The sequence below is a fragment of the Chiloscyllium plagiosum genome, chromosome 11 (genome assembly GCF_004010195.1).
Source record: "Chiloscyllium plagiosum isolate BGI_BamShark_2017 chromosome 11, ASM401019v2, whole genome shotgun sequence".
Lineage (NCBI taxonomy): Eukaryota > Metazoa > Chordata > Chondrichthyes > Orectolobiformes > Hemiscylliidae > Chiloscyllium > Chiloscyllium plagiosum.
In genome coordinates, this window is record NC_057720.1 from 24063648 (window position 1) to 24135736 (window position 72089).

Sequence of the window (72089 nt, forward strand, 5' to 3'; positions counted from 1 at the left end):
ATGTGTGTGTGGGTTTCCTCCTGCAGTCCAGGTGAATTGGCCATGTTAAATTGCCCACAGTGTTAGGTGCATTAGTCAGAGGGAAATGGGTTTGGGTGGGTTAGGGTCAGTGTGGACTTGTTGGGCCAAAGGGCCTGTTTCCACACTGTAGGGAATCTAATCTAAAAGTTTTCAATCTTGTTACCTCCACTACCTAGGAAAACAAATTTACAAGATGCATGGGAACACCACGTTTATTCTTCTTTACAGTACCTGCAAATTCTCATCCAAACCACAGATCATCCTGACTTGAAACTACAGTTGTATAATAAAAACAGGAGGTACTAGCAAAACTCAGCAGGTCTGGCAGAATCTCTGGGAGGGAAAAACAGTTAACGATTCAAGTCCAATATGATTCTTCTTCAGAAGTAATGAAGAGTTGTATTGGACTTAAACATTAATTCTGTTTCTCTCTCCACAGATACTGCCAGGCTTGCTGAGTTTCTCCAACACCTCTTGTTTTTATTGCGGATTTCCAGATCCACAGAACTATTATTCCTTCACTGTTACTGGGTCATAATCCTGGTACTACCTTTCAACAGCACTGTAAGGGCACCTAATCAGATTGATTGTAGTAGTTCAAAAAGTTAATTCATCGGCAACTTCTCAAAAACAATTAGGCATGGGCAATAAGTGCCAAATTGCTTTTGAAATAATTAAAAAGAAAACACTTTTGTGAAACTAAACCATAGGGTAACTAAAGGTATATTTAAAGACCTGTACAAATCTTGTGATTAAAATCAGTAAATTAACTTTTAAGTAGTTGAAATTTAATGCTTTATAAAAGTTGATTATCACTTTTTGTGAAATATTAGGCTGCAATCTTTTTTTTGCATGTGCATAATGTTGGTAAAATGAAACAGATAGATTGATTGTCACACTAATGCTAAACAAACAAGTGCAAAGCATATGTAAACATTGAAACAAAAACAAATTGCTAGAGAAACTCAGCAAGTCTGACAGTATCTGTGGAAAGAAAACAGCATACATGTTTAGAGTCCAGTGACTCTTCATCAGCCTGGAAATATTAACTGTGCTTTCTTCCTACTGTCACGGCCAGAACTGCTGAGTTTTGGAAGCAATTTCTGTTTTTGTATCAGATCACCAACATCTGCAATTCTTTGTTTTATTAAAGCAAGCACTGACCTTATTGCTAACACCCTTTATGAAAGTAATTCTGCCATCTCAAAAAGGCATGACCAATACTTGGCTCTAGGCAACACAATGTGATTGAATTCTAACCCACTCTCAAATGATTTGGTTCAGCATATTGCACATTATCTACATAAATGATTTGGACTTTGGGGTCAGAATCACAATTGCATGACATCAAATTAAAGTCATAATTAATACAGAGGAAGGCTGTCACAAAATGAAAGAAGACATTAGTAAATATGCTCCTTAGATAAGAAGAGGCTAAATGTTTCAGAGGAACAAAGAGCTTTTGGAGTGAGATACACAACTAACTAAATGTAGAATTATCAAGTTAACACGGACCTGAAAAGAACAAGTTTTGAAAGTAAGCCAAGGACTGACATTCATTTCTAAATAAATGGAAGTGAAAAGCTAGGAATCTATGTTAAACTTGCACAAGTTTCAAGAAGATTTTAGATATAGTTCTGAGGGCCAAAGGGATCAAAGTGTATGTGGAGTGAGACGGAACAAAGTATTGAGTTGGATGATCAGCCATGATCAAATTGAATGGCGGAGCAGGCTCAAAGGTTGAAGAGTTTACTCCTTCTCCCATTTCCTATGTTTCTATTTGGCCTTGGTTAATTACAATTTGTGTACAGTGCTCATCCCCATGTAATACAAAGGAAGCAGAGGCAATAAAGATCTACCAGATTGAATGCAGAACCGAGAGATTATATTCATCAGGAAAAATTGAACATGGAGCTCAGATATGAAAGGCTTTGATAGGATAAACACTGAGAATATCTTTCTACATGTGGGGGAGACAACAGTAAGGAGCCATAAACAGAAGGTAGTCACTAATAAAATCAATACAGAATCCAGGCACCAAAGGTTTTTCCCAAAGGTTTATAGAATGTGAAACTTGCTGAGAGTAGGTGAAGTAATTAGTATAGATACAGTCAAGGGAGATGTCGATTAAATATATGAAGGAGAAAGCATGCATTCTCTTTTAAATCAACCAGTAAAGAAAGGTGGGAGGAGATGTGGGATTCTCTCGGTTTTAACCAATTGTGTGCACAATGATTTGTAGAGGACAAACTCTGACAGAGACCTAGTTATGCAGAACGTACAATATAGAAACAGCCCATTCAATATAATAACGTCAGTGATCGTTCGCACCTATTCTGGTTTAGGTGGTTAGACTCTGTTAAATCAGCAGTAGCAGCTGCCAAAATAGTATGGTGAGATGACACACTTCCTGCGATCAAAGGTGAGGAAGTCAAGTCCCATATGTTCAAGGTGACCAACAAAGTATAAACATAACTGCAACAAGGTCCATCATGGCCTGAGCTTGGATTTGTCATACAACCAGTTTGTTTTCCATGGAAAAACTGAAACAAATGGAAATAAAACAAAAAGTGACTACTGTGCCTAGTATACAGGATTACACGACAAGTTTGTTATTTTGTATTGTTACACGAATGTTATTGAAGCTTAAAATAAGTCTGGAATTGTTACTTGCCTTTGGTTGTATAAATTCTGCAAAAAAAAACCAACTTCCCAACTTGTCATCAGCCTTGTCTCACTGAGGTGTTCATCAGTTTCATTTACTAAAAGATTAGAGAAAAACACATGCCAACTATTGAGCATCAGAGTTTCCCTTACCTTGTATCACAACAAGGAGCTTTTCCCACCCTCTTCCCCATACTGGCACCACTCTCCAACCCAAGAAGAAGATTTAATGTTTTCCGTAAGTGATTAGGTTTGACGCACAAACAGTAAAATGTGACCTATTTGGATACGATACAAGAGTCTGACAGGAATCAGTAGTGCGCTGAAGTAGATTAAAAGAGATTAAAAAAGATAGTGTCCCCAGGTTTGAGAAACAGTGTATGAGAAACAAATGACTCAAAATAATTAATTTAAACCCTTGGGTGTGCTTATCTGGCTTTGACCTCACATAGAAAGATTTCTAAATATACTAGGAGAAAGTGAGGACTGCAGATGCTGGAGATCAGAGCTTAAAATTGTGTTGCTGGAAAAGCACAGCAGGTCAGGCAGCATCAAAGAAACAGGAGAATCGACGTTTTGGGCATAAGCCCTTCTTCAGGAATGAGGAGGGTGTGCCAAGCAGGCTAAGATAAAAGGTAGGGAGGAGGGACTTGGGGGAGGGGCGTTGGGAATGCGATAGGTGGAAGGAGGTTAAGGTGAGGGTGATAGGCCGGAGAGGGGGTGGGGGCGGAGAGGTCAGGAAGAAGATTGCAGGTTAGGAAGGCGGAGGCCTTCTTGACCTACAATCTTCTTCTAAATATACTGCCCACCTCTCATTACATAATTGCCTGTGCTGCTGCTTATCAATTTTGTTTTTAATACTCAAGAAAAGCAAACCTTTGTTTCAATTTCTACATTCTGAAACATTTGATTATTTACATTTATCTCACTTGCATTGTTTAACTATTTCTATATTCAGCTTTGACACCTGCCTTTTTAGCATTGTTCCACTCTTTCTTACTTAAAGTCATTTATTTATGCTCCTGATAGACTTCTGTTTGTTCACTCCTGAAACCTTCATTTTTTTACAATATTTATCTGCTTTAATCTTTTATCATATCATATATACAGATTAAGCTCACAGTGATTGTTACAGTGTTCATCAAGGTGAATGATATCCTCTTCCGTTTGGCCACCTACAAGCATACCCCTTGAAGATGATTTTCTAACAGCCATAAGGATCAATAATTTTTAAAAATACATTTGAATTCCCCAGTGACTAATGTAAAGATATGTACAAAAGATTTCAAGCTTTTTTACTGTAACAAATAAAAGCAAAAACTATACATTCTTAGTTGGTTAAACCGCAATGTACATTAGCGTAACTCACTTTTTTCTTTATTCTTTCATAGGCTTTGTGGGTTGCTGGGAAGGCCAATATTTGCCACTCACCTTTAATCGTCTTCAGTGGCTTGCAAGACCATTTCAGAGTCAATCACATTCCCATGGTTCAGAACCACATCTAAGCCAAACCAGGTTAAAAACCCTAGATTTCATCCTCTTAAAGGATGTTAATTAATCAGACAGATTTTGAAAACAATCATTGATAATTTCATACATTCCCATCACTAAGATTTTTTTTAACATTTCATATGTATTAAATTAATATAAACCCCATTAGCTGCCATATGGTTTGAACCTACATTTCTAGAGAATTAGGATCAACCACTGGATTAATAGTTCAGTCACAGTACCATTACACTATCAACATTCTACATGACAGCAAACCCAACATCAAGATTCTCTTCTACATGGCATAGCAGCACCTCCTGGGTATTCTTTCCCAAATCTCTCTGGCTGTGCCACACGGTCTCTCAGAAAGACCAGGTGCTTCCTCTTTTGTGTCAAACCTGCATCTTATTCCAATAAGTATTGACCTAAATCCCTATCTTCACAGCAAGATCACATGGGCTTGATCCAGTCCGATTTCACAGGAGGTCACATCCTCTTTCCAGACTACACCCATTTATCTTGAATTAAAACAGACAGTTTAAAATGTAATCATTTATAAAGGACAACTTCTGTGACAGGGAAAAATCGAGCAAGATACGTCTGGAATACAGTGATAGCTGATTATGGAATGAACATGTCATAAAGGTATCAGATTCAATTATTTCTTTGATGTGTCTGCACCATAAATATTTCTGTACTCACTGAAGGTTGTCAGAGCTGGAAATAGAATATTTACTTACTTTTGACCTCCACTGTCAACTTCCAGTGTCCTCAAATAAGTTCAGCAATGGGTAAAATGTCTTCTACTTCATTCATGAATGTGCAACAACTTTAAATTTGGGATACCATCCCATCTGGTGCCACTGATTCTCAATTTACCAACCAATTATCTTGATGTATATGAGTTGGCCAACTTAATGACAATTACTGTCAAAATTACACACAGCATTCCGTTGTGACATACAAATAATAGGATCAACATCAACGTCATCATCATCTAGCAAGTCTGCCTTCTAATATAATTACACTAGTCAGATCTAGCTCTGGACCTGTTTGATTCTGGAGTAAAAGTTAAAAGGTAAAGGAAAAGAGATAGGCCAATTAGCCCTTGAACATTTCCACCACTCTATAATACCATGATGAATCTTGACCTAGCTCCATGTGCCTACTTATACCCCACATAGCAGGTAAAGAAAGAGGCAACAACGCCCAATTGACACAATCTTTGTGTTGTTATTCACTTATGAAAACTCTGTAAGACCATTGTTATGAGTCAGCAGATAACTACTTCCTTTTGTACAATTTTTGGAACCATACACAATTTACGAGGAGTTAATCAAATTCCTGTTCAGAGTAATTTTCCCCAGACTCTGAAATATAACAGAATAGGTTGTTGTGTGTCTATGAACCCAAATGATTGAAATATTCTCTCATGGAGTGGTGAAGGAGCATCAATAAACACTAACATAATTAGGTTAAAAATCACACAACACCAGGTTATAGTCCAACAGGTTTAATTGGAAGCACACTAGCTTTCGGAGCGACGCTCCTTCATCAGGTGATTGTGATCTGATGAAGGAGCGTCGCTCCGAAAGCCAGTGTGATTCCAATTAAACCTGTCGGACTATAACCTGGTGTTGTGTGATTTTTAACTTTGTACACCCCAGTCCAACACCGGCATCTCCGAATCATAATTAGGTTGGTGTTCCAGAATATTTCTGCATCTCAGTATTCCCTACTGCAGTGATTTATTTTTTTAAATAGCAAAATACTGCAGATGTTGGAAATCTGGAGTCAAAAAAATATTCTGGCAAAAAAAAAGCCACCAACATCTGCAGGATAAAAAATACAGACAGCTATTTATAACAGCAATAAAATTAGCATAATGCAAATGCTGGAGATCGGAAATAAAAACAGGAAGTGGTGTAGAAAGTCAGCAGATCTGGTAGCATCGGCAGAGAGAGAAACGGAGTTACGTTTGAATCCAATATGGCTTTGGCAGTTAAGACATCTGTGATATTGGCCTTTCACCTGATATATAAACCTACCTTTTCCCTTTCCTGATGCCAATCAGGTTCCTGTATTTCCAGCCTTGGCAAGCATGTTCTCCCTTCCCTGAAAACACAAGTAGTTTATTTTTACATGAAAATCAAATGATGTACATGTTTGGAACATATATTAGTTCATTGGCTGTTTTCAACCTCTCGAGATCTCCTTAATTTGGTTCACCTTATATGGAATTGAATATTCAGCACAAGTGGGCGGTACGGTGGCTTACAGCACCAGAGTCCTGGTTTCAATTCCCGCCTCAGGCAACTGTCTGTGTGGAGTTTGCACATTCTCCCCCTGTCTGCGTGGGTTTCCTCCAGGTGCTCCGGTTTCCTCCCACGTCCAAAAATGTGCAGGTTAGGTGAATTGGCCATGCTAAATTGTTAGGGGAATGGGTCTGGGTGGGTTGCTCTTCGCAGCGTCGGTGTGGACTTGTTGGGCCGAAGGGCACACTGTAAGTAATCTAATCTAATCTAATCTAAACCATACCTGCCTTTGTGCTCCATCGAATGCCCTCTTTTCACTTGTCCACTGATACTAATTTAGTCTGCCCTGAAATTCATCTGTACTGTTGACTTCAACCACTAACAGATTCAAGAACAGCTTCTTTCATGCTGTTACTAGACTTCTGAATAGACCTTTCAAATTTTAAATTGAATGTTGATCTCATTCTGTGTGCACCTTCTCTGCAGCTGCAACTTTGTGTTCTTTGCTCTATTCTAATACCCTAATGTACTTTGTATGGTCTCATCTGCTTGTACTGCACATAAAACCAAACTTTTCACTGTACCTTGGTAGATGTGACAATAATAAATCAAATCAAATAATAAAGTAAATCGAATCAAATGGTTTTATCAGTAAAAAGCAAAAGAACTGTGGATGTTGTAAATCAGAAACAAAAACAGAACTGAGGAAGGGTCACTCAACCCGAAACGTTAACTCCGAACTCTCTCCACAGATGTAGTCAGATCTGCTGAGCTTTTCCAGCAATTTCTGCTTTTGTTTGTAGTACTAAGTTTGCAGGCTCTCAGAACTGACTAGTTAAAAGGAGTTCCTTCTGCATTCACCATTAAATGCACACGGTGGGTCCTAGAGTCTCGCTGACCTCAGCATGGTTTAAAAAGGTAAGCTATCCTTATAATGCCAATGAACAATGGACGTCTCACCAGGTATTTCCACAGGATCAGCAATGCTCGGAGTGGGAGAGTCCAACTTGAGCTGATTAAGCAACAATTAAAACAAAAAGAACAGAGCTGGTTTCCATCAGTTTCCATGGAGACTCATTAACTTTTTTGTGTGGTTTGGTGACAGATCTTCCCTGTCCGGGGAGGAGGAGTGTGTGGACATGCAGTCACTGGGAGGAGGCTGGATGAAAGCGGCGGATCCAGGATTTCATGTGGGCGGCAGTGGGTTCAGAGTGAGGCGGCCGCCTTTTATCACTGCGATCAACGGACTCACTGCACCCTCCAGCAACGCCGGAGGGTGGCTCAGGAGAGGCGCTACCCCCTGGAGACAGGTAAGCGACGCAAAGTGAACTTCCCGGGCACCCTTTACAAGAACTAGTGACCTGCCCAGACTAGAAGCATTCAATGCTAATAGTAAGCACTGCTGTCTCAGGAGTGAAGTTAAGGTAAGTTTCTCACAAATTGCACTCTGCATTTGTATACTTTTAACTTCCTCAAAGAAAATAATACAACTTTTCAAAACTACCACAAATTAAACCATATTGCGTTTTTTGTTTTGAAAAGCTACAGCAAATTAGTGCTTGTGAAGACATCTGTTATTCTTGATGCTTTTCTTTCAGTAAACGGAGTCGGCATTTACCTGTTTAAGATTTTAACCTGGCTGAGTCTGTCGCGCATCGGGAGAGGTTCCGTCGGATCTTCGAGAATTCATTAGTTGAAGATTTACCCTCGCCCTCTGCGTAGCAACCGGAGGAATTTCTCAACTCCCTGTTGAATGGGGTTCTGCTTTTTAAGCACGAGGAATACTGAAACAAAGGCTGACTTAAAAGAAAAGCCGACCTTCTGTTCAGACATGTTAATTTTTTTTCGCAAAAAAGAGTCTAAATATTGAAACTTCCAGCCACAATGTTTTCCAATCAAAGTTAAACTTCAAATGGCCAGTTTATGCAATCATGGTCCTGAGCGTTGGTGTGATTGGCCCTACACGGACCTTCAATGCTGCGTCTTCTGCCCTCTCATAAATAACTTTCAAAATAGATATTTTGCATTAGTAGGAATAAAAAGTCTTCATTTATAATTGCAGATACATTTTACACCAAAAGAGACTGCTGTGATACTGACTGTAGATTTTCATTGTTCTACATTTGTTGCAGGAGGAGCAAGAAATATACATTACAATGCGGAATATGGTTCAATGATAACTGTTCCTCAAAGAGTAATGAGATGATTTAAATGCAGTTTACGCAATCGATAATCATTACGATAGAATAGACCAGACTGAGTAACCTCCTTTATTATTTACTGGTTTGCAGTGTTGAACTAATCGTGTAGATATACTAATTTGTAAAATAGTCGAATAAACACAACGAATATAGTATAAAATTGAGAAATATTTCAGCGTAGAGGGAAATAGCTGTATGTCAGTAGGTGAATACTGTATCAATGCGTATAGACTTTTCGTTTCTCTTGCTGAATAATTTGTTTAACATATACTGTTTCATAACAGTTTGCTTCCTCCATTTTTCCACTCTAAGCGATTGATTAGTTTGCCTAGCGGTTGCCCAGTGTTGATGGCCCTACATTTTTGGAAACATTTTTGACGTTAATGTATTGTTTGTGTAGCTGACTCTCAGGAAGCATTTCAAATGCCATCTTGGTGCAGGAGTCATTGTTGATTGCCCGCGGGTTCCTGGTTGACGTCTGCACGGCGAGACAGACCGATTTCTTAACTCCCAAACCTTTGAGCACACGAAGCAGGATGTCACATGGGATAATGGAATCTGGAGGTCGGGATTTGCCTCCATCTCTGTGGCTGTTCAGGATTTGCCGCCTTCTCTGTCTTCTCCATTAAACGCTGTGACTCAAAGTAAAATGTAGTTTGACTGACAAGTTGTCATCGTTTTTATCTATTGGCAGCAAGCTGCTCCAAGTCACTATTGTTAACGCTGCTACATTTCAAGGAGAGCTTTAAAATTCCAGTAAAGCATGTTCTATGATCCCAACGGATGGTGCTACTGCTTGTCTGGGGTTTGCATGGAGATCAGACTTAAAATGAGACGTTTATTATCCCCTTTTGCCTTTGTTTTTTTTATTATTGCTGTTTTTGTAATCAGGTATGCAACCAAGATAGCGCCAGAGAATGGCAACTTTGTACACTTTTCAATGTACTTGTATATTCCTATACTTGAGTACGCATGACAGTAAAATCTAATTGTAAATCTACTGGACAAGTCAGATTTCAGTTTGAAACTTGGCTTTGTGGATCATACTTGTTTAAAAAGTTAGTTAATGTGGTGGTCAATGACTTAAACATATTTGCAAGAGGCTTCAGTGTTCTTTAACAACATGATGTAAATTAAGAAAGGTGGTAAGGACAAGACAGGGAACTGTAGACCAGTGAGCCTGACTTTGGTGGTGGGCAAGTTGTTGGAGGTAATTCTGAGAGACAGGATGTACATGTATTTGGAAAGGCAAGGACTGATTAGGGATAGTCAACATGGCTTTATGCGTGGGAAATCATGTCTCACAAACTTGATTGGGTTTTTTGAAGAAGTAACAAAGAGGATTGATGAGGGCAGAGTAGTAGATGTGATCTATATGGACTTCAGTAAGGCGTCCAACAAGGTTCCCCATGGGAGACTGGTGAGCAAGGTTAGATCTAATGGAATACAGGGAGAACTAGCCATTTGGATACAGAACTGGCTCAAAGGTAGAAGACCTTTGTTGAAAGGTTGTTTTTCAGACTGGAGGCCTGTGACCAGTGGAGTGCCACAAGGATTGATGCTGGGTCCACTACTTTTCATTATTTATTTAAGTGATTTGGATGCGAGCGTAAGAGGTATAGTTAGTAAGTTTGCTGATTACATCAAAATTGGAGGTGTAGTAGACATCGAAGAAGGTTACCTCAGATTACAATGGGGTCTTGATCAGATGGGCCAATGGGCTGAGAAATGGCAGATGGAGTTTAATTTAGATAAATGCGATTTGCTGCATTTTGGGAAAGCAAATCTTAACAGTACTTATACACTTAATGGTAAGGTCCGATGGAGTGTTACTGAACAAAGAGACCTTGGAGTGCAGGTTCATAGCTCCTTGAAAGTGGAGTCTCAGGTAGCTAGGATCGTGAAGAAGGCGTTTGGTATGCTTTCTTTTATTGGTCAGAGCTTTGAGTACAGGAGTTGGGAGATCATGTTGCGGCTGTACAGAACATTGGTTCGGCCACTGTTGGAATACTGCATGCATTCTGGTCTCCTTCCTATTGGAAAGATGTTGTGAAACTTGAAAGGGTTCAGGAAAGATTTACAAGGATGTTGCCAGGATTGGAGGATTTGAGCTCTAGTTTGAATAGGCAAGGGCTGTTTTCCATGGAGTGTCGGACGCTGAGGGGTGACCTTATAGAGGTTTATAAAATCATGAGGGGCAAGGATAGGATAAATAGACAATGTCTTTTCCCTGGGGTGGGGGAGTCCAGAAGCAGAGGGCATAGACTTAGGGTGAGAGGGGCAAGATATAAAAGAGACCTAAGAGGCAACTCTTTCATTCAGAGCTGGAATGAGCTGCCAGAGGAAGTGGTGGAGGCTGGTACAATTGCAACATTTAAAAGGCATCTGGATGGGTATATGAATAGGAAGGGTTTGGAGAGATATGGGCCAGGTGCTGGCAGATGAGACTAGATTGGGTTGGGATATCTGATCGGCATGGATGAGTTGGATGGAAGGGTCGGTTCCGTGCTGTACATCTCTATGATTCTATGATTCTAAAATCAGGGGGGGGGGGGGGATGCCTGAGGCAGTTACAAAGATGTTATACAACAGCAGAACATTTTTTTTTATCCCAAAGCTATCCATTAGAGAGACTCCAGTCCAGAGAAATTATATTACTATCTCAACTCTTTGCATTTCTACTTACCTGACCCCTTTCAGTTTCTGTTCAATGGATTGCAGAGATAATTTCATGGTTTCTTTTTGAATCTGCAGGCTTGACCCTTTCACAATTCTGAACACCTACACCTTTCTCAGTTTTAACAATCTGAAGACTTGTATATGTGCTTTTTCAACTTGGAAACTTCACAAATAACAACAGAAAACTATGCTGAAGTGATGATTCTCCTGAGTGACTTGATTCTCTTGCAAATAGAAAACATTCTCCTTTCTGAATTGAACTCTTTTGCTTCTTCTGAACTGAAAAAGACTTTAAAAATCTTATCCATTAAAACTACAGATACACTTTGTAGGCATTTAACTGCAGTTTTTCTTAGTAAACAGGATTTGTGTTACTGTCCAAATAACTTTCAAAATTATTGTTTTTAAAAATTCTTCCCAATACTAAACAAATTCCTCTGTCGCTATTTTAGCTTCCATTTTCTAAAAAAAATGATAATGAATATATTATCTTTTATCATACATGTATTTGCCTTGCCCTGGAATATTGGCCACTTGAGAGTTGAGTAAACACGGCATGGAGGAGGTGATGCTGTTTAGCAATTGAGGTACAGTGTCCAGTTTATCAAGGTTGATTTTGCTAAAGATTTGCTTGAATACTTAATGAGCTAGCTTCAAGAATACATCTGATTTTTCTTCTAGTCTTCTTTTTGAATCTAGTGGTTGTTCCAGAGATATTAATGAATGTTCTCTAGCGTTCTCATGTTGTACTGTTACAGTCCGAATCTGTCAGTGGTATGCGAAAGCAGTGACGGCAACTGCTTTGAACATTGGTACTTTTGCTGACTTGCAGAGGTCTTTGTTATCAAACACTCATTACTATAGTTTGTAGAAGGCTGAGCTAGAAAAGCTGAATGACAGTTATACGTTCTTGCCAATGGTGGGTCTTCAACAGAGGTGACTGTAAAGATATAGCAGATGCTTGATTTATCCCAGAGTGTTATCTTCCACGTACATGGGACGTGTTATAATTGGAAAACTAGGTGTGGGATGGAATGAGTTTTGGTTTAGCAACATCAAAGGACAAGCTGAGTTATTTGTTTGAAGAATTGAACAGATTCAGAATGCATACAAATGTAATGCAGAATTGCTGACACAACTGTCATCTGAACATTGTAGATCTGCAAATGGACGTCAATAGTGGTCAGTTTAGGTTTGACACAACAATAGATAATAGTATTAAATACTGCCTAGATGGAAAACTTTAACTCCACAGGGTACTTGATCTTTGGGGGAAATTTATAAATAATATAGGGTTATCACACAGTCTAGCTTAACCCTAGTCTAGTGTCTCTTTCTGATCTCCCGCTCTGGACAGTTGCAGACATATCATGAAACGATTGCAGGATTATAATAAAGGTTTCTTACACATCCAAATCTTCGAAGCACAATTCACAGAACTTTGTTTTAGAAGAAGCCAAATGTTTTGGTCACATTGCTGACTTTTAAAAATTCATTTCTAGGATGTGGGTTTCACTGGCTGGCTAGCATTTATTGCCTGTCCTTGCTATTCTTGAGAAGGTGGTGGTAAGCTGCCTATTTGAACTGATGCAGTCCACCTGCTGTGGGTTAGCCCATAATGCCTTTAGGAAGGGAATGACAGGATTTTCATCCAGCGACACTGGAGGAACATGGAGATATTTCCAAGTCAGGATGGTGAGTGGCTTGGAGGGGAACTTGAAGATGGTGTTGTTCCCATATATCTGCTGCCTTTGTTCTTCTAGACGGAAGTGGTCATGTATTTGGAAGCTTCTATCTAAGGATCTTTGGTAAATTCTTGCAGTGCATTTTGTAGATGGTACACACTACTGCTACAGAGCATTGTTGGCGGAGGGAGTGAATGCTTGTGGAGTAGTGCAAATCAAGTGGGCTGCTTTTTCTTGGATGGTGTCAAACTTCTTGAGTATTGTTGGAGCTGCACTCATCCAGGCAAGTTGGGAGTATTCCATCACATTCCTGACGTGTGACTTGTAGATGGTGGACAGACTTTTGGTAGTCAGGAAGTGAGTTACTCACTGCAGTATTCAGAGTGTCTGATCTGCTCCTGACACCATTATATTTGTGTAATGAGTACAGTTAAGTTTCTGGTCAATGATAACCCTCATTGATAGTGGGGGATTTAGTGATGGTGAGACAATTGAACGTCAAGGGGCAGTGGTTAGATTGTCTCTTATTGCCTAGCATTTCTGTGGCATGAATATTACTTGCCACTTGTTAGTCCAAGCCTGGGTATTGTCCAGATCTTGTTGCATTTGAACATGGACTGCTTTAATATCTGAGGATTCAGGAATGGTACTAAACATTGTGCAATCTTTGGCAAACATCCCCACGTCTGACCTTATGATGGAGTGAAGGTCGTTAATGAAACAGCTGAAGATAATTGGGCCAAGACACTATCCTGAGGAGCTCCTGCAGAGTCATCCCTGAGCTGAGATGACTGACCAGCAACAACCATGACCACCTTCCTATATTTCAGGCATGACTCTAACCACCAGAGAATTTAGCGAGCTTTGAGAAGATTTGTAGCTCAAGTTCAGGTTCTGGATGTAGGTTTACTCGCTGAGCTGGAAGGCTCATTTTCAGATGTTTCATCACCATACTCAGTAACATCTAGAGTGAGCCTCCTTGTGAAGCACTGCTGATAATTCACAGGAAATGACATCATCAACCATCATCAAACATATAAATAGAAAGCAGGAGTCATCAGGACTGCTTCATCCAGAGGCTCACTGAAGATGTTACCTAGTATGGTGATGAAATGTCTGAAAATGAACCTTTCAGCTCAGCAAGCAAACCTACATCCAGAGAAGCACCATCCTATGAACAAAGAGAATTTTGTCCATTAGACCACTGTCTATTGATGGCCCTAGTAGCTTCAAGAAAAGGCTTTGAATGTTATAACAGTCAGCATTGTTTGGATCTTTCATTCTTTCTCTTCTCACCACATACCTTTTTATATTCCAGATTTATCTTTGTGCATTGGCCTAGAACTGTAAGAATTCTGCTTTTTAAAATTTAATCACCTTTGGCTATGTTCATCCCAGCAGAGAAAATGCCCATACCTCTTTTTGGAAGTCACATAGTTCAGTATTGCTTCCTAGTGACAATGATTCTTGAACCTGATGGTTGATAGGATCCAACTATTCTGGTATTATGTTGGGCATGTGAAGATTTCCCAGATTGGCCATGAGTTACACTTGGAATTCTCACTTCAGTGAGGCTGCTTCCAAGCTGAGACATTGAGATGCTCTCCCTTTGACCATCTGGCATTGCGATGTTTTGCGTGTTCACCACCACCACTGGTCAATCTACTCAACTGGCATTGGTCCCTGCAAGAATTAGATGAGACAGATATCATATTTAAATCTTTGATCCAAACAATGACATACTCCAGGAAATGTCAAAACTTTGCTTAGAGTGTCTCCACGTGGGTTTGTATTTATCTTCCTGGTAGATGAGGATGTTTGTTTTACAATGAGGCCACAATAAGCAATAGCTGTCAGCTAGTGAACACTGTTTACATTGGCTTTTCCCATCCTGTTTTATTTTGTCCCAAATGGTGCTCCAGACTTCAGAGATGTGGACAATGGTAGTCCCCAGAAGAATGACCTTTTCCTTTGAGGTTGCAGTGGGAACTTTCTCATAGTTAAAATAGAACATTAACCTTACACTGTCATTGCATTTGAGGTTTAGGGCATAAGCCCTGTTGCTGGTGATGAGCTGGAGATGAATATTTCATTTGTACAGCTAGTAGGTTCTAGTCATTCACGCAAAATTGTATTCTGGATGGCAAAACCAATCCTGTGAGCTCAAGGGTCATGCTCAGTATTTTCTTTCCAGTAGAGCGTCTATCCCCTGCTTGTTCCTGAGGCTGTCCCAACTGCCCAGGAAGATAGTTCTAACCAAGGTTATCACCTTGGAGTTTTGTTAACTCATTAATATGATTACAGTTTTCTTTCTAGACAGTCATCTGGATGATCCATTGGTTCTCTAGTTCTCTAAATGGCAGCATTTCAAGTGTTTACTTTCTTTGAACGCACAGGGTGTGGTTCTCCAGCCAGAAGTTAGGTCCTTATGGCACCTTTTCAAGTCCATTCCCCATTTGGGATAAGCAGATACTATCCTGTAAGGAATTTCTTAGTCAGAGATGCTGCTACTCAAAGACACCACTGTGCTATCAAAGATGTCAAACAGCCTTCATACACTGCCCTGCTCAATCAGTCAATCTGCCTGGTTTGAAATCAAAACAAAACTGGGCAGTTAACTAGCAACCATTAACTCTCGCATCCTCTGTAGCACCAACTCTACCAGAGTATACTGGCAAAACAATCAAAATTTTCCTCTCGTACAGTATAAAAATTGGTTTTCCCCTTTTGGTATTCTTGCGTATTGTCCTGATGAGTGCAAGATGAAAACATTGAACAAAATATTTTTTTCTCAGCAATACTCAAGTTTGCAGATTTTCAATTAGAGGCTCAGAGCCATATTATGGGTGCCAATGCCTTTTTGCCACACAACTTTGTAAATGGGCACTGGTGGAAGCAATGTTGTATGCTGGAGTGCCATCATAGTTGATAGATTTTTATTTTGTTTAATCAGTTGGTCTTCCACTGAAACATAAGTATGCCATGAAAAATAAATATTATACAAAATAAATGAAAACAGAAATCCTGCAGAGTGTGAAAATAGATAAGTCCCCTGGGCCGGATGGGATTTATCCGAGGATCCTCTGGGAAGCCAGGGGGGAGATTGCCAAGCCTTTGGAATTGATCTTTAAATCGTTGTTGTCTACAGGAATAGTGCCAGAAGACTGGAGGATAGCAAATGTGGTTACCCTGTTCAAGAAGGGGAGTAGAGACAATCCTGGTAATTATAGACCAGTGAGCCTTCAGTTGTTGGTAAAATGTTGGAAAAGGTTATAAGAGATAGGATTTATAATAATCTATAAAAGAATAATTTGATTAGGGATAGTTAGCATGGTTTTGTGAAGGGTAGGTCGTGCCTCACAAACCTTATTGAGTTCTTTGAGAAGGTGACCAAACAGATAGATGAGAGTAAACCGGTGTGGTGTATATGGAGTTCAGCAAGGCGTTCGATAAGGTTCCGCAAAGTAGGAATGGGATTGTGGGAGATATAGCAGTTTGGATCAGTAATTGGCTTGCTGAAAGAAGACAGAGGGTGGTGGTTGATGGGAAATGTTCATCCTGGAGTCCAGTTAACAGTGGTGTACCGCAAGGGTCAGTGTTGGGTCCACTGCTGTTCATCATTTTTATAAACGACCTGGATGAGGGCGTAGAAGGGTGGGTTAGTAAATTTGCAGACGACACTAAGGTCGGTGGAGTTGTGGATATTGACGAAGGATGTCGTAGGTTACAGAGAGACATAGGTAAGCTGCAGAGCTGGGCTGAGAGGTGGTGAATGGAGTTTAATGCGGACAAGTGTGAGTTGATTCACTTTGGTCAGAGTAACCGGAATGCAAAGTACTGGGCTAATGGTAAGATTCTTGGTAGTGTAGATGAGCAGGGAGATCTCGGTGTCCATGTACACAAATCCTTGAAAGTTGCCACCCAGGTTGACAGGGTCGTTAAGAAAGCATTCAGTGTTTTGGGTGGCACGGTGGCACAGTGGTTAGCACTGCTGCCTCACAGCACCAGAGACCCGGGTTCATTTCCCGCCTCAGGCGACTGACTGTGTGGAGTTTGCACATTCTCCCCGTGTCTGCGTGGGTTTCCTCCGGGTGCTCCGGTTTCCTCCCACAGTCCAAAAATGTGCAGGGAAGGTCTTACAAGGAAAGGCTGAGGGACTTGAGGCTGTTTTCATTGGAGAGAAGAACGTTGAGAGATGACTTAATAGAGACATATAAGATAATCAGAGGGTTAGATAGGGTGGACAGGGAGAGCCTTTTTCCAAGAATGGTGACAGCGAGCACGAGGGGGCATAGCTTTAAATTGAGGGGTGATAGATATAGGACAGATGTCAGAGGTAGTTTCTTTACTCAGAAATCAGTAAGGGTATGGAATGCTTTGTCTGCAACAGTAGTAGATTCGCCAACTTTAAGTATATTTAAGTCGTCATTGGACAAGCATTTGGACGTACATGGAATAGTGTAGGTTAGATGGGCTTCAGATTGGTATGACAGGTCGGCGCAACATTGAGGCCCGAAGGGCCTGTACTGTGCTATAATGTACAATGTTCTATGAAGTTATTGTTGGAGTGGTTTGATTCCAGACTGAAATCTGACTTGACAGATTTTTCCTTTGTTTAATCAGTTGGTCTTCCACTGAAACATAAGTATGCCATGAAAAATAAATATTATACAAAATAAATATTATGCAAAATAAATGAAGATAAGTAGAATGAACTAAGCTATTCATGTACGGCACACTTTGAAAGATTTCAAAACACACAGGTGCTGTTTTACATATCTAACTAAGACCAGGACGTTTGCGACTGAAACCGAAAGGCTATGAGCAAGAAAAAGCAATTCTCGATCCTTCTCACTGGGAGCAGCCTATAGCATTTTGCTGTTGATAATGTCCAGTCATAAAATACATCCAATGCAAACAAAACCTCATACACTCTCTCATGTACGAGTCTTTTTCAAAAACACATGGATCTAGAAATAGTAGCAAGTTAATCATTAAGCCCCTTTATATACACAGTCTCCCATACCAGGCACTGTACATGGTCAGGAGTCTCATCCAGAAGTCAGTCAGGTTATAGAGTCATAAAGATGGACAGCACAGAAACCGACCCTTTGGACCAACTTGTACATGTCAACTAGATATCCTAAATTAATCTAGTGTCATTTGCCAACATTTGGCCCTTATTGCTTTAAACCCTTCCTGTTCATGTACCTATCCAGATGCCCCATCACTTCCTCTGGCAGGTTATTCCATATGCGCATTACACTCTGCCTGAAAAAGTTGCCCCTTTTAAATCTTTCCCCTCTTACCTTAAATCTATACCTTCTAGTTTTGGACTCTCCCACCCTGGGAAAAAGGCTTTAGCTATTCACCCTCTCCATGCCCCTCATGTTTTTCTAAACCTTTCATAAAGTTACCCCTTAGCCTCTGATGCTCCAGGGAAATAGCCCCAGCCTATTCAGCCGCTCCCTTTAGCTCAAACCCTCCAACCCGACAACATCCTTGTAAATCTTTTCTGAACCGTTTCAAATTTCCCAACATCTTTCCTATAGCATGGAGACCAGGACTGAATGCATTATTCCCAAAATAGCCTAACCAAACAGGAAAGCCACACACACAGACCAAGTCCTAAACTATGAAAGTAAACACCCCAACACACGCAAACGAAGCTGCATCAGGACACTATTCAAAAGGGCCACAACACACTGCAGTACACCAGAACTGCAAAAAGAAGAAGAGGAACACCTATACAAGGTATTCGCCAAAAACGATACCCGCGCAACTTCATCAACAGATGCCTAAGAGAAAGACCACGGAACAAGGACATACCACAACCAAAAGGACTAGCAACACAAACACTATATAGTACAAACAGGAAGACAGCTAACAATCCGCATACGTGAACATCAACTAGCCACGAAACGACACGACCAGCTATCCTTAGTAGCCACACTCGCAGACAACAAGCAACATGAATTCGACTGGGACAACACTACTATCATAGGGCAAGCCAGACAGAGAACAGCCAGGGAATTCCTAGAGGCATGGCATTCATCCACAAACTCCATCAACAAACACATCGACCTGGACCCAATATACCAACCACTACAGCGGACAGCTGAAACTGACAACCGGAAGCGGCAGGGACAGACCACTATAAACACCGGAGGAAACATCAAAGAAGCGCTTCGCAGGAGGCTCCCAAGCACTGATGATGTCGCCTAGCCAGGGGCCGAAACATTTGCAACAAAAACTTCCAGCTCGGCGAACAGAACCACAACAGCCTAACCACTGTCCTGTACAGCTGCAACATGACCTCCCAGCTCGTATACTCAATGCTCTGACCAATAAAGGCAAACACACAAACACCTTCTTCACTACCTTGTCTACGTGCAGCTCCACCTTCAAAGAACTATGAACCTGCACCCCAGGGTCTCTTTGTTCAGCAACACTCCTCAACGCTCTACTATTACATGTATAAGTCCTGCCGTGATTTGCAGCATTGCACATTTATTCAAATTAAATTCCATCTGCCACTCTTTGGCCAATCTGATCAATATCCCGTTGTAATCTCAGGTAACCTTCTTCACTATCCACTACACCTCCAATTTTAGTGTCATCTGCAAAATTACTAACCATGCCTCCTGTGCTCACATCCAAATCATTTATATAAATGACAAAAAACAGTAGACCCAGCACCGATCCTTCTGGCACATTGCCGGTCACAGGTGTTTCCTGCCTCTGCAGTAGATGGAGTGGGCTATGGTCGGTCCATTGGCTCCATAGCAACAAATCTGGGGATGGTAGGGTTAATGCAATCATGGCGATGTATAGGCACCAGTCAAGGATCTGGACATGTGTTGTCTGGTTCTGTTAGTCAAGTGGATTGCCTACGGTCAGTCTGTCACACCCATCCACATAAAGAGCGGGTGCGGGATTGCAGATGTGGCACAGCCACAGCACTGACCCTCAGTAATTTAGTCTTTGGGACTGATGCCTACAATTCTTGGCAAGAGTACAGTGAAATTGTGAAGTCAGGCAGCAGGAGTTCCAAAGAGTAGATGCTGTACAGCCTGGATGGCAAGGGTGTAACATGGGAGGGGTTCATCCACAGTCTGGAGCATCCTGACTTCAAGGGGGAATCCTGGCACTAATAATGGTCACGTAATATGCCAGGGTCTCGGTAGAAAGGGTAAGTAGGTGAAGGCACATAAAGATGGGCCAGGCAGGAACTCAGGGGAAATGTGAATCCTGTGGGGTTGACATGATGGGCTACTAAGCAAGACTACTATTAGAGATATTGATCTTGGGGTTGAGGACAGAAGCTACTGAAAAAGGGTGGAAATCAAAAGTGGGCAACATGAAGAAAATGTTTACATGCAGCTCTGAGTGGGTAGGGGAAATGAGCTGTGAGAGAAGGAGCTGCAGCAACAGCAGTTTATGAGGCTTTTGAAGGGCCGATGAAGGTACAACACACAGGCACACGAGCTGTCTATGGCCATCCCACAGAACTGATCCTGTCTATAGGTGGCACCTGTCTGACACAGCCACTGCTGGAGAACACTTTGACAGCTACACCTATGCACACGGAGGGAGCCAGGCATTAGGAATGTTGCACCAGGAGGTCCAAAAATGTGAGCCCCCAATGCCAGCTTGTGCTGCCCTTGCTTTTAGATAGCGCTGTCAGCGCAGACTTCCATCCATTGAGCCTCGTGTGTAGCCATGAACTGCTGCTGACTCCTGAGAAAATACATTGAGCACCTATACAGAGAAACTCAAACAGATGCACGAAAGTCAATGCCATCACATAAATGTACGCACTTTTATTACCAAAAAAACTTCCTTCACTCTTGTCACCAAAATGACCTTATTAAGTTGCCTTCTTTCTGTCCCTCCCATTGCATCTCAGTGCAGTGCCTGATTCCACAGCTAGGTGGAGGCAGACTAGGAGTCTGCTCTGATCTGGAGGTTAGGTGAGGTGACCCCAGGAGGAGCATGAGTCTAGGCTGGCCAGATATGCCAAAAAAATGCCAGAGGCAAGTTGACCCTTCTTGGTTTGGATTGAAAGGATCATATGCGGGGTGGTGGGAAGGGTGAAGTTAGAGGCCCGGGTCAGCTCTACAATTGTCTTGTTAAGGGTTCTGTAAATGGTTCCTCCTGTGGCTGACATCACCCTGTAACCTTGTGAGAAAAGGCACTTTGAGTGCTCACTAGGTTTCCCCATTCCCTATTCTTCTAAGGACCAATGGCTGGGGCAATGCATTGTAGGTTTGTGCACACCTCCAGCAGGTTTTGAGGGTGCTGGGCCTTGATCTCCATGGCAGCCACCAACCTGTCCATAGAGAAGCCACATAGTTGCACAATTCATTGCCCGGCTGCAATGAGGGCCATTGAGTCCCATCTAGTCTCTGCTGCTAGTTCCTCCTTGTGCATTTGGGTGAAGTCCCTGATTGCCAACACACAGGGTCCTCTTCTGCCTAGGACTGAGCAGGTGCCTGGTATGATGATTTTCTGGAGTATCTTTTCCTCAGCATTTCTAAATGAATTGAATTGAATTTATTGTCACGTGTACCGAGGTACAGTGAATAGCTTTGTCTTGCCAGCAATACAGGCAGATCACAGAGTTAAGTAGCATAGATAAGTAAATAATAGTTAAACAGCGGCAAAAACAAAAACTCAGGTACAGACAAATGTTAAGAGTTTGTGAGTCCATTCAGTATTCTAACAACAGTAGAGTAGAAACTGTTATGAAACCAGCTGGTGCGTGTGTTCAGGCTTCTGTACCTTCTCCCCGATGGTAGAGGTTGTAGAAAAGCATTGCCAGGGTTGGATGGATCTTTGAGAATGTTGGTGGCCTTTCCTTGACAGCGGCCTGGTAGATGGATTCTATAGATGGGAGGTTGGCCTTTGTGATTGTCCGGGCCAAGTTCACCCACTCTGTGTAACCGTCTCTGATCTTGAATGGTACATTTGCCATACCAGGTAGTGATACATCCAGACAGATTGCTCCCGATGGCGCACCTATAAAAATTGGCAAGGGTATTCGCTGTCATGCCAAATTTCCTCAGCTGCCTGAGGAAGAAGAGACGTTGGACCTTTGTAACCAGTGAGTCCACATGAAGAGTCCAAGAAAGCTTGTTGTGGATGACCACTCCCAGAAGCTTGACACTCTCCACACGTTCCACCTCTGTGCTGTTAATGTGTAGGGGAGCATGAGTAGCATCCCACCGAAACTCAATAATGTGTTCCTTGGTTTTGCCGGCATTGAGAGTTAGGTTGTTCTCAGTGCACCATTTTTCCAGGTCTTCCACCTCCCACCTGTAGTCTGTTTCATCGCCATCTGTGATTCGACCGACTATGGTGGTGTCATCAGTGAACTTGTAAATGGCATTAGTCGGTATTTGGCAATGCAGTCATGGGTATCCAGTGAGTACAGTAAGGGACTGAGTCGCACCCCTGTGGAGCTGCAATGTTAATTTTTAGTGGGGATGAAATATTGTCCCCAATCTTCACTGATTGTGGTCTCTGGTTCAGGAAACTGAAGATCTAGTTGCAGACAGTGGGGCTTAGTCTGAGATCACTCAGTTTAGTAATTAATCTTGAGGGGTTAATAATGTTGAAGGTGAAATGTAGTCAATGAGTAGAACTCTTGCATAACTGTGAAGGGCAGTTGATATGGCATCTGATGTGGATCTGTTGGTCCGATAGGCAAATTGGAGTGGGTCAAGAGTAGCGAGGAGGCTGGTATTGATTAATGCCATGATCAGCCTTTCAAATGCATGACCACTTTGAAGCTTTCAGTCTTTTTTTTGTTCCAATATAATGGATATATCCACAATTACAAACTTATGTAACTACTTGTTTCCATGTTACGTTTTTGTACGCAGTGCTTTTAGGCTTTTGCAATTGTGTCATATTTGTTCAAATGATTAGTCAGCTTTTATTTTTCAGTTGACGTTCATGCTTTTGTTTGCTTCAGTGATGGTGCCAGTAGAAATATCTGTCCAGATGTTGAAATTGTCATAACAATGTTGTTAGGATACTGACAGACAAACACTTCAGCTCCAAGAGAAGCTGTGGGCGGCATGGTGGCACAGTGGTTAGCACTGCTGCCTCACAGCGTAAGTAATCTAATCTAAAAAAAATAGTATTTAATCACCATCCATCAACTCCAATTGCATGTGATAGCTGATCTAGAGATTAAAACACATAGCATATTTGTCAATCCGAGATATCAAATGAACATAGGCCTGTGTATTTGTAGTATTTTCTATCAGCACCTGAAAAGGTGGGACAATATTTCAAGTTGGATTCTTCAGTAAGAACTAGAAACTAGAAGATTGGAATGAAATAAACAAGAGGAAATGCAGAGAAATCAAAAGCAATAGTGACGACTTAACAGCATTTCACAAGTTGAACTGTCTCTGGGAGATATCATATGTATCCTTCCAAAGTGAAGGATTTATTATTTTCTATTTTGATTGCTCTTGAACAAATTGCACTTCCTCCTTCCATCCAGATCTATCTCAGCATGTCATCTTGCCAGCCAGTGAAAGACTCTGAATGTTGGATTTCTTCACTGTATCACTGGGGATCGGGGTTGAAAAATGTTGTACCCAGCAGCAATGTCCCCATGACCCAATTCAGTAATGCCCAATCCATGTGCCATGTAATTTGTGTAGCCTGGAAGATACTATATACTGTACATATTCAATGGAAGGTGTAACTTCACAAGGTTCTTTTTATTCAAGTGGGTTTTTGGTGATTGTAATGAGGTCAGCCAGGTGCACCTCATAGAATATAAGTTCCATGATTGGGGCTGTTAACCTGGTCCAACCAGGGAGCCCTGGCTGACAGATATAAACAGGAGTGTCAGAGGTTCTGCTCACTCTGAAAGCTGGCTCTGAGGAAGCCAGACCAAAGTCAAGTGCTATGCATATGCAAATAAAGGATGAGTTGGTGAATGGATACCAGCCTATGTGGAGTTATTTCTGGGGCTGTTCACAATATTTGACTCAATTTTTAGCCCATACACCTGATATTCAAGAACAAGAGGATGATGAGAGATTGCAGAACGTTATTCTTTTTTCTAAGTCCAAAGCCATGTTATGTAGAAATTGAGGACAGAGTCACTGTGGCTGATTGTCTACCTTCCATCGTCTTGTCAATGCCCTGGTAGCAATAGAGGGGAACCATATGGAATGTACACGTAAACTTGGCCACCTGCAAATGTGTAGTACACAACATTGTGTATAATTGACCACAGTGGACTTTACAATGGATTTTTTTTCTAGTTTGATTCGAGTTGAATATTTATTTCATTAGTGACACCCTTTTAGAGGTACATCTTGTTGTATTGATTTCTGGCTAGTGCCACTGCAATTCCCTCCACAACACTTTATGATCTACCGTAACTAAATTGTTCCATTTTTTTTTTAACTTGTTGGTAAGTTGTTTATGCAAATTATTGATGTGCCAATGTGGACACATTCATGTCAGTTAAAGGGGATTGCAGAAATCATATTTATGAGATAAATAAATGTACAGCAGATTTTATGCCAATGTTTGAGAAAGCCTCTGAATTGTAGCATGATTCCTTATTTTAAATGGGTATTTATAACATTCCATCTCTACATATGCTGTGGTTAAACTTTTGCCAATGTGTAAATTGTCTGCTTTACTTGCTAGAATGAATCTTTGTGAACATTGGAACATAGCTAGTGTCTCATTCAGTAAAGTGTACGTTCATTTTAATGTTTGTTATAGGTAAAGTTATCAAGCTCTTTATAAATACCAATTCCTGCTATTGTCTAGAAGTGCATTAGGAGCAACTGTTCAGTGCACTTGACCCACATTATGGCCTCCAGCACATGAGCAACTATTAAGAATTGCACAGTATTGTTAGTCTGTACCAAGGCAACTAGTTGATTGTAATGTAGCGGCTTACAATAAAACTAATACTGTATATCCATGAAATGTTCCCCCTAGTGTTACAGCTCAATTAAGTATAGCCCTTTGTAAAACCTCTACAAGTGAATTTAATAATATATTACTGCAATCGCCTACTCATTTAAAAGAACTTCTCAACATTATTTACTAAGACCTTGTAGAAATTATTATATATGATCTTCTTAATTCAGTCTCAAATATATATCCCAAGTATAATAAAATTGCAATCTGAAATTTCACTGTTTAAATTACATAGACACGTATTAGTTATAAGTTATTGGAGAATATACAGCGATGGAAAAGTGACCTCAAAATTATGAAAATGCACAGTATACCTACTTCTATAGTATCATGGTAAATATGTATTAAATATAAAATAGATTTAAGACTGATTGTTAATGTGCCTTCTCCAACACATCCTTCAACACCATTTCATGGGAGTACAAAACAGTGCCTGAGGAAAGAGAATTGAACATAGCCTATTTGCAGTATGTACTACCCTTGACAGCATGTCATTTAGAATCTCATCTCTTTTTATCGACACAAGGTTCTGATCAATACCTCTGTAAATAAATTCTAAAAAACGTTTCAGCTTTTTCACACTTGCTGAAATGTTTTCAAATCTCGGATGACCAACAATTTTTATCCTATTTGACATGATTTCAGTTTGGTTAATTTATACCAAATGTCTGGTAAGTGTCTTCTGAAATATGAATTGGATCTATTGATTCTGAGCAAAATAAATGATAAGCCTCTTTCTAATTTAGATGGGAAAATCATATTTATTTGTGGTTTCATTTGTGTGTTTTGCAGATTGTCATTTTATGCATATGCAATTTAATCATGGAACTTTATTTACAGATTGTGAATTTAAACTTTTTGTTCAATGTATATAGACCGATGTATCAAGAGGAGAAAATTGACTGTATTTCCCTTTTATTAAAATTTGAGTTGGCATTTTCCCATCGTGCTTTATATAAGACATTGTTGGTTAGTCCACAGGATGCACGTTGTATTGGCAATCCAAATCATTGGAGTTTGTGGATTTTTTAAAAATTAATTTTGTTCTGTATAAAACAGCACAATAGAATGGCAGATTTGGAATCTATTTACACATCATTTGAAAATGGGTGATAAACTTGGTGAAACATTTGAAAAAAATGTAGATATTTTATGCAGTCTTGGGATGTGAGCACCTGCGGCAAGGCCTGCATTTATTACTCAATTCCCAAATATCCCTTCAAAGATGGTGCTGAATGATTAGTACAGCTTGTTGTGTAGGTACCCTCACTGCCAATAGAGAGAGAATTGGAGGAATTAGGAGTCAGGACGGTATTTTACCTGGTTAACTTGGATGTGGTGGAGGTTTGTAAGGTCTTATCACATGAACATGGCAATAAAATGAAATGCTGAAACAATTTTACTATTGTGATACCAGAGAGGGGGTGTTTTTATTGAGGCATGATTATGGAAAATTGAGTACTTTTTGCTAAAACTATATGTTAAGTGGCGATCTGGTGTTTAAAATGATGTATGACTAAACAGAGGTTAATAAAGTGCCAATTACTAAGTTGCTAACCAGGGGATAAGCATTTTAATATCTTTGTTAAAAGAGCAACTAGGATGATGAATGGATTCTTTGTTACGCAGAAGAATATTGAATATTCTGCCAGACACGATGGAGGTAAATCTACAATTTTTTGAACGAAAAGCAAATAAAAAAATGAAAAAAAAAATTTATTATACATTGGACAGAAGGGAAACTCATTGCCTAGCTACCCTACAGTGAACAACTTGCCCCCTAACTCACTAAATCTGTCCACCAACTACAAGTCACAAATCAGCAGTTTGATGAAATACTCTGCACTTCTCCTGATGAGTATAGCTCAGACAATACTCAAGTAGCTCAGTGTCATCTGGGAAGGACACTACAGCCTGCTACATTTAACATCTCAGTGAGAACCCTAAACATATGCTCCATCACTAAGGCACTGTAGTAGCAGTGTAGATGTTTTTAATAAATATATTCAGATATGTAATGACACATTTCTGGAACAGGTTACACTTGAATCTGAGGCAGTTGTACAGACCACAGGCCCTAGTGGTAGCGATGCCAACCACAAGAATCAACTTACCATGACTTTCTGAACAGCACCTTCCTAACACATTATCTCCATCACTTGAAAGGATAATCTTAAAAATCACACAACACCAGGTTATAAAGTGGCAGGATTCCTGAAGAAAGGCTTATGCCCGAAACATCGATTCTCCTGCTCCTTGGATGCTGCCTGACCTGCTGCGCTTTTCCAGCAACACATTTTTCAGCTCCGATCTCCAGCATCTGCAGTCCTCACTTTCTCCTACCAGGTTACAGTCCAACAGGTTTATTCTGAAGCACTAGCCTTTGGAGCGCTGTTCCTTCATCAGGTGGTTGATGATGAAGAAGCAGCGCTCCGAAAGCTAGTGCTTTTGAATAAAACTGCTGTTGTGTGATTTTTAACTTTGTCCATCCCAGTCCAACACTGGCACCTCCAAATTGTGGAAGGATAAGGGCAGTAGATGCATTGCAAAAACACTGCCTGCAAGTTCCTCCTGAAAGTACCCCTCGAAGCCTCTCGCCATCCTGATTTAGAACCTCACTGTTGCTGGGTGTCTATTCCAGAACTCTCCCAACCTTTAACAGCATTATGGAAGTACCCACACCAAGTAGACTCAATTGGTTCAAGAAGGAGGCCCACCATCACTCTCTCCTGGAAAAGAATGTATTGGCAAGAAATGCTGACCTTGGCAGTGACGCCTGCATACCACACAAAAATAATAATTAAAAAGAGGGATAGTGAACACAGTTACAGAATGTAATGTGTGATTTAGTTAAAAATGTCACAGTACTAATCAAAGTATCAAGCAGCATTCTCGCTGCTGTGGGTGGATTTGAACAGTGATGAGCACATACGTGGGAGGTAACAACATATTCCAGAACCTTCATAAGCACTGGAAGTTGGAGATGGGTGCAAGTTCCTGAGGACAGAAGATTGTTGAAGGTAGGGGAACAGTGCCTGAGGAAAGGCTACTATTAGGAGGGATTGATAACAGGCAAGAAAATTTTTTTTTGATGGATTGTTAAATATAAATGAGGTTAGAGAATGAGATGATTGGAATTGTGACTGAGTTGAATCTGCAAAAGGCAGCATGGTCTTAGTGGAGAGAGTGCTAGGAAAGTAAAGAAAAAATAAATTGTGGTGTATTGGCAAAATTTCTAGATGATCTATTGGAGACAAGCAGCTGCTAAATCAAAGCATTGTTCAAATTTAAATGTTACCTAAAAAGATTCAGGATACAAGTCGAAGTTTTTTTGTCTTGCCATGAGAATGTCAAATCAGAAAATAATATTCACTTAATGCTTGTGCAGGCTACTGTGAAATTGTTGCTTTATTCTGAAGCAATTTTGCTTTGTGCTCTTCGAGAACTTGCTCAAGGCTATTTGAATTCTGTTTTTTTTCTGAAAGTAACTATTTCATAGTTGAATGGATATCCGCATGATAAGCCGTAACTAAAGAAAAACTTGTAAAGCCAAACAGTTCCTATGTATGATGTGACTGATGTAAGTAAAACATTTTTATGTTTTGCAGAACATTTACACAGGTTTGTGCACAGTGATTACTAATTCATCTGTGGAAAGGGATTGCCTGTGAAAACAACATTTTGGGATTGGACATGGAAAAAAAATACAGCAACAAGCAGGAATTGTAACTCTTTGTTTGACATGGCTTGATATCTGATGAAGTTTCCATGTGAGGGCCTGTGCTGTTACATTGTTATATAAATGACTGGCAAAAATGTTATATTCACTCCAAATCCTGTTTTGAGCTAGATAACATAATTGTTTTCTATACTACACATCTCTAAAATCATTGAACAAAGACAAATACCCCAGGGATATAGCAAAATTCTGAAGTAGTTTGATGGGAGAAATCTGATGCTGTGCCTTAGCAAATGATAAGTTTTCATTCACCCCAGTTATACAGCTTGTTTTCTTTTAAATTGCCCTTTCTGCTACATCAATGTGTTGCAGTTCTTAGCTATGTCATTGCAAGCAAGCACCAATAATTCCTTTTTAATTATCCTGTTATGAAACACCTTCAAGCCAGGTGGGACTTGGACCTGGACCTTAAGATCTAGAGATAGGGACACTACCACTTCTCCACGAGACCCTCAACCATGAAGGCATGTGCTTTTCTACAAGGAGAGAAGAGATAAATTGAAGGCTGTTTCAATGCCGTATGGCAAATAACTGAAGCAGGCCATCGACCTAGCCTTTGGTCAGTGTAAGCATATGTGTGATATTGTTGGGTTATTTGTCTTAAAAACTTTTTTCTTAGCTTTGGACATAACTAGCAAAGTTGTCTGCTGTTATTCTGAGAAAGTAATGGCAAAACTTCTTTTTAAGTAAGTTTGTGCAACAGATTTTTGGTTTGTTAATCCACTTATTTTTTGATTTGATTTATTGTTGTCGTATGTACCTAGGTACAGTGAAAAGTTTTGATTTGTGTACAATGCAGGTAGATCATACCATATAAAGTGCGTAGGAGTAATAGAACAGAGTGAGGAATACTGGCTACAGAAAAGGTGCACAGAGAGTGAGATCAACATTAAACTTAAAATTTTAGTTTATTCAGAAGTCCATTCAGAAGTCTAACAACAGCAGGGAAGAAGCTGTTCTTGAATCTGTTGGTTTGTGTATTTAAGCTTTTAAATTTTAAGCTTGAGAATTGAATACATAATAGGCTGGAAGATTGCTTTAACCTATAATTTATTAGTGAAACAATTGTGTAGTTATGACGGTGCAGTTGCTTTTCCTGATGGTGAACAGTCATTTGGAAAGATCAAAATCTTTGGGTTACTGATCTCATACTGCCATGCCAATGAGTGATTTATTACATTATTTCATGGAAGTAAATCATAGCTGCAAGGTTTTTGTTTATAAATATGCTAAAGCAGTTTAAGATATGCCCATCCATTTCAAAATAGCACTGACACTGGTTGTTCATGTCTTATATTTGTCTTATAGGTCAACCCCCAGCCGCTGTAAGAATTTTTCAAGAGTGACTTATACTCCTTCATTGGGTGTAAAGTGTGTAAGATAGCCAATGTCTTGAAAAGATCATTTTTAATGCTCTTTAATCATACTTAATTCTTGTAAACTGCATCAAAGAACTTATCTGGCCACCCAATATTTTTCCAAGAAATGGTAGCTGTAACAGTTTCTAACATTGCTGCAGTGTTTTATGTTTTTTTTTCTGCAAACTAAACTTTAATCTAATCAAGAGACTACTTTATCCCAGTATTGTATACTTGGTGTTCTTTTACTCTATAATCAACTGTCTAAAATGTCAACGTTACGTGAAAAGAGATCAGATCTGATATATAGCAGCATTAGGCTTATTGGTTCAAACAAGAACCTTATTTGACACAAAACATTAAACCTGCTTCTGTCTTCACAGATACTGACAGACCTGATGAATATTTCCTGCAATTATAAATTTGATTTCAGATTTCCAGCATCTGCCAAACTCCCTGTACAGCTTAAAACAAGCAATTCATAGCTCTATTATCTGTCACCCTAGATTTGCATTTAACTAACTCTAATTTAATATGATTTCAAGCTTTGCTCTGGTGTTCCTGATTTCCAAAATGTCAAATTTGACAACTTCTAGTTATTTGAAACTTGAGTACTGCCAGGAACTCTGATTGGTGAACTATGAGAATAATTCTGCCAATCTGTGATATAATAAGTATTGAGTGCTTGGTTATGAAGGGTTAGTCTGTCTTCTCAAAGTAACTTTTAAATTTTAAAAGTGTGCCATGTTGATGATTTTTTAAAACCAACGCGATTCTTTATATTTTATCACTCTGATTCCTGCTAATACAGTCTATTCACCCAATTACTATAAAGGTTACTTGTACAACAAATATAACCTAAAATTTCACTTAATCAGCATACTTACATAGTTAGGATTGTTGGGAAATTTGTGCATAAAATAATCGGAGCTCTGAGGCATTTGAATTAACAGTTTCAAAATAAAGGGATTGACCATATCAAGGTTCCTTAAAATATTATGTGTGTATCTTTTTAACGTTTTTGCATTGGAAGCAGCAGGTAAATAAATGTTGCAGAAACCTGATTATATCATGACCCTTGAAAGGACAGATCTTGATCAATAATATTAGTTGCAGTTGCTTCATAGTCATGATTTATGTTCTAAGATTTTCCAGCCTAAACACTTCCACTGAAGTAATCTCTGCAGCAATAACCATGCATTTCACTTGAAATTTTTTCGCTCATTCTTTAGCTGACTGTTGCACTTGTTTCCCTGCAAGTCCAACCTTATCTGAGTCTCCCCCCGTCCAAACTTTCCTTTCTTTTTTCCAGTGTATTTCTATTTTTAACTTCCATTTATATCAACCCATAGGGGTGGCACAGTAGCTCAGTGGTTAGCACTGCTGCCTCACAACGCCAGGGACCGGGGTTTGATTCCACCCACAGGTGACTGTCCGTACGGAGTTTGTACATAGTCCCAGTGTCTGCGTGAGTTTCCTGCAGGTGCTCCGATTTCTTCCCACAGTCCAACGATGTGCAGGGTTAGGTGAATTGGCCATGCTAAATTGCCCATTGTGTTCAGGGATGTGTAGGTTAGGTGCATTAGTCAAGAGTAAATGTAGAGTCATAGGGTAGAGAAATGGATTTGGGTGGGTTAATCTGCGAAGGGTCGAAGTGAACTTGTTGGGCTGTAGGGATTCTATGATTCCATTCAATGCCCACCAGGAATTGTTTTCAAATTATATATGACATTGTCTACAAAGCATTTACCTCTGGTATTCAAGAGGCCAAATGTACATTTTTAGTCAGAGTTTTATTTCTACTCGTAGTCCAACAATGCTGCTTACTTGCTGCTTACGTCCAGTCACATGCTCATCCAATGATCGTAGAGTCATACTTCGTGGAAACACCCTTTGGTCCACATTGACCACGTTCCCAAACCAAACTAGTTCCACTTACCTGCCCATATCCCTTCAAACCTTTCCAATTAATATACTTATCTAGATGTCTTTTAAATGTTGTAACTGTAGCTGCAACTACCACTTCCTAAAGCAGTTCATTCCTCATACGAACCACTGTTTATGGAAAAATAAATTGCCTCTCATGTCCTTTTTAAATCTTTCTCCTCTCACCTGAAAAATATACTCCCTGATTTTGACCTCCCCTACCCTAGGGGAAAGACCCTTGCTATTCACCTTATCTATGCCCCTCATGATTTTATAAACCTGTACAAGGTCACCCTTCAACCTCCTATGCTCCAGTGAAAAAGGACCTAGCCTATCCAAACTAACTTTAGAACTCAAACTTTCCATTCCTGGTAATAAGTTGGAAATCTTTTTGAACCCTCTTCAACTTAATAATATCCTTCCTGTAACAAGGAGACCAGAACTGGACACAGTACTTCAGAAGAAGTCTCACCAACGTCATGTACAACCTCAACATGACACCCCAACTCCTATACTCAGAATCTGAGCAATGAAGGCAAGCATACTAAATGCCTCCTTAACCACCTGTCTGCATGTGAAACAAATTTCTAAGAATCATGTACCTTAACCCCTAGCTCTCTCTGTTCTACAACATTACCAAGGGCCCTACCATTAATTGTATAAGTCATGCCCTCGTTTCTTTTACCAAAATGTAATACCTCACATTTATCCAAATTAAACTCCATTTACCACTTCTCAGGCAACTAACCAAATTGATCATGATCATTTTGTAATCTTACATAACCTTATTTAATAGCTCCTTTAATAGTATGCAATCATCATTTCTCTATTTTATTTGGTCTTGAGCATCCCTGTACAAACTATACTAGACAATTCAAACACTTTGCACCAGCATTGTCAAGCTGCCAATGTCTCAATTGCATGCAACATATGGGGTCCTTTTGTGACACAGTGATAGCATCCCTCCCTCTGGACTGGCAGACACAGGTCTGAGTCACTTCTGCTCTAGACGTGTGTATTAATTTCTCTGAACAAAAGACCATAAGGCAGAGGAGGAGTAATTAAGCCATTCAGCCCATCAAGTCTGCTGGCAAACTTTTGGGAAACAAAACAGAATATTTACAAATGGCAACAGAATACAACTAACATTTTTGTTTAAAATCAAGGTACCAGGATTTGTGTTATGAATTAAACATGTTAAGGTAGCAGTGAGTTGGAGGAAATGGATTAGAAGACTGAAAATAACTCCTTCATTCGTGTAGTGTGAAAGAATTATAAATACACCACTATTCAACTTTTAACAATCTGCCAATTGCCTGTCCTCTATGCCAATGAAGATTTTGTTCAACTTTCTGAATCTAATGTAATTTCAAAAGCACTGCTGGGATGTCTTAATAAAATGTGATGGAAAAATTGAATAAAGTCTAATCAGATGGAGAACACACTCTCTTTATATTCTTACGCTGATATTGAACAGAATAAATGAGGAACTCTTTCTAATTTATATCTTAGTAATTGCTTTATTCCAAACTAATGCATTTCTTGTCTAATTTCAGTCAGACTTTCTGAAGAAGTCATCTTCTCGGAGGAATATTGTCACAAAGTGAAATGATGTTTAATGTTTTGGGGAAACAAAAACAGTTCCAAGGATATAACAGCAGGACAAAGATTAGATTAGATTACATTACAGTGTGGAAACAGGCCCTTCGGCCCAACAAGTCCACACCGACCCGCCGAAGCGCAACCCACCCATACCCCTACATTTACCCCTTACCTAACACTAAGGGCAATTTAGCATGGCCAATTCACCTGACCTGCACATCTTTGGACTGTGGGAGGAAACCGGAGCACCCGGAGGAAACCCACGCAGACACGGGGAGAACGTGCAAACTCCACACAATCAGTCGCCTGAGGCGGGAATTGAACCCGGGTCTCAGGCGCTGTGAGGCAGCAGTGCTAACCACTGTGCCACCGTGCCGCCCACAAAGTATCCTTGTAATTTTGTCAGCAGCAAAACTATAACATCAACTGTGAATAGATACCTAGAAAGATTATTCACCAGGGATTCTGAAACAAGTACCTCAGATCTTCTATTGTTGAGACAGTTCTTTAGGTGAAACTAGGGCAATTTAGCAACTGCTTTTAAGTGCAGTGTCCTTTGGAAACAGTAATATAAACATTTCCATAATCATTATCACTCAAGGCTTAACAAATTAGCTATTCATTGTATATTAATATGGAAACTAAATTTAGTATTGGCCAGTTAATTGTGATACTGTTTTGGATTTTTCTTCCTCCTGTCCTTGGTTTTTATTGGTGAACTCGAAAATCAGATCCATTGTGAATGGAATTAACTTGCTTCAGGATTAATAATGTACGCCTTGAACCAAAAGTAATGCTTTGTTGATTTCTTAGAATGCATTTTTTTCCACATTTACATCAGGGCATAGTTTAAACTCTACAATTTCATTTTTCAGGGAAGTAAATTTACAAAGAAGCAGATTGACAGAGGCACGGTCTGTAACCCAGTGCAGATGTTTTAAGCAATTTGCAAAATCATAATAATGAATATTTAAAGCATTGATTGCCAGTTTTACTGAATGGAACATGTTTTAGGGTGATTAAAATTACTGCAATGCGATAACATGCCTACACTAACTTTATACTGTTTATGATTTCAATTGACATCTTTCAGGCAGTGTGTCATGCTCTAGCCTGAGATAATGGAATGGGATGCAACAATCGGGGCCTTGAACATGTTTTTCAGAACTTAAAAGCATTTTAAAGCACTTTCAGTGAGGTTACCAGAAACTACAGGTACTAAAGCTGTAGGGGTCAGGAGAAAAACACTTGAGGCCATCTTCAGCTATTATTGAGGCCAGAGGTAGAATTTTTAAAGGAACTTTGTTGAATACAAATAGGAAAGAAGGAGCTTAATTTGGTGTGTATCATTCAAATGAAATTGAAAGAAATTTTGGATATTTCCTGGAAATAGTAAATGACATCATAAATTTTAGATGTAGCAATCATTGTAATGTAACTTATAGAAGGTGGCTGTTTTTGCCAATATGCTGCTGTTGGCTCTTGAAAGTGTTGTCACATTTAATTCTTCATGCGTGCTTTTTGTTCATAACCCTTCATGTTCCTCATCTGCCAGTTCTTTTCCGAGACCCATTTTAAAATGATGGGTTATCTGTAATGCTAAACTGCTGCGTGAGCATGCGCAGTCCATTGAGTGCGACAGGCTACAGAAAGAGTCTATATTAGCATGTACTGCACTAACATCATCAGGCTGAGAATGAGAGGACTGGGAGGTGGATGCTAGGGGTGACGTAGAGGAGCAACTCCTCCCTCAAGGTGTCTGTGGAAGTAGGTCTTCTTGGCCAATGCTTCTGCACAGTAAGAACAAATTACTGCAGATGCTGGAATCAGTCCTGATGCTGGAGATCACAGTAGGTGAGACAGCATCCATGGAGAGAGAGGAAGCTAACGTTTTGAGTCTAATGACTCTTCATCAGAGCTGAAGTAAAATATGGACAGAAAGGCATTTATGCTATAGTTTTGGGGGGGAGGTGGGAAGAGGACGTGGGAGGGTGGTTGGGGGTAGTGGGTGTAGGATGTCAGTGAATAAATGATGTTGATAGTTCAGATTAAGTGATCAGAATGAGATAATGAAAGAGCGATGGTGTGTCTCCTTGAAGGGACAGGAAGTGGTATTGGAGTAGGGGAGCACAGTACTTGCCAAGTTACTGCCAAGCCCCCTCCTGCTGCCATACTTCCTCGGGAGGCTCCCTTTCCCAAGCCTGAAAGTTAGAGGTGCTCCCATGCCAGTTTCCCCTCTTCCCCCACTCCCACTTCAACCCAGGTTCTCAATCTGATCAAGGCACTGAAGTGTCTGATAAAGTGACCGCTGGCACATGCACATTTCTGGCTGGTGAGATCAGCTGGCTGTGATGCTCTGCTCCTGATGGTGGTGTAGCCCATATTATGCAGTCTCAGTAGTATTGATTTTCACTGGCCTGTTTTTTATTATCTGGCTCATCCCTCTCCCCATTCTTGAAAAGAACATAGAATATTACAGCGCAGTACAGCCCTTTAGCCCTTAATGTTGCACCTGTGAAACCAATCTGAAGCCCATCTATTGCATTATCTTCTAAGGCCTTACTATTCTGAGTAAAGAATTTACCTCTGACATCTGTCCTATATCTATCACCCCTCAATTTAAAGCTATGTCCCCTCATGTTCGCCATCACCATCCAAGGAAAAAAGCTCTCACTGTCTACTTTATCTAATCTTCTGATCATCTTGCACGTCTCTATTAAGTAATCTCTCAACTTTCTCTCTAATGATAACAGCCTCAAGTCCCTCAGCCTTTCCTCATAAGACCCTCCCTCCATATCAGGCAGCATCCTGGTAAATCTCCTTGCACCTTTCCAATGCTTCCACCACCTTCCTATCGTAATGCTGCATTCTTGGGAAACCAGTAGCTTTCCTGGTTTGAAATAGGTGATTGGAGTATCTAAAAATCAAATCTCATTTGGTATCCTTGAGTAATATTGCATTCTTCAATCTTGGATATTGATTCCAATAATGAGATGTGGCTGATAACCAATTGCTGGAGCCATCCATTGCATTTCTAATGAAAGTGTTGCATAGAGCAATTCAGTTAAATAGATTTGAAGTAACTTCACTGATTCCCAAGCTGCCTGTAACTTTTGTAGTTTGCATCCGTCCATGGTCCAGCTCTGCAACCATATTTCATTAATGAGGGGTATCTGTTTCAAATGGCTGCACTCCAGTCTCATACCCTTCAATATAGGACTTCACTATTTCAACATGATTGATCCTCCAGTCTTTTGTACTCAAAGAGGCTGTAGTGATCAATGTTTCTGCTAATTCTCCCCTATGTTCCTTTCAGCACTATCATAGAGCTATTTTGCACCTGAGAAAAGGCAGCATGGTTGCACAGTGGTTAGCAGTGCTGCCTCACAGTGCCAGGGACTGGGTTCGATTTCAACCCTGGATGACTGTGTGGAGTTGCACGTTCTCCGCATGGCTGGGTGGGTTTCCTCTGAGTGCTCTGGTTTCCTCCCACAGCCCAAAGATCTGCAAGTTAGGTGGATTGGCCGTGCTTTAAAAATCCACCCAAGTGTCTACAAATGTGCAGGCTGGGTAGATTAGGCATGAGAAATGTGGGGATTGGATGGGAAGTGATACAGGCTCGATGGATCTAATGGCCTCTTTTCACACTGTCGGGATTCTGATTCTAAAGAGACCCTTCAGCCCATCATGTCCATGTCAGTCATTCAACGTCTATCTACATTACTCAATTTCCAGCACATGGCCTGTAGCCTTGTATACTATGGCATTTCAAGTACTCATCAGAATAGTTCTGAAATGTCTTGCACATTCCCACCTCTACTACCCTTTCAGGGAGTAGTAGTAGTATTGTCACTGAGCAAGTAAACCAAAGACCGCAGGCTAATGTTCTGAGGATGCAGGTTCGAAACCCATTACAGTTGACAGTGCAATTGGAATTCAATAAGAATCTAGAATGGCAGTCCTGTAAACATTGTCAATTGTTATAATTATGCATCTAGTTCATTGGTGCCCTTTAGGGAATTGAAGGATGCATTGCATTTGAACCATGTAATTTTCAATAGTATTTATAGCACGTTACCTCTCTGTCTTTTATTGTATTCATAATGTTAAGTTTTAAACATCCTGACCTAACTATTTAACTTTGTTACAAAAATTAGCAATCTTGTTACATTACAAGAATGTTTGGAACTCCTTGAGCTACCTGTTCAGTTTTGATGCAGAATATTAAATTACCAGCACCCTCAGTTTCATCACAAGAGCAACCTGTTTTTCCTTTTAATTTAGCTTTTTTAATATAGAGTTACAGGATTTGACCTCATTAATAACTTCTATCAATGGATGTTCCTGCTACCTGAGATGCAGTTAGAAACTTTACTCTGTACTGTAAGTTACATCAAGTAATTCTGAAGTTACTGGCTAGTGATTTTCACAATATTCTACACAAGGCTTAGATATTTGAGTAAATCTAGCATCGGAACCATCTTCCAGTGGAACCTTAAACATCTTTAGCCTTTTGTCTATAACAATATCACTGACTGGTAATTCAATGCAATAGAGCCATCAACTCTACAAGGGCTGTAAAAGGACATTGGGTGTACGTAGCTGTTTACGAAACAATAATTAGGTTACCTTCAGTAGTAAGAAACCAAAATATTTATCAGAATGCTCGGTCAACCTTTGCCAGAAGTTGATCTTGTACACTGTAAAGTATGGATATTCGCTCAATCCAGTTTCACTTATACAATACCAAGTTGTTAATTCTCTGTTGAGGCAATTTAGTTCCTACAGAGGGAATCCAATTTATGAACATTGAAAATTAACAACCATTAACTTACTTTCCATCACAAGAATTAGCATTGTTTAGTTGCTCATTTTAGAGTCAAATTATAAATAAAAGCAAAATGCTGCAGAAGGCGAAGTTGTCAAATACAAAGAAGTGTTGGAAAAACTCTGAAAATCTATGTCACATCATTAAATACTTTTTTCTGTTCAGGAAGTTTTGTTTAACTGAAAAAGAAAATGTTATTGTATTAGAAGTCCAGAAAAGTTTCACTGAAGTCATTCTTGGGATGTAGGGCTTACCTTTTGAAACATAGAGACAGAGAATATAGGAGCATTCGGCTTTAGAGCCTGTTCAGCCACTCAGTGTAATCATGGGTGATCATCCAACTCTGTATCCTGTTCCTGCTTTTACCCTATATCCTTTCATCCCTTCAGTCCTCAGAACCAGATCTTTCTTGGAAGTTTTGAATGTTTTGACCTCAGTTTCCTGTGACAGAGGCTCACCACTTTCTGGGTGAAGAAATTCCTCCCTATTCCAATCAAAGAACAACACAGCACAGGAACAGGCCCTTTGGCCCACCAAGACTGTGCTGAGACATGATGCCTTTCGAAACTAAAAACCATCGGCGTCTCTGCAGTCCAAATCCCTCTATTTCCTGCCTATTCATGTATCTGTTAAGATGCTTCTGAAACATTTCTATTGTATCTATCTCCACTACCTCTTCTGGCAGTGCATTCAGGCACTTACCACCCTCTGGGTAAAAAAAATCCAGACCTCTTTAAACTTACCTCCTTTCGTCTAAAACTTATGTCCCCTAATAATTGAGAGTTTATCCTGGGAAAAAGACTCAGACTATCTATTCTGTCCATGTCTGTCATAATTTTGTAAGTTTCTATCAGGTCGCCTCTCATCCTTCAACATTCAAATGAAAATCAACCAAGTTTGTCCAATCTCCTCTCATGGCATTTACTCTCCAACCCAGGCGATATCCTGCTAAACCATTTCTGTACCCTCTCCAAAGCTTCTGTGAATTGAAAGGATCATCCACTGCCATTTCCACTACCTCTAGCAGGATGCCATCAACAGACACATCTTCTCCTCCCCTCCACTGTCAACATTCCCCAGAGACTGTTCCCACAGGGAGGTCCCCTTGTCAAAGTTGGCATCATCAAAGTGGGCGGCACGGTGGCACAGTGGTTAGCACTGCTGCCTCACAGCACCAGAGACCCGGGTTCAATTCCCGCCTCAGGCGACTGACTGTGTGGAGTTTGCACGTTCTCCCCGTGTCTGCGTGGGTTTTCTCCGGGTGCGCCGGTTTCCTTCCACAGTCCAAAGGTGTGCAGGTCAGGTGAATTGGCCATGCTAAATTGCCAGTAGTGTTAGGTAAGGGGTAAATGTAGGGGTATGGGTGGGTTGCGCTTCGGCGGGGCGGTGTGGACTTGTTGGGCCGAATTGGAAGCAAAGATGATAAACTTCCATTTCTAGATGAGAGAGGGAAGCAGCATCAATGATATTATCGATATACTGGAGGAAGAGTTGTGGGTGGACACTGCAATAGGACTGGAACAAGGAATTTTCCATGTACTCCACGACGACACAGGCATAACTGGACCCCATGTGTGTATTCATGGCCACACCTTTGACCAGCAGAAAGAGAGAAGGTAAAAGAGAAGCTGTTTATGGTCAAGACAAGCTCAGCCAGGCAGAGGAGAATGGTGGTGGTTGGGGACGGTTTAGGCCATTTTATTTCATGAAAAAGCAGAAAAACCTGAGACCATCCTGATGGGAGAATGGACATATAAAGGGATTGCACATCACTGGTAAAGAGGAGGCGGTTGGAGCCCGCAAACTGGAAGTTGGGATGTTGCCAGGTATGGAAAGTTTGAGTTATAAAGAAAGGCTGGGACTTTTTTCACTGGAGTGTAGGAGATTGAGAAGTGACCTGATAGAAGTTTTTAAAATAGTGAGAGGTATAAATAAGTTAATGGTAATTGTCTTTTCCCTAGGATGGTGGATTTCAAGACTAGGGGACACATATTTAAGGTGAGAGGAGAAAGATTTAAATAAGACACGGGAGACAAATTCTTTACACAGAGTGTGGTTTACATGTGGAATGAACTTCCTGAGGAAGTGGTGGATTTGCATACAATTACAATGTTAAAAGATATGTAGTTGTTTTATGAATAGGAACAGTTTGGAGGGATTTGGGCCAGGAGCAGGCAGGCGAGACTAGTTTAGTTTAGGATTGTGTACAAAATGGATTAGTTGGACCAAAGGATCTGTTTCTGTGCTATATGACTCAATGACATAAAGCTTCAAAGGAATTGTGGAATTAAGTGGAAAGGGATTGGACAAGGGAAAAAAAATTGAATTGAAGCAGGAAGAGATGAGTTCTGAGGGGCGGAAGCAGGCAGAAACAATGGATGTGCCTGGGCAGTCCTTTTTGTGGATTTTGGGAAGGAGGTTGAACTGAGCCATGCAGGGTTGGGAGGTAGTGGGGGGCAGATCACAGATTAAATTAGTTTAGTGACTGAAGTGGACACTGGACTGCCCAAGTAGCTTCATTGTTGTTGCCTGCTCTTGACCCACAGAACTCATCACATCCCACAGAACGTTTTGAAGAAGGCCACTGGACCCAAAATATTAACTCTGAATTCTTTCCACAGATGCTGGTAGACCTTTTCCAGCAGATTCTGGCTTTGTTTCTGATTTCTGGTATCTGTGATTCTTTCATGTTTTTTATAACTGTGTTGTCTGGAATTTTGTTTGTAAGTTATGATTCCATGAATATGACTATGTTAGACTAGTCTGGGAGACAGATCTTCCAATTTTAGCACTAGCCCCAGATGGTGAAAAGAAGGAATTTCCAGTGTTTGCTGTTGTTTTTACCAGTGTCTAGATCAATGCCAGGATTTTGCTCCAGTTTCATTCCTGTTTTTGAAACCAAAGCAGGCCTACAGGGTATCGTTAGTGAACCAGACCAGTTTGTTGTGACCATCATAGTTTTTCAGTCATCTTTTAATTCCAGATTTTCTTTGCACCATTTGCTGCAATGAGATTTGAACTCAGGTCCTCAGAAATCTGAATTTCTAGCCCAGCAACAATATACCATTGCCTGTTCTCCCTGAAACATAGTCACAAAAGGAGGAAGAGCTACTTGGGCAGTCCAGTGTCCACTTCGGTCACTAAGCTAATTTAATCTGTGATCTGCCCCCCACTACCTCCCAACCCTGCATGGCTCAGTTCAACCTCCTTCCCAAAATCCACAAAAAGGACTGCCCAGGCACATCCATTGTTTCTGCCTGCTTCCGCCCCTCAGAACTCATCTCTTCCTGCTTCAATTCAATTTTTTTTCCCTTGTCCAATCCCTTTCCACTTAATTCCACAATTCCTTTGAAGCTTTATGTCATTGAGTCATATAGCACAGAAACAGATCCTTTGGTCCAACTAATCCATTTTGTACACAATCCTAACAGCAAAAAGGAAGTTTATCACATAAAAGATAAGAACAGTAAAAATTAAGCAAGTTATTCACATGTAGAGCACAATTGGAAAAATCATTAAACATACCCAACATAAGTCTAAAAAATTTCTCATTGCCAACACTCTGCAGTGTTTCAAACCTTGCTAAATTACCAGTTGTGAGGAAGGACAATTCAACCCAAAACATTAACTCTGATTTCTCTCTGCAGATGTTGCCAGACCTGCGGAACTTTTCCAGCAATTTCAATTTTTGTTTCTGAGTAATTTCCCCTCAGTATGAAATCTCTATATTAAATACAGCTGATTCTTCCCAGTTCTTTCCTGTGAACTGTGAAGTCTTCTTAACTGAATAATCACAAAGCTGAGAACTTAAACTTTCACAGCTTTTCAATAATCTGCAGGTTTCCAACCAAGCAGTCATCAGAGTTGAATGAAATCACATTTTCTTTTAATGTAAGTAACTGTACTTTCTCTGAATTGACCTATACTCATTATTTCAGGTGAGGAATTATATTTGCCTCTGATCTGAGTCAGATCTCCTGTGAACTCCCCTCAAAGCTTTCAATTTCTGAGTTTTCTATGCCAAAATCATCTTTGATAATACTGAACCAAAACAAGCTAATCATTTTCAGTGGTTACACTCCATGTCATAAACCAGTACAGTACAAACCATCTTAAATTGGCTTTCCTGGGATTGTCTCCTTGCTGACATACCAAATTAGGTCATTGATCCACAAGGGTTGACTGAATTATTTACTTATCTGAAAGGTTTCAAAACAAATAACCAATCCCTTGGAAACACACAAGGAGTTGAGAGAAGGCACTGTTTAAGAGAATTTTGAGGAGGCTGTTGACGGTAGGAAGAAAGAAAATGCAGTAAATTTAATTGAGTGTAAGAAGCTTTGCTATTGCATTGGAGCATAGTGGGTATGTTAATGTGAAAAGGGCAACAGTACAAAATTACATCAAGACTTAGGAAGTATTGTGAAAAGCCATTGTACAACAATGGCCTGACAGTCATTATGATGGTCTACTAATATTGAATTTTGCTTAGAAAAATTTATCATAAATTGTTCAGTACATCAAAGTTGAGTACATGAAACTGGAGGAAACCAATGCAGATACAGGGGGAATGTGCAAACTCCGTGCAGACAGTCACTTGAGGGTGGAACTGAACCTAGGTCCCTAGTGCTGTGAGGCAGCAATGCTAACCAGTGAGCCACTATGCCACCCCTGACATAAGCATAAGAACTGGGAAAGAGGCTGACAGCTGAAAAGGTTCAGTAGTGCCCGTAAACAGGACACCAAATCACAAGGGTAGGAGTGGTTCAGGAAGGATTAATTAAATTGAACAGTACTGAAAACTGGCCAATTATGTCAGAATGGGAAATTACCAGTTGTGAGGAAGGACAATTCCCATAAATAGGACAGAACCCATAGGAATTTGGGTCAGAAGGTGAGAAAGAGGCACAAAAAGTGATAAAGATGTCACAACTGAGCCATAGATCTAATTAACAGATACCTTCATGGTAAATTTACATGGTGATCAGGAAAGAAAGGCCAAGACAAAGTGTAGGTGAAGTCTCATGTAGAGGAAGAGCTGCAGGGAAATATAGCAGAGGCTGAATATCCACCTGAGGGCAGCAGTATTTCAATAAAACATACATTCCCAAATTGAATGGAAAAGGGAAGGGAACATACCTCAGAGCAGACTCTACCAGTAGAGACCATCAGTGACATAACATTGAGGTAAAAACAGATTTACCCACTTAGAGACCAAATAAATATAATATAATTTCAAACTGCAAATAGTCCAATCTGGTTGATGTCAAGTTCAGTAAGGAGTGTTAAGTCCAGATACTGTACAGTAGAGAAATCTAATATTACTACTCATTAATATAAGATTAACACTAATTTGTAAAAGTGCCTGAATCTGGTATATAGATTATAAGACTGGGAGAAAGTGAGGACTGCAGATGCTGGAGATCAGATTCAAAAATTGTGTTGCTGGAAAAGCACAGCTGGTCAGGCAGCATCTGAGGAGCAGAAGATTTGACATTTCAAGCATAAGCTCTTCATCAGGAAGTTGCAGCTCTTCATCAGTCATTATAAGACTAGACAATGAAGGATTAAAATACAAAGTTTGGGAGAAGATTTGTAGCTCGGGTGCTCGTTTTTGTGGTTCTGTTCGCCGAGCTGGGAATTTGTGTTGCAGACGTTTCGTCCCCTGTCTAGGTGACATCCTCAGTGCTTGGGAGCCTCCTGTGAAGCGCTTCTGTGATGTTTCCTCCGGCATTTATAGTGATTTGTACCTGCCGCTTCCGGTTGGCAGTTCCAGCTGTCCGCTGCAATGGCCGGTATATTGGGTCCAGGTCGATGTGCTTATTGATTGAACCTGTGGATGAGTGCCATGCCTCTAGGAATTCCCTGGCTGTTCTCTGTTTGGCTTATCTTATAATAGTAGTGTTGTCCCAGTCGAACTCATGTTGCTTGTCATTAAAGTACAGCTCAAGGAACAAGTCCAGCTGCCATTCACAAAGCAGATTTTGGACTAATTTTAGATTGAAGAGAATTAATGTACTTCCGTCTTGATTTTGGTATTGTTATTTTATGCGGACCATGTAACAAAATGCTCACCATAAAATAAATATTGTTTGTTTTCATTATTCATGTTATTGTAGTGATAAAAATGGACTATCAATTTTTGACTACTATTGTCAGATTTATTTGATACTGGGACTTTTCATGGACTAATAAGAGTTTAATAAGAGGGAAAGCACTGTACTTGACTGGTTTAGATGAGATCAGGATTCCATCAATGTGTAAGACTTAGTTTGAACAAAAATTAACATGACATGAAAATGATTGAAACCAGTCACTCTGATCTGTAACTCCTGTTTGATTTTCGTCTTTGTGAAAGTTTCATACATTGGGTGAAAGTACCCTGAAGATTATCCAGTTGGGGGGAAAACAATGAAGTCAAACACAAGAATATACAAAGGAACTGTATTGCGGACAACAGCATTTGAGGTAGAGCAGGGAGGTAGAATGATTAATTTGTAACAGCAGATTCCTGTTTATCAGTCAGCCTCTTGAAAAACAGTGGCTAGTGATAAAGCAGATTGGTGAAATGGCTAATTACCAAGATATCTTCAAATGTCACTGTTAATGAGAATGCAAGTCATCACATAAAGAAGTGTAGTTTCAGGTTAAACCAAAAACGACAAGGATTCTAAGGACTTTCTAAAATGCACAATTTTGATTTCCTTCTGTCCAACATGCATTCCCCTTTATAAACTTTGTACTTGAGTTTGTACTTGAGTCTGTGCGCGTGAGTTTGATCTCCAATTTCTTTTCCGTAGGTTTCTTCACTCAAGAAAACCTTGTATTTTGCTTCCTTTTTGATTCGAGCATGTGATTATAGATGTCAAAAATACCTTAAAGTTTTTTCATGCAGCCAACCAAAGTGGTTAAAAAGCAGGGATTCAATTCTCTCCTCATCTCATTGCAACACTTATTAAAACTCATAAAGTAAGAAGTGGTGTTACATTTTAAAATCTACAGATCTATTCAATAGGTGCCCTGGTATCCTGTCTCCTTGGCACTGCTATCACCAATAATTTGTAAACCCTGCAAGTTCCTTATTAGGGTTAACAGTCCAAACATTTTGTCAAAATATGATGGATATTCTGTAGTATTAAAAAAGGATTGCATTTTGTATATAATGCTTTTCATGACTTTGGGACATTCCAAAGCACTTTATGGTATATGAGGTATGTTAGGAGTGTGGTTCCTGTTCCAGCCAATGAAATGCCCATGGCAAAATGCAACAATCGGCAATGAAACACTTTACAAGACTATCTGCTTTAACTGGTTGAAAGATAAAAGTTACCCAGGAAACCAGAAGAAATCCTATTCTGCTGCTTCTTTTGTCAGATTGAAAGGGGCCCCGGCTTTTAACACCTCAACCAAAAGACAGAAATTTCAGAAATGAAATTTTTTTTTGTTCTTTCTTGAACTGTGACCTAACTATCTGGAAAACATTTTAATAATTTTCATGTATGTTTATCTTTTGTAGCCAAGTGTCTTCCTGGCCAAGTGGAAAAAGAATGATAAGGAACTGAAAGGAAATGTTAATATGGGAGATACTTGTGCACCAGCTGTAACCATGGAAATCAGTGAGAACATTTTGGAACCTAAAACTACTTGTGTGTCCAACTCCATCGTTATGGAAACAGAAAATGGCACGTTTCATCAAAGAAACATTACCATGACTGATGAAAGTGAACATGCTGAGTTAACTGACCAACAGCAAACCTTGAATCCTTGCATAGTAACAGAACCTACTACATTAATGGGCGTAAAAGAAGCCAGTGATGGAAATCAGAATGACAATGCATCTGGCATAGAACTTCCTTTCCAAATGGATAATTTAGATCATATGGTGCAAATGCCTTTAGTGTTTGAAAGCATGTCTTCATCCTACGAAATGCCTGAAGCGATTTATGCCATTATTCACAAAGACCACTTCAAAGATTCTCCAACTGATGTCCTGGGTACAGTGACTGTTCAATCATCGGAAGAGGATTTGGAGGTGCCATGCCAAGGCATTGCAAACGACGCTTTCACACTGACCACAGCTGCAACAGTTGTAGATGAGTTCAACCAAGAAGAAACAGTGAGCACCTTCCAAATTACCAATCAAACTGAAAATGAAACAGCCACTTCTGCAGTTACTGGAACAAAGGGATATTCAGTAACCAATGATAATGAAAGAATACAAGAAACCATTCCAGATGTTGGCCAAAATGAAGAAAATGTTGAACCCTTCTCAGCGATGAATCAAGACTTGAATGGTCAGTCAGCCACTCATTTAAATGGACCTACAATATTTTATTCGATCAGTAATGGTAATGAAGCATCAAACAAAAGTATGACTTATCAGAAAGAGTCAGAATCTTTGCTAAATGATACTCCTGTGCAATATGTGGAAGAATTGGATTCTGCCCATACAGAGAAATTCAAATCCATGAATAAAAATTCAAATGACTTCATTTATGAAAGTCAGTCTAATGGGAGTGCACCTTCCCTAAGTGAGAAACTTGTGTTCGAAGAAATGGAAACAGAGAACAGGTCACTGAGAAGTGATACTAACCAGAATGATGAAGTGAAAATTAAGCCCAACAATACCAAATCCCAAACTGCTGAACAGAACCAAGTACAAAACAGCCAGACTGAAGCATCAGGCAATGAAAATGTGGACACAGAACATATGGATTTTGCCACTGCCCGCAGACAGTGGTTGCTTTTGGAAGAGATTAGCAAAATGCAAGACCATCGGGCACCAGCCAAATCACAGAAAACCAAAAATTTAATTAAGCATATTTTTAGGGATAACACAGATGGTCCTTCCATGATGGAACTTTTAAATAAAGTGACAACTCATCCAGCTTCTTTCTCTGAAGGTAAAGTACGAAGTAGCACATCAGAAGCAACTAAAGTGAATGAAATGGAATCCTGGAGAGATTTGACAAATCGACATAACAAAGTGCGCATTGCTGCATTACAGGGGAATAAGGGTGCAGTGGAGAATTTAGGGCAGAACCTGTTCTTGCACATAGCAGATTTTAGTGCTTGTTCAGAAGATAGTGATTCTGGTTTGGATGACTCAGTGTCTAGATCTGAAAGTGACAATTTAACTGACACCATATTTCAGAATGAAGCTTCAAGCTCTGTGTCCGCTACAAATGGAAAACCTGAAACACCAATCGAAAGAGAGATCCGTCTAGGAGTGAAACGTGAAGAGAGTCTAAGGAAGGCCAGGGGCATTAAGAAGCACCCTGGCTCTGAAGAGTATGTTGAAATCAAAACCAGGCCTCTTATTTTTCAGCCAGTTCCTTCCCCTTTGGCCAAAGCTAAAATTAATCAATTTGCTGAGATGCAGATGCAGCGTGAAATTTTACTTGAGCGCCAACGGGAGGAGGATCTTGTCCAGCAAGGAAAAGTAAAGGGAACATATGACCACAGTCTGATTCCAGAGATTGAGGAGAGAAGAAAATTCTTTGAACAACATTATCCTTTCCCACTACCGTTAAACAGCAAAATGTTTAACCTCCATATTAATACTCCTGCACCTTCTACAACGAAAAGGTGTTCTTTCAATAATGGAATGAATTGTGATAATGTTAAATTGGAAAATGGTTTATTAAATTCTTCCAAGGAAGAAAAGACAAGAGTTACTGATGAAGTACTGAAGTTTAAATATCCAACTGCCGAAAGTTCCAACATTGTGATACTGGAAACTTCAGATGTGGTCCTGCGCCATTCCGCAAACTTTTCACTGTCATCGATCTCATCTCCACAGTCAGAGGAGATATTGCAGAAGAACCCCTTCTTCAAGCTCCGCTCAAATGGATCTGAATCTATTCTGAGTCAGGAGATTAGAGAAGTCCTGCAGAGAGAGGAAGAGCTACGTAAACAAAGATGCTTTCTTCATGGAATGGAACATTCATCTTCAGCCTTTGCTGGTAATTTGGCACCAGGTAAAATTGATCAATTATTCACTTAATTTACATCCAAATTATCATATTTATGGTACAGAAAAGATTTGATTGCCTGAGAAGTTTCAAACATTAACCATCATGACTTGCCTTTTATTTAGTGTTACAGAGACTGAAGTCAAGTTGCATGGACCCCAAAATTGCTCAGGTCACAGCTACAGTGGGTATGCTGGTGTCTTATAATATTTTTCAATATAGATATCACCAATTGTTTCTGGGATCATTGAGGAGACACTTCATTAGTGTGGACCAGATGCTTACAAACACCACTTTGACTTGTCACTGCCAGCCATTTGCCCATATGATAGGAGACCCTTACCTTTAGCGTGAGGAGTTGAGGTATTTGGAGTCTGCCAATGTCCAGGTAGTTGTTCAAAGTCAGAAGTCACACCCCACACCAGGTTATAGTCCCAACAGGTTTATTTGAAATCACAAGCTTTCAGAGCACCGCTCCTTCATCAGGCGCAGTGCTCCGAAAGTTTGTGATTTTAAATAAACCTGTTGGACTATAACCTGGTGTGGTGTGACTTCTGACTTTGTCCATCCCAGTCCAACGCCGGCACCTCTACATCACAGATAGTTGTTGTATAGGTATCCCTGGGGCTGATTGTAAGGAGATCAAGTCAAGCTTCATTTACAAAGAGATCAGTAAGAATATAGACTGATGAATGAGGAAGTCTTTCAAATAAATGGAGTAGTTCCACGTGAAATAAGCATGGGCAAATGGAATAAAAGGGTATGCTGAAAGGATTGATTGAACAGGGATAACAGAAGGTTCAGGTGGAACCTAACTGACAGCACTGGCTACTTCTTAGTCTGAATGATCTGTCCCTTTGATGGTGTGGATATTTGCAAAATAGCCAAAAGACCACTTGCCACTAGGTTTGGTTAGTTGATGCAAACCAAATGAGGCCTTCTGCTTCCTTAGATTAATAAGATGCTGAGTGCCTGGAAGAATAGTGTGATAAAAGCAGCATACTGTGGATGCTGGAAATCTGAAGCAAACACAGAATGCTGCGGAAACTGAGCACGCCCAGCAGCATCTGTGAAGAGAGAAAGAGAGTTAACATTTTGAGTCCAGTAGGACTGTTCTTTGGAAGTGAAAGATGTTGGCTTTTTTTAATTATAATTGTTTGACAGAGATCGAGGAGAGATGAATGGTGTACAGATCTGGTGAAAAAGACAGAAAAGTTGTTAGTAGTGGTGAAAGAGAAAAAGAGAGTGTAAATTAAGGTGTGAAAGAGAGAGAATGGGTCCTGTCTATTGAAATCAAAGTATAACATAGAGGTACCAGTGTTGGACTGGGGTGGGCAAAGTCAGAAGTCACACAGCGCCAGGTGCACTTCATCTGATGTAGGGGAAGCACACCAAAAGTTTGTGATTTCAAGTAAATCTGCTGGACTATAACCTGGTATCGTGTGACTTCTGGATTAGTGGTGCTGGAAGAGCACAACAGTTCAGGCAGCATCCAAGGAGCAGCAAAATCGTCATGGGGGTGAGGAGAGTGGCTTGAGACAATTTAGGAAAAACAAGGAACAGACATCATGCAATCAGTTATTCAGTTCATAACTGAGACCTTGTGGTTATAACATGCCTAAATGGAAGGTGAGGGATTGTTCATTGAGCTTATTGTGCTTAATTAGAAGATTGCAAGAGGCCCAGGGCAGAAATGTTAGCAGGAGAGCAAGGACCTTGGGATGTTTGGGTCCTAATTCACCTGCAATTACAAGCTTGCCCTTGTATTAACACTGAGCCTGGTTAGGGGGCGGTTTTTAGCCAAATGTTGCTGGGAAGGAAAATCCTCATTATCTTGAGACTGGATAAGGACAGTGTATTTTACGTGTTGTAATACAGCTAAGGAAGGCCACATACATTATTTTTCTCTGCCTGCAGTTCCATTGTTGCCAATTGAGAAGTCAAGTCTTTAAACTGTCTGCAGTTGACCCTCATGGTTCCTACAAAGATTCAGTAACAAAGATCATTTGCTGCAGATTGTCTCCTATCAAACCATGTCTTTGAAAGTTGTGCCCATAAATAACTTTGATCAAGTTTGAACTATTAGAAATATAAAATATTTCCAAAATGCTCATTGGACTTCCAAAAAATTGAAAGGCAGATTCTCTCAGCCAGAAACATAATAGCATGATATTGTTATAGGCAAAGTAAATTGCATTCAGAAGTGAAGATGTAACTTTTGTAATTGTTTTGCAATAGGGGAATTGGTCATATTTCTAAATATGTAGTGAAGAGCTTCATTCTAAGGACAATAGCCAAGTTTGCCTGTACTTCTTTTTTATATAGTAACATCATAGCAAGTGCAAGAAGTAGAAATTCTCATAAATGAACAAATATGTTACAATAGGATGTAATATTTTGCAATGAATGTGCAGGAAGAATTTCTGTTTTGAATTTTATGATTTTCTGTAATAAATGCTGACCAGTGATGCCCACATCCCACAAGTGAATAAATAGAAGAAACAACTTTGCAACAGTGCAAGTACAGATAACTCCCAAAGTACAACTAAGTAGCCAATCAAGTCTTACCTGCAAAGATTTTGCTGAAGTTCTAATTAATGAACCAGTGCAACCTTTGACTGGCTATATCAGTTTAACTCAGCAGTAGCATTTTTAGACACAATTTGCAGTTCATTCATGGTAGTGCTCGCAAACCTTTCATACTAATAATGAAATATTAGTGAAATGCAGAATAGGTCTGTCAGCATCAGTATGGAAAAGACACATGATTGTATTTGGGAGTGTCGTTTTAGAAATATTCATTGAATAGAATTATACAACACAGAAGGATGTCACTAAGTACATTATACAAGTTCTTCATTAGAACCATCCAATTAACCCCATTCTCCTCATTTCCCCACAGCCACGTAAGTTGTTCCTGTATAACTATTTTTCTATTTCTCTTTTGAAAGTTATTATTGAAGCTCCCTCCACATCATTTTAAGACAGTACATTGCACATTACCTCAATTCACTGTTCGCAGAAAAGGCTTCTCACATTACTTCTGGTTCTTTTGCTAAACACCTTAAATCCGAGAAATTCTTTGTGTAGGAATCAGTCAACGTAATGTTCCTTGAACAGTTTTTAATGAAATTAAAACCCTTCTTAAGGAGAACAAAATTGTACACAGTGGTGAAATGCAGCATACAAACAGATATAGGAATAATTCCTTACTTTTATATTTGAGTCCCATTTGCAATAAAGGCCAAACTTGCATTTACCTTCCTAATCAGAGATTAGACCTGCACACTAACTTTTTGTGATTCTAGTATAGTCAGTTCTGCTATAGCGTGCATTTCTCCAGCAGAAATTGGCTGTAATGCGATTGAAGAAGTTAGACCATTATTTGTAGAACGTGAACTTTCCTTACCTGTATTATCCAAATGCGATTCTGGCCCTATTAGTTTAAATGGTGCTGCTGTTATGCAATTTTCTTATATCACAGGATTGCATGGGAACAGAACTATTATGTTATGTCAGAACAAACTGTACCAGGTTACCCCATATTCCTCAATGTAGAGTTATGCAGTCTCTCTTCATTTAATAATATATTGTTCTTTTATTCCTCCTGCCAAAGTAGACAAGTTCATACTTACTCACATACTACTACTGCCAATGTTTTGCCCACTGGTTTAATCTACTTTCCCATCTATTTTTAATATGAGTAATTTATTTACCCTGCTATTGGTGCATCCATCAAAGCACTTAATACAAATGAGGCCATAACACTGATCACTGTGAAACTCTACCAGTTACAACTTACCAACCTGGAAATGCCACATTTATTGTTATGAAGATAGAGTTAGCTAAATAGACCAGGCTAGAAGTTAAAAAGATGAGGCAGTATATATGCACGGAAAGATATTAAGAAGATATTTCATAACTCTCAAAAGGTATATTCTATTGTGAAAGAAAGCCTCTATGAACAACAAACCATCTTTGACGAAGTGGGGAGGTCACAAATTGTATATAAATTGAATGAAAGAAAAGGTGTACAATGAGGGAAGGCCAGAGTACTGCAAAAAAAATTGAACCCCTTCCAAACATGATCTTAAAAAAAGAGAAGAAAGTACAATTCTACAAGTATGCAAGATAGTTGTGTAGCTAAAGTGAATATTAGTCTCTTGGAGGAATAAGATTGGTGAATTGGAAAAGAGGAAATGGTGGAAACTTTGAATAAATACTAGTATCTGTCCTCCTAGTGGAAGGAAATGCATCCCAGTGAAAGTTGAAATTCAAGAGGGAAAAGGGATGAAAGAACTTAAACAGTCACGAGAGATAAAAATACAAGGAAATCTAGTAGGTTGAAAGACCTTGGACCCAGGAACCAAGAGATTGTTTACAGAGATAGTAGATACATTGGTTTGAATCTTCTAAATTTCCTTAGATATTGGAAATGGCCTAGCAGATTTGAAAACTGCAAATGCCACATCACTATTTAACAAATGCACAGGATGGGGAGGGATGTGGAAGACACAGAAAAAAGGTAAATATGGGACAGTTAGTTTAATATCTGTCATTGGGAAAATGCTGGAATACATTATTAAGGATGTAGTATCAGGACATTTAGGAAATCATAATTAACCAATATTGAGAAAAGGGGAAATCATGTTCATCAAATTTATCAGGTTATTTGAGGATGTGTAAAGCAAAATTGATAAAGGGGAACTAGGAGCTGTATTCAAGGTGTCAACATCTATTTTGCCAATAACACTGTTCAGAGGGTGCATGGAGTTTGCTCAGTCAGTTCTGGCCAAAAATAGCAATTAGAGTTCCTTCTATATTATGGTATCCTGATTTGGATATTAACAGGTCAGACAGCTTAAAATAAGCTTTGGCAATAGTAAGCCATTGAAAAAGTGACTGTGGACATTTGAATGTGATGCTATATCTACACGGGAGCCCTTTTAGAGAAGCGCCCCTCTTACTTTGATAAGTTAAATTTGATCTCCTATGCTGGCACTGTGCAATGTCATATTGTCTCTTCTTCTATTTTAAGGGCTACTTTACAGAACACCAATATTGAGTGCAGCACAAGCCATTCCTGCTACAGTTGAGCTACCGCTAGCGAGTTAATTGGAATCCAACGAACCAGGCAAGCAGAACTTGCAGAATCTTGCATTAGTTGTAATTGGTTAAAAACGGGGCATCCATGGATATGCTAACAGTATGTCATTTATCTGCAGGACATAAAGGAAAGAAAATCATGTCACAGGATTGCCATGACTCTGTGCTGGGAGACTGCGTATATGTGCTAGCAACTACAGACATGAATAGCACTCCTAGATGAACAGAATGAATTAAATTGCATACTGCAGCAAATAAGCTACCCTAAAGATTGTTGAACTAAGTTCATATGCAGAGGTCACTGTTCTGCACTTCCATATATTTTGAGCTATTACATAATTAATAGATTTTTTTCAATCATTTAAAATATTCTTTCACTTCTCTTAAATGATGAACGTTATACAATTGTTCATGCCCTATTTGCATACTGCTCTTATTTTCCCCCAATGGTTTGAAATTTAGCTTACACAAGTAAGCTTGTGATTTCAATGAAATGAGTTGTCCCTGTAACTGGTCTAAGGTTTCAATTCATAAACTTCGTAACAAAAGGATAAACATCTGACACTAATTGTTCTATAAAGTTTTTATTTGTTAAAGTGTTTGTAAGAAGACATTAATATGGAATTTAAATATACAAGGATATTGGTTTCTGTAACTGCACCTAATGCACTTCAGAATAAGATGTGTTATAATGTTTTAGAAAAAGTTTCTTGCAAAAGATGTTTCATTTTCCCTATTACTGCAAAAGCCAAGTATTTGCAAATCCCTGCCAAACAGGGCAGGGACCAAGCAGAGAGGACATGTTGCCAACCCAGTATTGCAAAAGATGCAGTAAAACTCTTCACTACATGTGAGCCGAACGTAAAAATAAAATAAAAATGCTGCAAGTACTCTAATTTAAAAGCAAAGTTGCTGAAATATTTGACTTCAGAGCAAGAGCAGGAAACGATATTGATATAATCATCAGTGCTCTGGAAAGAAACCTGAGGGAAGGAACCCAAGTTCAGGTGGAACAAAGAGTATTTTACATGTTCAGTGAAAAGTCAGTCGTACTTAGGTATAACATTTCCTGTATAGTGTATAACTCATTCAATATGATAACATAGCCAGCACATATCCTCTTCCCTGTTTTCACCCTGATTTGCTCTACAACAGCCTCCAACCTGATGAAGGGTTTTTGCCCGAAACGTAAATTTTCCTATTTCTTGGATGCTGCCTGACCTGCTGTGCTTTTCCAGCGCCACTCTAATCTTGACAACAGTATCCAATGTCCTTTTCCCTTCCCTTTTCACAGCAGCTTCCTACACAAGCACAGCAGATGCAATACCTTTCACTTGTACCTCCATTTAGTATGCTGGATACACTGCTCATTATACAGTGCACTCCAACATTAGAGAAAGAAAATGCACAATCAAATGGTAACTTTGCAATTTCCCATGAAAATCACATGTAATGCTAACCTGCTGGTTCCCTTTGATTTTAATTCTCTGCTCCACTCCCACTGTGTCCTCTATCTCCTAAACTCTTCCAATGAAGTTTAAAAAATTGAATTTCATCTTTCAGTTAATCATTTTACAACCTTCTAGATTCCATGTTGCATTCAAAAACAAGATCATAAGTGTTGCCACCCTTTTCTTCAAAAGATAGCTCTTGGTGATCATCGACTATTCCTGTTTAGGAGACCTGTCTTTGTTCTACCTGCTTCATTATCACCTCCTCTTTGCTGTGGACTACCACCCTATTTGTCAAACTTGCCAAAGATTTACGCTTGCTCTGTACCAACTTCGCTTCTTCCCTGTGTTAGTGGTTGTTTAAAAACATCACTTAAGTTTGTAACTTTTTCAAATTCTGACTAGCGGTGATTGACCTGAAACATTAACTCTGTTTCTGGCTCCACAAGTATTGTCTTGATTCTTAAATATTTCTAGAACTTTCTGTTTTTTTATTTCAATTTTCTAGTATCTGTAGTATTTTACTTTTGTACTATGGCCTAAGTGTAACCACAAGAGCACGCTTATGCTTTTGGCATTAAAAATGTGTTTCATTTTACGATCTACATTTAGAAGTTAATTTCTTGAACCACCACAGTAGGAACACTCAATTATGCAATTAGCGAGGGAGTTCCAGGATTTTGACCCAGCAACACCAGAGGAACAATGATATATTCCCAAGTGAATGATGACTGGCTTAGATGGGAAGGTGCAGATTGTGTTCCCAATGTCTGTGGCCCTTGTCCTTCTGGATAGAAATTGTTGTGTGTCTGGAAGGTGCTGTCAGTGAAGCCATGGTGAATTTCTGCAGTATATTTGGAGATGGTACACACTGTTGCTACTGAATGTTGGTAGTGGATGTTTGTGGATTTGGTGTCAATCAAGCAGGCTTTAGATTAGATTACTTACAGTGTGGAAACAGGCCCTTCGGCCCAACAAGTCCACACCGACCCGCTGAAGCGCAACCCACCCATACCCCTACATCTACCCCTTACCTAACACTACTGGCAATTTAGCATGACCAATTCACCTGACCTGCACATCTTTGGACTGTGGGAGGAAACCGGAGCACCCGGAGGAAACCCACGCAGACACGGGGAGAACGTGCAAACTCCACACAGTCAGTCACCTGAAGCGGGAATTGAACCCGGGTATCTGGCGCTGTGAGGCAGCAATGCTAACCACTGTGCCACCGTGCCGCCCACAAACAGCAGGCTGTTTAGTCCCGGATGATGTTGAGCCTCTTGAATGTTGTTGGAGCTGCATTCATCCAAACAAGTGGGGAATATTCCATCACACTCCTGACTTGTACCTTGCAGATGGTGGACAGGTTTTAGGAAGATCGGAGGTGAATTACACTCTGCAGGATTCCTAGCCTTTAACATTCTCTTGTAGCCACAGTAATTATATGACTGGAAAATGATAACCCCAGGATGTTAATAGCAGGGGAATTCAGTGATGGTTATTGGAAAATGATAACCCCATGAGATGTCAAAAAGTGACGATTATATTCTCTCTTGTTGGAGATGGTCATTGCTTGGCACTTGTATGACATGAATGTTACTTGCTACTTGTCAGCTCAAGTGGATATTGTCCAGACCTCATTGCATTTTGGACATGTGCTACTTCAATGTCTGAAGAACTGTGAATTGTGCTGAACATCATGCAATCATTCGTGAACATCCTCACTTCTGACCTACTGGAGTGCAAGTTATTAACAAAGCAGCTGAAGACAGTCACCATGCTGATGAACTCATGCAGAGATGTCCTGGAGCTGACATGACTCACCTTTAACAACTACAAACATATTTCTTTGTGTCAGATATGAATCCAATAAGCAGAGAGTTTTCCCCCGATTCTTGTTGTCTTTCATACTGCTAACGGTATTTGTTGTCACATTCAGTCAAATGTGGCTTTGATGTCAAGGTCGATCAATTTTACCTCACCTTTGGAATTCAGCTGTCTTGTTCATGATTAAACCATGGTTGTAATGAGGCCAAGGGTTGAATGGTCCTGGTGGAAACCAAACTGAATATCAAGGAGCAAATTCTTGCTAAGCAAGTGCTGCATGATGACCCTTTCCAATACTTTACTGACTGAGGATAGACTAATCGGATGGTAAATGGCCAAGTTTATTTGTTCTGGTTTGGTGTACAGATCATACCTAGACTATTTTCTACGTTGCCATGTAGATGCCAGTGTTTAGCTAAAATAAAGCAGCTTGACTAAGGGCACAGCAAGTTTTGGAACACAACTGATCAATACTGTTGCTAGAATGTCATCAGGGCCTTTGTATCATTCTGTGCCTTTGCCATTTCATGTGGAGCGAATCAAATTGGCTGAAAACTGGCATCTCTGAAGGAGGCTGTGATGGTTCATCGTCTCATTGCTTCAGGCGGAAGATTGTTGCAAATGCTTCAGACTTAAATTTTGCCCTAATGTATGGGCTCCTTTATTTTATTTTCCTCCACCATTCACAACTGGATGCAGCAGGACAGCGGAGTTTAGTCTCTCTGTTGGTGATAGAATTGCTTAGCCCTGTCTCTCACTTGTAATCAAAGCTGTTTGGTGTGCAATTAGTTCTGTGTTATAGCTTCACCAGGTTGACAAATCACTTTTAGGTAGTCTGATGCAGCAGGCATGCTGTTCTGCACTCTCCGTTCAACCAGGATTGATCTACTGGCTTGATGTAATGTTGGAATGGGGGATGTACTGAATCATAATATTGCAGATATTGTTTGAATAGATTTCTGCTATTGCTGATGGTCTACAGTGCATCATGGATACCAGTCTTGAGTTGCTAGATCTGTTTGAAGTCTGTACCACTTAACACGTTAATCGTGGCACACAATCTGAAGGAGTCATGATTTGGAGATGCCGGTGTTGGACTGGGGTGTACAAAGTTAAAAATCACACAACACCAGGTTATAGTCCAGCAGGTAGTGAAACTATCACTGTACTCTATGTGTATATCACAAAACCCTCTTTTTAAAGTTGCATTCTCGGGTTAGCTGTTAACAATGGTGATAGCTAGACAATATGTTGAAGGTGTTGGCCCCCTGTGTTCTCTGTCTATGCCATGATATTTAGATTGATTCTAATCTAAAAAGTGAGATAAGAGTTTTACATAAATTCATGCAGTTTTTGAGCTCAGAGTTCGACATGAATGCATGCAGCTTTTGAGCAAAGTACAATGTAACTTTACAAGTACAAAATCACCCCACAAAATATATGTGTGCATGTGGGTCTTTGTCTGTGTGTGTGTGTCTGTCTGGGGTGGAGGTTGTGAGTGTGAGAAAGTGTGTGTGTGTGTGTAGTGAGTGCAGAGTGTCTTAAGTCTGTGAGGGGTGCATGTGTGAGTGTGGGGAGTGTGTGTGTCTATAAGGGTGTGTGTGGGTGTCTGTGTGCGCGTCTGTGTATACCTGTGTCCGTGTCTATGTGAGAATGTATGTGTGTAGGAACATCTGTGTGTGTGTGTGTAGTGCAATGGTGATCACCTGTAATGTGACATGAACCCAAGATCCCGGCTGAGGCCCTCCCTATAGCAGCAATATCCTTCAGTACTCAACGAGCTGGTCAGTAGTGGTGCTGCTGGCCTCTATTGGTGATGGACATTGAATACACAGAATACATTCTGCATCCTTGCCATCCTTACTCCTTCCTCCAAATGCATTCAACATGGAGAAGGGGCAGGAGCTTTCCTTGCCCATAATGGATCTGGTGCCAAGAAACTTCATGGGGTCTGGAATCAATTTTGATGATCCCCATGACAATTCCCTGCTGACTATATACTGTCATGCTGCCACCTCTGCTAGATGCCAGTGGGACAAGATCAGGGTTTGGGCTGGTGTTGTCTCAGATACAGTGTGTATGGTAGATTCTGAGAGTATGATTATGTCAGGTTATTCCGAGATAAGACTGTGAAACAGCTCTTGCAATTTTGATACTAGCCGCAGAGTTTGGTAAGAAAAACTTTGTGGCGTTGAAAGGACAGATTTTTGCCATTGTAGCTTCTATGCCTAGTCGACGCCAAGTCATCTGTCCAGTTTTTTTTGTATTTCTTGAGACTTATTGGTGGTTTGAATGGCATTCTAGGCTATTTCAGAAGGCAGTTAAGAGTCAACGACATTGCTGTATGTCTAGTCATATGTAGGCCGAACCAAGTTAGGAAGTTTGCCTTCTATAAAGAGCTTTAGTGAACCCGATGTGTTTTTAAGATCATGTTTTCAAGGTCATCTTTAAATTCCAGATTTTTCATTGATTTCAAATCCCATAATCTGCCATGGTGAGATTCAAAGCTAGCTCCCCAGAACATTAGCTGCATCTCTAGTCACCAAGTGACAAAACCACTGCACCCATCCCTTTTCCCAATATAGTTTATATAGTATCGCCTGAGAGTATAGTCTAACTAAATGCATGGGGACCATTCTAACATAATGAGAGTTCCTTTTCCTCTGCGTGAATCTTGAAAGTATTGTAATTCAAAAGGCAATTCTTATAGCCCATATCTTTGTCCTTTGCAAAAATAGAATTTGTATGATAAAACACCAAAATAACATGTTTAACTTTTCTGTATGCCAGCACTCAATAGCGCAAGAGTGCTTTAACAGAAGTAACTTTGCACAGTATCGCTTTTGTCAAAATATCTAGAAAAGATAAATTAATGCATTCTGGTTCAAAAGCAAATTTCTGTTCTTCAAATCCAACATTTGACATTAGCATTACTGCTAGTGCTGGTGGGGAGATGAAGAGTTCTTATTTGATAATAATAAATGTCATTACGCTGATAAAATGAGTGCTGATAAAGAGAAAGGAGTTCTGATTTGAACATGTGCTAATAAAGAAGAACCTAAGTTGAAGACACATCTTACCAATTGTTTTCTTCAATTATTCTACATGCCAAGAAACAATTTCTCAAATTAAGCACATAAGTAGCAAAGAATGAAACAGCCCTTCATCAAAATAATGCAAAACTCCTGTATAAGGTCTCTCATATCTTGGTGGTTGGCTAACACAGATCTTTTTATATTAATTCTCTTCCGGGATATGGGTATTGCTGGCTGGGTTAGCATTTATTGCCGATCTCTAGTTGACTTTGAGAAGGAGATACTGAGCTACTTTCTTGAACTGCTGTAGACTATTTAGAGTAAGTACACCCAAATGCCCTTTGGGAGGGAGATCCAAGATTTTGACCCAGCAACACCGAAGGAATTCCATATACTTGGATGGTAATGTGGAGGCAGTAGTGTTCCCATGTATCTGCTGTCCTTTTCCTTCTTGATGCTAATGCTCCTGGTTTGCATGTGCTGTCGAAGGAGCCTTGGTGAATTTCTGCAGTACATCTTATAGACAGTATTTACTATTATGACAGAGCATCAGTGATAGAGGGAATCAATACTGTGGATATGGTGCCAATCAAGCAGGCTGCTTTGTCCTGGATAATGTCACATTTCCTGAGTGTTTTTGGACTTGCACTTATAGAATCCCTACACTGTGGAAGCAGGCCATTCAAAAACCTTGAGTCAACACTGACTCTCCAAAGAGCATCTCACCCCCATTCCCCATCCTTGTAACCCTGCATTTCCCATGGTTGATTCACCTAGCCTGCTCATCCCTGGACAATATGGGAAATTTAGCATGGCCAAACCATTTAACCCTCACATCTTTGGACAGTGGGACAAAACCAGAGGAAACACACACAGAAGGGGGGAGAATGTGCAAACTCTACACAGAGAGTCATTCAAGGTTGGAATCGAACTTGGGTGCCTGGCGCTGTGAGGCAGCAGTGCTAACAACTGAGCCACCATGCTGCCCCTCATCCACATAAGTGGGGAGTAATCCACTACACTCCTGACCTATGCCTTGTAGATGGTGGACAGTGTTTGGGGAGTCAGGAGGTGAATTACTTGCTGCAAGATTCCTAGCTTCTGACCTGTTCTTGTAGCCACAATCCAGTTCAGTTTCTGGTCAATGGTAACCCCAGAATGTTGATAGTGGGCAATTAGTGATATTGAGGCCATTGAATATCAAGGGGTGATGGTTAGATTCTCTCTTGTTGGAGGTCATTGTGTTGCATTTGTTCAGTATGAATGTTACTTACCACAGGGCAGTCCAAGCCTGGATATTGTCCAGGTCATGTTGCATTTGGGTATGGACCACTTCAGTACCTGAGGAGCCATGAATGATTGCGAACATTGAGCTAACATGAGCAAATGTCCCCGTTTCTGATCTCATGATGGTGGGAAGTTTATTATGAAGCAACTGAAGTTAGTTCAGCCTAGGACACTACCCTGAGGGACTTGTGCAGAGAAATCCTGGAGCTGAGATGCCTGACCTCCAACCACCACAACCCCATATTCTTTTGTGCTAGGTATGACTCCAACCAACAGAGTTTTACATCTGATTCCCATTGACTCCAGTTTTAGCTTCTTGATGCCACACTCAGTCAAATACAGCTGTGATGTTAAGGGCAGTGACTCTCAGCTCTCCTCTGGAATTCAGCTCTTTTATCTGTTTGTTCCAAGGATTGAGTAAGGTCGGGAGCTGAGTGGCCCTGACAGAACGCAAACTGAGTGTCACCGAGCAGGTTATTACTCCTTGAAGGTTGCTTGATAGTACTTTTTACACCTTGAAGGCACTTGTTAACACCTTCCATCACCTTTACTGATGATCAAAAGTAGGCTCAAGAAACAGTAAATGCCTGGGTTGGATTTATCCTGCTTTTTGTGCACAGTACATAATTTTCTGTACAGTAAGGTTATAGCCAATGTTATAGCTGTACTGGAAGAGCTTGACTAGAAGCATAGCAGTTTCGAGAGCACAAGTCTTCAGTACTATTGTTGATATGTTGTCAGGGCCCATAGCCTTAGCAATATCCAGTGCTTTGAACTATTTCTTAATATCATATAAAGTGAATCTAATTGAGTGAAGTCTGCCATCTATGATGCTGGGGACCGCTAGAGTTGGCTGAGATATATCATATATTCAGCACTTCTGGCTGAAATGTGTTTTGAATACTTCAGCCTTATTATTTGTACAGATGTGCTGTTCTTCCCCATTTTTAAGGAAGGAAATGTTTGTGGAGCTTCCTCCTCCAGTGAGTTGTCTAATTGTCCCTCACCATTCACAAATGGATGTTGCAGGACTGCAGAGCTTAGAGGTAATCTTTTGGTTCTTTTGGTACTTCACACCAGCTTCAATGGTGAAAGACACCGGCAGCATATCAGAACTTCAAGAGAGTCAGAGGGTAGAGGGGAGTGCAGTGGAGAAGGTGCTGGTTAAGCTGAAAGGTCTGAGGTGAATAAATTACCCAGACCAGATGGACTACACGCCAGAGTTCTGAAGGAGATAGCTGGTGAGATTGTGGAGGCATTGGTGGTGATCTTTCAGGCATCACTGAAGTCAGGGAAGGTCCCAGAGGACTGGCAAATGGCTAAGAGCAGGGTGGGGAAAGGCAAAAGACTGGAAACTATAGGCCAGTTATGCTGATCTCAGTCATTGGTAAGACTGTGATTGTGGAGCTGCTAACTGGTGGTATTCCGCAGGGGTCAGTATTAGGACCACAACTATTCTCGTTATACATTAACAATCTGGGAAGAAGGAACTGGAGGCATTGTTACAAAGTTACAGATAACACAAAGACACTCTACCCTGCCCATAGGATGATGGGGATGGGGGCACCTGTATCATCCCTTATGTCCAGTTACAAGGTATTAGTGGCTAGTACCTTGTAAGAATCATTCACTCTCCTTCCCTCCAGAGGTCCAAGCAGGCTGTCCAGCCAGGCATCTCCCTGCCCTGGCCCTGAACTCATGCTATCTTCAAAACTGAGGCTAGGTGGTAAATTACCATCAAGTAGCGAACAAATTGCCAGAATTGAGACAAGGCAAACAAGCTTCTCTGCAGCCCCCATCTGAAAATCCTATGTCGGGAATCTGTAAAACTCTACTTGTGCTTGAGAGAGTGGTGTATGTAGGAAATTTACACTTGGGAAGTCACTAAGCATGAGCAATGAATAGCTGAATGCTGCTATCGTGGCTGAATATACTAACACTTAAAAGGGGTTTGCAGAATCTCTCCACAATCCAGGAATCCGTGCCCCGGCAGATCAAAGGCATGTTGGAGACCCCACTCTGAAGGAGTGGCAGTGGCATTGTCGGCCATCAACCTGCCCTGCTCTTTCTCAGGTAGACTGTGTTTCTGCTCCCCTTACAGTCACTTCTCCAGGGCCTTTGCGGTTGTCCTTTCAATCAGCACAGTATGCAGCTGCTCCTGTAAAGATCATGCATTGACAAAGTAGCCCTTCAATGATCAGAGGCGGTCTGAGGATGTCCTGCAATACCATTTGCAGCCTCTTCACTGAATGTCAGCAACCTTTTAAATATACTGTAGCCACTGCGTGCAATACTGCATGCAAATCAGCAAGTGCGAAATCAAGAGTGCCACAGGGGATGCTAGCATCTTGGTAAAACCACAGGCATGCTCTGCCTGCTCAAGTCTCTTCACATCCACTGTGAAAGTCACCCCTGGTGTGCAACAGTAGATGACAAACTGTAAGTTACTGAAAATGTTCCCTGCTCTAGTTTGGGAGACCAATGCAAAGACCACTGTCACTTTCATAGCCACTGACAATGTTGGCCTCGCTCTGGGTTTGCAGTCCTTATAAGGCCTGGCAGAGTTCAGTGAACAGTTTTGAAGTGAAGACATTGCACGCACCCTACTTGGCACAGATTGAACAACTTGGGGTAATATGACCTGCAGGGAGCCCCTCTCCCTCCTTGAGCAGTCTCTGTTCTTTCGCCCTGATAAGCTAAGGTGTTACAAACTACAGAGACTATAGCTGGGAGCAAACGAGTCAAATCGATCTGCGTCAAACTCTTGAAATGAGAATAAAGGACCTTCAATATGTGACACATCACTCCCCAATTTGTAATTAACAGTACAAACTACCAGAAAACTATTGGTAGCTTTTACCCCTATATATAGTACTGGTGAGGGATTCTATCATCTGTTGACCATGTTCAACTGGGTGAGATTAGGAGATGGTGTTATCTGGAATGCTGAGATTGGAAGTCTGCACTACTGGCTACTGCCTCCAGCACAAGCTCCCAGTGTCCATGATAGCAGTGGATCGAGATGTACAGAAAGTCCTTACCATTTTCAGGCGAAATGTTTCATGAAAATCCAATGGATGGTGGAAGAACAACAAATAGGAATTTATTTCCCATAAGAATTAATGAATGATTTTCGGCAACAAACTGAAATAGCAATATGAGTAAGAAACAACTGAACAAATACTAAAAATTATTTCCACTGAAAACAACTAATAAGGGCAATCATTAGATCAAGCATAGCACTATTGCCATATTGGACCCACAGAAGCACTGGCCATTATACTTTATGGACTTGCACAGCAAAATATTACTCTTGAACTAAAGCAAAATATTGCTCGAAATCTGAAATAAAAACAAAACAACCAGAAAATACTCAATGTGAGTCAGCACCAGTGGAATCAAGTCGTCTCAACCAGAAATATGAACTCTCTTTCTTGACAGAGTCAGTACTCTCAGAATTTGAGTTAAAGCACACAAATTTCAACTTTAATTAGCTTTTACTTCTGAAATTATTTACAGTTCCAACCAATAGCATTTCCTTGAAATGCAATATTTTTGAATCAAAATAAAACGCACAACAGAATTGCTATAACTCATGAGCAAATAGCAGTAAACCACTTTGTTTAGAAATTTATCACAGTATGAATGTAATTAATTATTATTTGCACATTAATATTCACTGAAGCTAGCCATTAATTTATCTGATCAAATAATAAGATAACTCAATTAGAGTATTAAATCTGCAATTTAATGGAGAAAGGTTCACAGAAAAATACAACATAGGAACAGGCCCTTTAGCCCACCAAGCCTGTGCTGACACATTTTATGAAAATGTATGAAAATGCATGAAAATGGGACATTTGTTAATTTAAGAACATAGTTTATTGAGGTAATTTAATAGTTTTCATTTTATTAACACCACTTTCCATTTATACATTCACTCAGAAATATGTTTATAGACTACATTATAACAAAATCTGTTTTATTAAAAGTAGATAAAATAATCTAACCACAAAGGTAATCCATCTTTTAAAACACTAAAACTACTATTTAAAAGCAGATGAGTGCTGCTTGCTATTTTCGCAAGATGATTGCCTTTCTAGTCCATTGACTTGTTGAACTGTTAGTCTCAATGCAATTTACTTTTGTGCTATTGTAGAGTGACAGTAAATGAGAACAATAAGGATTTTGCATTCTGTTGCGGATTATGAAGCATTTGAATTTTCTGAGGAATCTTTAATTCAATGCACAACAAGATGTTCAGTCAAGAGCAGATATATATAGCTTCAAAGTCATGATTGATAGAGATAGCATCAATGTCACCATCAGACGAAACTAATTGCAACCAGCAATATTGTCAGAAAGGTCAGGTTTCCACAGATGTAGAGTGTTAATACCATAATTTTAAATCTGTGACCCTGGAATTGTAGAATTGAAAAGTGAATGTAAGTTGAGTTTATATTTCTGCTGTATTTCTGTATTTACAATTGACATGAAAATAATTGACATCTTTATTTACTTCTGATGTTGTCAGTAAAATAAAACCCTTTAAAAAAAAATGAGTAAAATCGTATACCTGTGGGTCAATCAATTCACTTGAATCCATAATTTGCATTTTATCCTCTTTCCTTTTCTGCGCTATAAAAGGTTGGAATCAAAATTGTTATTTGGTGCAATTGAGAAATATTTTTAAATTAAAATTATGAATGGATATACTAAACGTTCAGTCGTGTGGCACAAAAGATTTCATGCCCTTACCCAAAGTGAGATAATACAATTAAACCACAGTTACCACAGTAATGAACTGTTGCTGGTAAATGATAACATAATAAGAAAATGTTCCTCTTGAGCTTTCCTCAGTACAATGTTTATTCTGCTGCAAATGAGTTATGAGAATTAACACTTCATTATATTCTTTGTCCAAATTCTCATTATGTACATCTGATATATGAAGCCTTCTGTGAAGCTTTATATAGGAGCACTGAAAATCAAATTTGCTTTGGGATGGGGATGAAACCAAGCATTGCAGGGAAGTTACTGTAAGTTTGCGGTAAGTGTTATATTTATTGTTCAGTTTTGATCTAAGCAAGCTGAAAACCTTCCATTAACACAAAATATCACCACTAAACAATGTTTTCAGATAGGTATGTCCCACCTGGAAAATTTGGAAGGATAAATTTTTGTTCAGTTTGGAGTGAAACATTTCAGAAGCAACTTTATTTGGTATATAAGATAGTAAATGGTGAAGCTACAATGTGGGACCAAATGTATGATAAAGAGCGAAAGCAGCCTGCTTTAAACAGAGTATAGTGATTCCACAATCAACCCACCAGAACAAGACTCTGCTATATCCAGTCATGAATGGTGTTGACTATTAATCTGTACATCACCACCTTCTCAAGATAATCAGAGATGGTCAACAAATACTGGTCTTTCCATAAACCTTACAATTTATGGGAAAACAAGGGATAAATAGTGACAGGAGAAAGTGAGAACTGCAGATGCTGGAGCTCCGAGTTGAGCGTGTAATGTTGGAAAACACAGCAGGTCCGGCAGCATCCGAAGAGCAATAGTTACAGTAGAGTAATGGTTACTGTTCAAAACAATGAAGTGTATCTTAAGGATAGATGCCAGGAATTACTTCATGCAGATAGTGATCAACACATCTTTAGTTTTATCCATTTGTGATGAGCCTTTAGCATTGGCCATTTGACAAGATTCCAAATTTTTCCAATTATTCAATGGTTGTCAATATTCTTCAACGCTGCTTTAAAAATTTGGGCATTTTCAATCACAGCTATCTCCCTCTTCTTCATAGGAAATTAAGGAACCATAGAAAGGAGTTGTAACAAATAGAAAGAATTACTGACCTTTACAAGCAATTATGTAATTATGTGCCTCTAAAATCAGTTCAGTTACAACGTGCCAAACTATGAATCCAACCATGACTAATGTATCCCAGGGGTTATAGAGGTCCAAGGCTGGCAAATCCATTCCAAGAAAGATTGATGCAACTGTGCAAAGTTGAAATAATGAACTGATTTAGTATTTCTATTCAGCAATTCAAATGGACAGACCTTTTACGAATACAAGGGATTGAAAAAGAGTACTTCTCACAACTCGAATCATATTCTACAAACAAAATCACAGATGTTTGAGAGAGAAAACTGGACAAAATAATGAAGAATCTACACAGGATGGAAGTACTCCCTTTTTGGAAATAACCTCAAGAACTATAGGACACAGGTTTAAAATAGTTGTCAAAGCATCAAAATAAACCTGAGAAAAGTATTTGTATAAAAGTTATTCTTCCAGTGACCTAGCGCAGACTTAATGAATCTAATGATATCTCTCTCTCTCTCTCTCTCTCTCTCTCTGTAACCTTTCTATAATTCTATAAGTCACAAAATATGAGGTAATCTAATTTGATCGAATTTGGCATAACTCAGCCACCATATTGATACATCGGTAAAACGTATCTGATGTTCAAGAAAAAATGGTTATCACCAAAGAAATAACATTCATGCATCATGATTGCTGTAATTATTTGATCCATAATTGACAGAATAGTGCTTTGCTACACCATTCCCTTTAAGATTAAGCTATATTTTTGCCAAAGAAACTCAAAATGCTTATTCTTGAACATTTGCCTTCTTAAAACTATGCCTGAGTACCTCTCAATGTTGCTTTCTTTATCATTATCATTCATCCTTGAAGAGTTTAGATAAAGATAAACCTTTTGCAATATTTCCAATAAAAGGATGCAATATAATCTGATTGATAAACAATGATTTAAATTTTTTCACAAAGAGGATGGTGCATGTATGGAATGTGTTGCAAGAGGAATTGATGAGACAGATAGAATTATAACATTTAAAATACTATTGGACAGGTACATAAATAAGAGAAAGTGAGGACTGCAGATGCTGGAGTACCAGAGTTGAAAAATGTAGTGCTGGAAAAACACAGCAGGCCAAGCAGCATCCGAGGAGCAGGAGAATCGACGTTTCGGGCATAAGCCCTTCTTCATAAATAGGAAAGGTTTAGAAGGATATGGTCCAAATGCAAGTAAACATGATTGGTTCAGTTTAGGATAGCATAGATGAGTTGGACCAAAGGATCTGTTTCCTTGCTGTATGACTCTTATGACTCTAAGTGACATAACAAAGCCTTACTTTCTATATGCAATAAGTAGCCAGATGTGGAATGTGGAATTTGATGTGGCAACAGTAGCCTTTGTAAAGTCTTGAAGGAGAAAAACATTACAGCCAAAAGAGAAATGAGCAGAAGAGTGAGACAAATTAATTTGCTGCTCTGTGCAAATGTAGAGAGCCAAATGGCAGCCTCCTCTCCTGCACTATTCTATAATTCACCTAATCACACTTGCATGGCCTGACAATCAAGATATTGGGTGGGAAATTTGTTCTTGACAAGATCCCTCAAATCTGGTTGAAAGAGACACTAATGAAAATTACTGCTATTTTCATAGAATGAAATAGAATTTTCATAAAATTTTGCACCTCCTTTGAATATTCCCTGATGGAAGAATGCAGAAGGAAATTTACCAACTCCCAACCACCAGGTTCTGTCATTCTTTGATAGAAAAATGCAATATCTATTCCATGCATCTTCTGTAAACCAAGTTGAGATGGTGGTTTTACAAATACTTGGTGAAATACATATTCAACTTCTGTAATTAGTGTGCACTTTTATCTACTTACATAAAGTAAATTCCTCTAAAATATAATATTCCATTTTACAAATATATTTTCTTTACATGATTAGGTAAAAAACAATGCTGTGTTAAATTCTACTCAACATACACTTGCTTATAGTAAACACATAAACTTACCTGCTATTGTTCTGGCAAAGGTGCCTGTTGCCCAATGTACCCAATTGAAAATATACCGTCTGCAGATGGTTTAAAAAAATGTTAGAAATGTTAGGTTGTGGTTCACACCAAATATTTCTCTCTAATCATCAAATATGTAACATATAGTTGTTTCCTGATATGGAACCTGTATATTGCTGAAAAAAGATACATTTTATCAAAGCTTTACATCTTGCAAATTGCAATAAATACCAATGGAAAGTGGTATCTGATTGGTAGAGGCGTTATGTGTATAGTGCACCCGTTAATGATGACTGACAGTTAACTGCCAAGTTTTGTTTAGATTTTTAACTAGGCTCTGACTCTGGTTGATGAAGGTATTGCCCTGAGAAATGAAGCATTGAATAGCTATCACCTATCCTATGGTATAAGAAAGAGATGTACATGTTCTTTTCATTTGTATTGAACAGGGCCCTATGTACTCATATATTTATATCTCCCAGTACACCAAGTGTGCCATAGTGCAAGCCTGACTTACAAACCTAATTTGGCTATTAGTGTAATTCATTGCACACTCAGGATTGAGTAATTAATAATGTTCAGGATACTGTGGTGCAAGTCTTCAACAACTCTCAAATATTCGAACATAACATAATAGGAAAACATTACATCAAAAATGAATATTGTTAGATCTACCTTGGTGCTTGTGGATTTGGTCTGAAGAAAGCCATAATCAGTTGAAGAATTACCAATATAAGAATCATACAGCCAAAGTATGGATGGGCACCTGCACACTAAGAGCACAGACATTAATGTATTGATAAAGCATCTTAGAAACATTACTCATTTCTACAGAACTTCCTTCTGAATGTAACTAGAGTTAAAAAACAGAAAGTCATGGAAAAACTCCATAGGTCAGACCACAGTTGTAGAGAGAGAAATGGAGTTAAAATTTCAGAGTGGGATGACCTTTCATTGGAACTGGGGTAAACTTAGATATGTAACAGGATTCGAGTAAGCAACGGGTGGGACAAAGGAAGATTTATGGCAAGGTGGAAAACAGAAGAGGGTAAATAACAGGAGAGGGTAAATAACAGGAGAGGGTAAATAACAGAAGTTTTACTCTTACAGCGCCAAAGGGAATGGTGATGGAATATTAAAAATCAAAGAGACTATAGATGTGCTGAGAGGTCTGCTGCTGACTGAAAGCTAAACTAAAGATAGTCAAACTGTCAAAGGAATTAAATATGAAATCAGAGTTTACAGTCTAAAATGATGAACCTAGAATACCTATTTAAATGCTAGGAACTGTTCCTCAAGCTTGTGTCGACCTTCATGGGATTACTGCAGCAGGCCAAGGATAGCATTAGTGCAAGGTAGAGAACTAAGTGACTGGCCACTAGAAATTCATGGTCATTCTGGTGGACTGAACAGAAAAGCTCTGAAATCTTGTCTCCTAACCCACTGTTACAGACCACACTGTGAACAACAAGTACTATATTCTTAGTTGAAAGAAACACATGCAAATTACTGCTTCACCTGGAAGAAGTACTTGCATGGTTGAACAGAGGAAGTGAAAAGACCATAAGCCATTGGAGCAGAAATTAAGCCATTCAGCCCATTGAGTGTGCTCCACCATTCAATCATGGCTGATAATTTTCTTAACCCCATTCTCCCACTTTCTCCCCATAACCTTTGAACCCCTCAACAAAAAAGAAATCTACCTCCGACTTAAATATACTCAATGACCTGGCCTCCACAGCATCTGTGGCAGTGAATTCAAAAGATTCACCACTCTCTGGCTGAAGACGTTTCTCCTGTTCTCAATTCTAAAACGTCTTTCCTTTACTCTAAGGTTGTGCCCTCAGGTCCTAGTCTCTCCTACCAATGGAAACATCTTCTCAACATTCACTCTGTCCAGGTATTCTCTAAGTTTCAATTAGATCATATCCCCCCCCAATCTTTCTAAACTCCATTGAGTATAGACCCAGAGTCCTCAAACATTCTTCATATGTTAAGCTTTTCATTTCTGGGACCATTCTTGTGAACCTTCTCTGAACCTGCTCCAGGGCCAGTACATCTTTCTTGAGATACATCTGCTATGCTTGCAGAGAAAGTGCTGTGGGAGTGGAATGGGATGTTGGGGTTGATTGAAGAATGGGGACCAGGTTATCATGGAGGTGAAAAGAGAGAAAGATCTGCTTTGTGATTGCATCCCATTGGAGGTGGCATAAATTAATTATTCATTGAGCTGGTGGGATGGACAAGGGGAACCTGTCATGTTTATGGATAGTGAAGAAGGTGTTTGGGATACTTTCCTTTATTGGTCAGAATATTGAGTACAGGAGTTAGGAGGTCCTGTTGTGGCTGTACAGGACATTGGTTAGGCCACTGTTGGAATATTGTGTGCTATTCTGGTCTCCTAAGAGACCTAAGGGGCAAATTCTTCACACAGAGGGTGGTACGTGTATGGAATGAGCTGCCAGAGGAAGTGGTGAAGGCTGGTACAATTGCAGCATTTAAAAGGCATCTGGATGGTTATATGAATAGGAAGGGTTTGGAGGGATATGGGCCGGGTGCTGGCAGGTGGGACTAGATTGGGTTGTGATGTCTGGTCAGCATGAACGAGTTGGACCGAAGGGTCTGTTTCCATGCTGTACATCTCTATGACTCTATGTTTCTCAGAAGGAGGTGAAAGGCCAAAACTGCCAATCATCCAGACATGATTAAAGGCCAGACATCTTTTAAGGGCTGTTGAAAAGCTAAGCTCCAGGGAAAACATTGCTTGATTGACAGCTCTAGCTTTCTGTTCTCTGTGTGAATGAACACCATCAATTGGCAGATGATAAAGCAGTTTCAAGTTCTCAAAGTTTCTGCTATTGGAGGATTGATTAGCTTGTTCTTGTTTAGGGAAGTGGTAAATCATGAAATTATGACATTTTTAAAGCTTTTCTTTAAACAAATCCCATTGCCCCAAAAGGACACAAAAACATATTGGTTCCATATAGAGTGTGTAGTGTTTGATTGAGCAAGAGAGTGCCATATATTGACACAGAGGGTATGAGGGGTCATGGGGAGTTGAGTGGATAGTGGCAACGAATGGTGTGGATGATGCATAGGGAGCATATGTAGGATGAGGTCATGTGAAGGGAGAGA

The 72089-nt window shown here is 39.8% G+C and overlaps 2 protein-coding genes across 7 annotated transcripts in view; one reads left to right on the forward strand and one right to left on the reverse strand.

The window, feature by feature from the left end:
- The first annotated feature begins 7511 nt into the window (after positions 1-7511).
- On the forward strand, positions 7512-54048 carry LOC122554220. 3 transcript variants are annotated; one of them, XM_043698886.1, is made up of 5 exons: positions 7513-7741; positions 45936-48399; positions 48519-48581; positions 53432-53527; positions 53619-54048. In XM_043698886.1, exons 1-4 carry the CDS (start codon positions 7571-7573, stop codon positions 53506-53508), a joined length of 2775 nt encoding a protein of 924 aa, XP_043554821.1. In that variant the 5' UTR covers positions 7513-7570; the 3' UTR covers positions 53509-53527; positions 53619-54048. The 3 variants fall into 3 exon arrangements, with proteins under 3 accessions (XP_043554822.1, XP_043554821.1, XP_043554823.1); XM_043698888.1 differs by lacking the exon at positions 7513-7741 and adding an exon at positions 25544-25637; XM_043698887.1 differs by lacking the exon at positions 48519-48581 and having other exon boundaries at positions 7512-7741.
- An 8293-nt stretch (positions 54049-62341) lies between these two features.
- Positions 62342-72089, reverse strand: part of frrs1b (ferric-chelate reductase 1b) — a 59722-nt gene continuing 49974 nt past the window's right edge. For all 4 annotated transcript variants that reach the window (XM_043698891.1, XM_043698890.1, XM_043698892.1 and 1 more), the window contains 5 exons: positions 69630-69727; positions 68955-69013; positions 66973-67116; positions 65679-65740; positions 62342-65520 (listed from right to left, as the gene is read on the reverse strand). In XM_043698891.1, the coding sequence (XP_043554826.1) occupies positions 65428-65520; positions 65679-65740; positions 66973-67116; positions 68955-69013; positions 69630-69727 (456 nt within the window). In that variant the 3' untranslated portion in view covers positions 62342-65427. The remainder of the gene's footprint in view (positions 65521-65678; positions 65741-66972; positions 67117-68954; positions 69014-69629; positions 69728-72089) is intronic.

What these genes read in the sequence shown, in the direction of transcription:
- LOC122554220 (XM_043698886.1), top strand. Translation starts at nt 7,571, where the DNA reads ATGCAGTCACTGGGAGGAGGCTGGATGAAAGCGGCGGATCCAGGATTT. An exon ending in GCGCTACCCCCTGGAGACAG is followed by an intron (nt 7,742 to 45,935) that starts GTAAGCGACGCA and finishes TATCTTTTGTAG; the next exon opens with CCAAGTGTCTTCCTGGCCAA. An exon ending in TCAGGTCACAGCTACAGTGG is followed by an intron (nt 48,582 to 53,431) that starts GTATGCTGGTGT and finishes TTCTATTTTAAG; the next exon opens with GGCTACTTTACAGAACACCA.